Source organism: Jaculus jaculus, chromosome 8 (genome assembly GCF_020740685.1).
Source record: "Jaculus jaculus isolate mJacJac1 chromosome 8, mJacJac1.mat.Y.cur, whole genome shotgun sequence".
Classification (NCBI taxonomy): Eukaryota; Metazoa; Chordata; class Mammalia; order Rodentia; family Dipodidae; genus Jaculus; species Jaculus jaculus.
The window spans coordinates 82,901,529-82,960,356 of record NC_059109.1 but is presented as its reverse complement, the minus strand read 5'-3'; the positions used below and the strand labels follow the sequence as shown (position 1 = coordinate 82,960,356).

Here is a 58,828-nt window from a genome sequence, read left to right as displayed (position 1 = left end):
GTCAATTGAACTCACTTCCCTGGATGGAGTTTAGTCACACGGTCACTCCATCCTACAAGGGAAATTGAGAAAGGTACATTTTATTATAAGCCCAGAGTATATTTGGAACTTCTATTTCCAAAGGACTTATATCCCTGGCCTCATTCCCGGGAATGACATTAGTAAGCCACCCTCTGTTTCAGTGTCCCTGGCCATGGTATGGAAGACACAGTCTCCCTCGCTGTATGGTGAGTGCATGCAAGGAAGTGAGACCCTTGTGTAGGATCTGGCCCCAGGAAGAAGAGGTGCCCATATACTCTCACCCCTAGGGTTGTACCAGCTCTTTGAAGAGTGAGGAGCAGACAGGGAGGTCACCTGCATCTTTGGGGGTGTATGTATGTATGCACCTGTGCACACATGCTATGGCATGCATGTGGAGGTCAGAGAACAACTTCAGATGTCGGTCCTCACCTTCCACTTCGTTTGAGGCAAGCGCCATCATTCATCACTCTGAATTCGGTCTGGCTGCTTCCAGTTCCCTTCTCTGCTCCTCATTTAACTTTAGGTTTTCTGGGATTAAAGATACACACTACTGTGTCTGTCAGGCTTGGGAACCTGAGCTCTAGTTCTCAGGCTTGCATGGCAAGCACTTTATCCATTGAGCCATTTTCCTAGTCCCTCACTAACATCTTTGTTCCTGCTCTGGGTGCAATCCTCTTCATGACCTAATGAGCAATGGGACACCCATGCTCCTGAGTTGTTAAACTGAATGAGGAGCTGGGCATGGTGGCACATGCTTTTAATGCCAGCACTTGAGAAGTAGAGGTAGGAGGATCATTGTGAGTTTGAGGCCAGCCTGAGACCACATAGTGAATGCCAGGTCAGCCTGGGCTAAAGCAAGACCCTACCTCAAGCAAAACAAAACAAACAAATGAACAAAGGTGACCAGGAAGGAATAAAGTGCTCCTAAGAAATCAGAGACTGAGGGGATCCACTTCTCAAACAGGCCAGTAACTCCTGTTGTAGCATGGTGGCAGATGATGACAGAAGAGCCCAAAGCTGAGAGTCTGGAGGGTAATGGGAATGGTAAACACGGCAGCAGGTTGGGAAGAAACTGGAAGCTGGGTTAGCTTTGTGTACTTGAGGCTCTATTCCTGATAGTAACAGGCCTCTCCTTTTTTTCTTTGTAGTTTTCTTTCTTTTAAAAAATATTTTATTATATTTATTTGGGAGTGAGTGGGGGAGAGAATGGGTACACCAGGGCTTCTTGCCACTGTGAATGAGCACCAGATGCATGCACCACTTTGTGTGTCTGGCTTTATGTAGGTCAAGCTGTAGGCTTTTCAAGTGAGCACCTTTAACCACTGAGCCATCTCCCCAGCCCTATTTCTTCCTTCATTCTTTCCTTCCTTCCTTTTTTCTATATATTTTTTGAGACATGGTCTCATGTAGCTTAGGCTGACCTCAAACTCCTTATGTAGCTGAGGATGATATTGAACTTTCATGGCTCCATAGGCCCCATTTTATTTTGTGGCCATTGTCGTACTCTTCCCAGGAACCTGCATAGCATGTGCTTCAAATCAGATTTCATCCTAGAATGCAACTGGAATGAGTTTCCTTCTTGCAACTCAAACTTCCAGGCTACAACACAGAGGATTCAAATACTAGCGGGTTTGTTCTCAGAAACCATCTGTGGAGAAGGTGGTCAAGGAGCAAATCGCATGACACTTGTCTCCCATTGCCCCTGCTGACATGGTCTGTGTCCCTCTTGCTCCTTGAGGCTGCTTGCCCACAAGGCCAGCATGGTGCTTGACGTGCATGGCAGGCGAGCACTTGTTTCTTCTATGGTGTCATGGGATAGGGGGACCTGAGCTAAACCAGAGACGGCACAGGTGGATGTCTGGAAGAGAGGGAGCAGAGAGAATCATGTGGGGGGTGGCTGCTGAGGGGTGTGAGGATATGTGACTTCAGAGTTATCTGCTTCCATGGCCTTCCAAGGAGGGTTCTCAGATGGGGCTAGCTGGGTTTATCCTCAGTGGCCTAAAGCTCTCTAGACTTTTGAAATAAACTTTTTTGGTGCAGGGTCTCATTCTAGTTCAGAATGGCCTGGAATGACTCTGTGCCCTGCTCTTAAGATAAACTCCTAATTAAAGTATAGCACATACACACAAAATAGACACATCATAAGTGTGTGTAACTCAATGACTTTTCAGAAATGAACATGCCTATGTGCCCAGTGTCAGATCAAGAAACAGAACAGAGCCAGGCATGGTGGCACACACCTTTAATCCCAGCACTTGGGAGGCAGTGGTAGGAGAATCACCATGAGTTTGAGGCCACCCTGATACAACATAGTGAATTCCAGATCAACTTGGGCTAGAGTGAGACCCGACTTTGAAATACAAAGCAAAAAAAGAAAAGAAAAAGAAACAACACCAGCACTCAGAGCACTCCCCAAATTCACACCCTCCCAAGGGTAGCTATTTTGACTTCTATTCCATAAATTTGATTTGCCTGTTTTTCATATTTGATACATGACAACTTTGTGAAATGGTTTGCCAATATCTACTAAAGCTGAAATACTTCTCCCATGACCTTGACATTCCCCCTCTGAATATTTACTTAGGAAAAATGAGGACTTAGGTCACCATGAGGCTTGTATTAGAATGTTCATAGCAATGCTATTCATCATACCCAGAAACTGGAAACAACAAATGAACCACAGCAATGGAATAGCTAAATAGATGTGCTATGTTCACACACAGTAAGAATGGGCTGCAGTTGCAGCTAAGCAGTTCAAGGCAATTGCTTGTAAAGCCTGCTGGCACAGGTTCGATTCCCCAGTACCCACGTAAAGCCAGACACACAAAGTGGCACATGTGTCTGGAGTTGGTTTGCAGTGATAGGAGACCCTGACATGCCCATGCTTTTTCTCTCTGCCTATCTCAAAGAAATAAATAAATATTTAAAACAATATAGTATGTTCATGTATTAAAATTCTCAGCCAGGCATGGTAGCATACGTCTTTAATCCCAGCACTAGGGAGGCAGAGATGTGAGTTCAAGGCCACCCTGAGATTACATAGTAAATTCCAGGTCAGCCTTAGCTAGAGTGAGACCCTACCTCAAAACAAAACAACAACAACAACAAATCTCAAAAAAATTCTTGCTGAGCTTGGTGGCACATACCTTTAATCCCAGCACTTGGAAGTCAGAGGTAGAAAGATCACTGCATGAGGCTTCCTTTAGACTACATAGTGAATTCCAGGTTAGCCTGGGCTAGAGTGTAAACCTACCACGAAAAAAACAAAAGTAAAATTCTCTATAAAAGTATATTTTGGGGGCTGGAGAGATGGCTTAGCGGTTAAGCGCTTGCCTGTGAAGCCTAAGGACCCCGGTTCAAGGCTCGGTTCCCCAGGTCCCACGTCAGCCAGATGCACAAGGGGGCGCACGCGTCTGGAGTTCGTTTGCAGTGGCTAGAAGCCCTGGCTCGCCCATTCTCTCTCTCTCCCTCTATCTGTCTTTCTCTCTGTCTGTCACTCTCAAATAAATAAATAAAAAATGAACAAAAAATATTAAAATATATATATATATATATATATATATATATATATATATATATTTTTTATATTTTTTGGAGCCTGGTGTGGTGGCGCACGCCTTTAATCCCAGCACTCGGGAGGCAGAGGTAGGAGGATCGCCATGAGTTCAAGGCCACCCTGAGACTACAGAATTAATTCCAGGTCAGCCTGGACCAGAGTGAGACCCTACCTCAAAAAACCAAATAAATAAATAAAATATATATATTTTTTGGGCTGGGGAGATGGCTTAGCAGTTAAGGTCCTTGCCTGAAAAGCCAAAGGACCCAGATTCAATTCCCCCAGGACCCACATAAGCCAGATGCGCAAGGTGGCACATGCATCTGTAGTTCGTTTGCAGTGCTAGAGGCCTTGGCATGCCAATTCTCCCATTCTCTCTCTCTCCTTTCTCTCAAATAAATAAATAAAAATATTATATATTAAAATATTAATATTTTAAATATATATATTTGGGGCTGGAGAGATGGCTCATGGGTTAAGGCACTTGCCTCCAGAGCCTAAGGACCCAGTATCCACATAAACCAGATGCACAAAGTGGTACATGCATTTGGAGTTAGTTTGCAGTGGCTGGAGGCTCTGGTGTGCCAATTAAGTCAAAAAGCTGGGTGTGGTGGTGCATGCCTTTAATACCAGCGCTCAGGAGGCAGAGGTAGGAGGATCACTGTGAGTTAGAGGCCATCCTGAGAATACAGAATGAATTCCAGGTCAGCCTGGGCTAGAGTGAGACCCTACCTTGAAAAAAAGCAAACACTTTTTTAATAAGGGCTGCATGGCTGGAACAATGGTTCATCACGTACAGTGCTTATCTGCAAAGCCTAGAAACCCAGGTTCAATTCCCCAGTAGCCATGTAAAGCCAAATGCACAAAGTTACGCATGCATCTGGAATTTGTTTGCAGTAGCTGGAGTGCCCATTCTCTCTGTCTCTTTTTTTCTCTCCTTGCAAATAAATAAATATCATTTTTTTTAAAAGAGGATTGGAAAGATGGCTTAGCCATTAAAGTTGTTTGCTTGTAAAGCCTGATGACCCAGTTTGGATTCCCCAGTACCTATATAAAGTCAGATGTGCTAAGTGGTGCATATGTCTGGAGTTTTCAGTGGCAAGAAGGCACGGGGAGTGCCCATACTCACTCTTTCTCTCTGTTTCTCTCAAATAAATAAAAAAGTTTTTTATAATAATTTTATTTGAAACTTTAAAATATGAACATAATGAAGTTTGGTCATAGTTCTACCATGTTATCTCTTACGTCTGCTCTCCCCAGATATCATTGCACTGAGGGTCCTCCTCAGTGGAGGTATCCATAATCACTGTGGGATCAGGAATGCACTAGTCAATTCCTACAGTGAGGAAAATGCCTAACAGTACACCTTCCCACCCTGTGGCTCTTGCATTGTTTCTGCTCTTCCTCCACAATGCTCCTTGAGCCTTGGGGAGGGAGGCATGTTAGAAGTCTCCTTTAGTGTTGAGCTCTCAGCAGCCTCTTACTTTCTGCTTTGATGAGTTTTGAGTCTCCTTAGTGTTTATAGCCATCTCCTTGGAGGAGGTTGTCAGGCTAGCAGTGTGAGCAGTACTGTTTAATAAGCCACTTCTTCTGTAATGTGTCCTGAGCCCTGGAGGGTGTGGTAGGGATGACTCACCTCATGCAGACACTCAGCTTTCTCTTCTCTTCATTCTGATGGCCTTGGGTCTCCCCAGTATGTTTCTATTTTTGTAAGAAATGAGCTGTCCCTCTCTTGAAGCTTTGAGTTCTCTTTCTTTGTTTTTATTTATTTATTTATTTATTTGCATTTTGTGATTTAACTATAATATGGTGTGGGGAATTTCTTCTTTGGCCCTATGTATTTGGTCCTATGTATGCCTCTTGTATGGGATGGGCTTCTCTTTCATAAGATTTGGGAAATTTTTTTCTGTAATTTTATTGAAGATATTCTCCATGCTCTTGACCTGTAGTTTTTCTCCATGCATGTCCATGATTCAGATGTTTGGTCTTCCTAAGGTGTCCCATGTTTCCCTCCTGTTCTGTTACATATTTTCTTGTCATTGAGTTTGATCTTCCAATATATTTCCTCTACCTTGTCCTCAAGTCCTGATAGTCTGCCCTCCACATTATCTCTTTTGAAGGCAAGGGATCCTCTTCACTGAGTTTGCATTTGGATTTTTTCCATTAGGTTGCTCTTCAGCACCTCTGACTCTTGACTGTGCTCCATTTTTTTTTCTTGGTTTGATTTTCCCATACATTCAGTTTATTATGCTTGCTTGATATTCATTCAGATGTTTGATCATGTCTTTGAATTTATTCAGCTTCTCTTGCATTCTTTTTGTTGATTCTCTTCATTCCAGTCAGCCATTTGTCCATGCCTCTTTAAGTTTGTTGAATATGCTTATCATAATTGTATTTCAGAATTATTTATCTGAACTTTCCTCTAAGTAGTTCTCATTGGAGGCTTCAACTATGGCACCAGGCAGTCTTGGTGGGAATAACTTGCCTGAGATTCTTTTTTTAAAAAAAAAATTTGACAACTTCCACAATGATAGACAATAAACCATGATAAATTCTTCCCGTCACTTTCCCCTTTGCAACTTCATTGTTTATTATGTCCTCTCCCTCTCTCAATCAGTCTCTCTCTTATTTTGATGTCATTATCTTTTCCTCCTATTATGGTGGTCTTGTGTAGGTAGTGGAGGGCATTGTGAGGTCATTGATATCCAGGCCATTTTATGTCTAGAAGACTGTATTCTAAGCAGTCCTACCCCTCCTTTGGCTCTTACATTCTTTTTGCGATCTCTTCCACCATAGACACTGACCTTTGGAAGGTGTTATAAAGATGTTTCAGTGCTGAGCACCCCTCTGTCACTTCTTCACAGCATTATGGTGATATTTGAGTCATCTCAGAGGTCACTGCCATCTGAAAAAAGAAGCTTCTCTAACCAAAAGTGAGAGTATCATTAGTATATGAGTGTGAACATTAAGAGAAGTGCTTACTGGGCAGTTTAGTGAACATAATGTATGCATTTAGCCAGATACCAGCAGGCATTACACCCCTAGGATTAATGACTTCCATGTCATAGGTTTTCAGTACTAGGCATGTATTCCTTCCCATGGAGCAGAGTAGTTGGTTTCCCCCATAACAGATATGCCAGTATTGCACTCATTGGCTCATTTGGCCTGGCTGGCCAAACAAGGCATGCAGTGCCCACTTTTGCTTATCTCCACTGATGACTTCTCTCTCTCCCATACAGCTGCATGCAGCATAGCTTTTTCCAGATATCTGTTACCTGGTCTATAGGGAGAAGGTTTCAGTTCAACTCCAGCAAGATTTCTTAGTTACTTTGCAGTCCAAGTATGTGAAGTCTTCAGCAACAGGGCATTACCATGTATTCCTGGTGGGAAACCAAGAGCCTTGGCAATGGCCTGTAATGTTTTGGGTGCATCAGAGACCACTCTGGCCAACAACTCACTGAAAGGTACCCCATCCTTGGCAGTGAAATTTTTCTACTAACAATCTATGGCTGTGGATCCACCAATGTCCAAAAAAGTAAGTTTCCAAGAAGTGACTGGAGTACTGACTAACATCTTGATCACACCTTCCAAGGCTCAGGGTCTAATGCAGAAGAGGTAGCAGAAAGAATGTAAGAGCCAAAGGAAGGGTAGGATTCCTTACAACATGCACCTCCAGACACAAAATGGCCTGCATATCCATGACCGCACTGTGCCTGACACTACCTACACAAGACCATCATAATAGGAGGAAAAGATCATGACATCAAAATAAAAGAGAGACTGATTGAGATGGGGAGGAGATATGATGGAGAATGGAATTTCAAAGGGGAAAGTGGGGGGGGGGAGAGGGAGGGTATTACCATGGGATATTTTTTATAATCATGGAAAATGTTAATAAACCTGAGAAAAAAAAAAGACATTTTTAAAAAGTAAGTTTCCATAAGGCTTATTAATACCCTCTTATATTTTGATTAACCCCACACACACCCTTCCTTTACTCATTCTCTTCCCCTGACCTCACTTAGGCGATTCCACTCCCAGTAATCTCTTCTACTTACATGTATACTACACCAACCCCTGAAATCCTCCCCTCTCCTCCCTCCCTTATATCCGCTTTCTAGCTTAATGGCCTCTGCTATCAAGTTTTATTCCAACTCAGATACAAGTCTAAACATTTGTAGCTAGGATCCACATATGAGAATATGCAGTGCTTGGCTTTCTGGGCCTCGGTTACCTCACTAAGTATCCTATCCAGAGCCATCCATTTCCTTGAAAATTTCATAAATTCATTTTCCATGCACCACATCTTCATTAACTACTCATCAGTTGAGGGACATCCAGGCTGGTTCCATTTCCTAGATATTTTGAATAGAGTGACAATAAACATGGATTTGCAAGGTAGTGAGATGAGTCCTTAGGATATATACCTAGGAGTGGTATAGCTGGGTCATATGGTAAATCTATTTTTAGCTGTCTCAGGAACCTCCACACTGATTTCCACAATGGCAGTACCAATTTGCATTCCAAACAACAGTGTAGAAGAGTTCCTCTTTTTCTGCATCCTCACCAGCATTTATTGTCATTTGTTTTCTAGATGATAGCCATTCTAACAGCAATGAGATGGAATCTCAAAACATTTTTAATTTGCATTTCCCTGATGGATAAGGATGTAGAACTTTTTTTTTTTTGTTGTTGCTTTTTTGAGGTAGGGTCTCACTCTGGCCCAGGCTGACCTGGAATTCACTATGGAGTCTCAAGGTGGCCTCAAACTCACAGCGATCCTCCTACCTCTGCCTCCCGAGTGCTGTGATTAAAGGTGTGCACCACCACAGCCGGCTAAGATTCAAAACATTTTTTAAGATGTCTGTAGGCTACCTGTATTTCTTCTTTTGAGAACTCTATTTAGTTCCATACCCCACTTAAAAAATATTTTGTTATTTATTTATTTATTTGACAGATAAAGAGGGAGAGAGAAAGAGAGAGAGAGAGAGAGAGACAGGGAGAGAGGGAGGGAGGGAGGGAGAGAATGGGAGTGCCAGGGCCTCCAGCCACTGCAAATGAACTCCAGATGCATGCGACCCTTGTGCATCTGGCTAACGTGGGTCCTGGGAAGTCAAACCTGAGTGCTTTGACTTTGCAGGCAAATGCCTTAACCACTTAGCAATCCCTCCAGCCCCATATCCCTTTTTTTTTTTTTTTTTTTTTTTTTGGTTTTTCGAGGTAGGGTATCACTCTGGCTCAGGCTGACCTGGAATTCACTATGTAATCTCAGGGTGGCCTCGAACTCTCAGCAATCCTCCTACCTCTGCCTCCCGAGTGCTGGGATTAAAGGCGTGCGCCACCACGCCCGGCCCATATCCCATTTTTTAATTGGGTTGTTTGATTTCTTATTTAGTTTTTTGAGTTCTTTGTATATCCTGGATATTAATCTCTGTCAGATGTGTAGCTGGCAAAGATTTTATCCCATTCTGTAGGTTGCCTCTCTGCTCTATTTATAGTGTCCTTTGCTGTACAAAAGCTTTGTAATTTCATGAGGTCCCAGTGGATGATTAGTGGTTTTATTTCCTGAGCAACTGGGGTTATGTTCAGAAAGTTGTTTCCTATACCAACATGTCGAAGGGTTTCCTCTACTTTTTCCTCTTACACTTTCAGAGGTTTGGGTCTGATATTAAAGTCTTTGGTCCATTTGGACTTGATTCTTCTGCGTGGAGAGAGATAAGGATCTATTTTCATCCTTCTACATATGGATATCCAGTTTCCCCAGCATCATTTGTTGAAGAGGCTGTCTTTTCTCCAGTGAATATTTTTGGCATTTTTGTCAAAAAATCAGGTGGCTGTAGCTGCCCAGACTTACATCTGGATCCTCTGTTCTATTATATTGACCTATATGTCTGATTTTGTGTGACTACCATGCTGTTTTTGTTGCTATGGCTCTGTAATATAGCTGAAAATCAAGTATGGTGATTCCACCACCCTTATTTTTGTTTTTTTGGCTATTCAAGGTCTTTTGTACTTCCAGATGAATTTTAGGATTGTTTTCTCTATTTCCATGAAGAATGCAATTGGAATTTTGATGGAGAATGCATTTTATGTATAGATTGTTTTTGGTAAAATTGACATTTTCACAATATTGATATTGATTCTTCCAATCCAAGAACATGGGATGTCTTTCCATTTCCTAGTGTCTTCTGCAATTTCTCTCTTGAATACATTTCCCTGATGACTAGGGATGTAGAACATTTTTTTAGATGCTTATATGCCATCTTATTTCTTCTTTTGAGAACTCTCTATTTAGTTCCATAGCCCATTTTTAATTGGGTTATTTGATTTCTTATTTAATTTTTTGAGTTCTTTGTGTATCTTAGATATTAATCCTCTATCACATGTATAGCTGGCAAAGATTTTCTCCCATTCTGTAGGTTTCCCCTTTGCTTTATTCACAGTGTCCTTTGCCATACAAAATCTTTGAAATTTCACAAGGTTCCAGCAGTTAATCTGTGGTTTTATTGCCTGAGCACTTAGGGTTATAGTCAGAAAATCTTTGCCAAGACCAATATGTTGAAGGGTTTCCCCTACTTTTTCCTCTAGCACTTTCAGAGTTTCAGGTCTGATATTAAGGTCTTTGATCCATTTGGACTTACTTCTTGTGCATGGGGAGAGAGAAGGATCTATTTTCATCCTTCTACAGATACATATCCAGTTTTCCCAGCACCATTTGCTGAAGAGGCTGTCTTTTCTCCAATGAGTATTTTTGACATTTTTGTCGAATATCAGGTGGCTATAGCTACCCGGACTTACATCTGGGTCCTCTATTCTGTTCCATTGATCTACATGTCTGCTTTTTTGCCAGTACCATGCTGTTTTTGTTATTGTGCCTCTGTAGTAAAATTAAGTATGGTGATACCACCAGCCTTATTTTTGTTGTTCAATATTGTTTTAGATAATCAAGATTTTTATGATTCCAAATGAATTTTTGGATTGTTTTTTGTATTTGCATGAAGAATGCCTTTGGAATTTTGATGGGGATTGCATTAAATGTATAGATTGCTTTTGGTAAGATTGCCATTTCACAATGTTGATTCTTCTGATCCAAGAACAAGGGATGTCTTTCCATTTCCTTGTATCTTCTGTAATTTCTTGCTTAACTGTTTTAAAGTTTTCATCATAGAGATCTTTCACTTCCTTACTTAGGTTTATTTCAAGGTACTTTTTTTTTGATGCATTTGTGAATGGAAGTGATTCTCTGATTTCATCCTTTGTGTGTTTGTTGTTAGCATATATGAAGGCTACTGATTTCTGTATTTATTTTGCATTCTGCTCCATGGCTGTAGGTGTTTATCAACTCTAACAGTTTGCCGGTAGAGTCTTTGGGGTCCTTTATGTATAGAATCATGTCATCAGCAAATAATGATAACTTGATCTCTTCCTTTCCAATTTGTATCCCTTTTATGTGTGTCTCTTGCCTTATTGCTATACCTAAGCCTTCCAGTACTATATTAAATAAAAATGGGGACAGTGGACACCCTTGTCTTGTTCCTGATTTTAGTGGAAAAGCTTCCAATTTCCCCCCATTTAGTAATATGTTGACTGCAGGCTTGTCATAAATAATCTTTATTATGTTGAGATATGTTCTTTCTATTCCTAGTCTCTGTAGGACTTTTATCATGAAGGGATGTTGGAGTTTGTCAAATGCTTTCTCTGCATCTAATGAGATGATGATCATGTGATTTTTCTCCTTCAGTCCATTTATTTAATGTATTACATTTATTGATTTGCATATATTGAACCATCCCTGCATCTCTGGGATAAAGCCTACTTAGTCAGGGTGAATGATCTTTCTGATATATTCTTGTATTCCTTTTGCCAATATTTTGTTGAGAATTTTTGCATCTATATTCATGAAAGAGATTGGTTTGTAATTTTTTTTTTTTTTTTGCCTTATCTTTGCCTGGTTTTGGTATCAGGGTGATGCTGGCTTCATTTAAGGAGCTTGGTAGGATTCCTTCTTTTTCTATTTTATGGAAAATTTTAAGAAGCATTGGTGTTAATTCTTCCATGAAGGACTGGTAAAATTCAGCAGTGAATCCATCTGGGCCTGGACTTTTTTTAGTTGGCTCTTAAGACTCTCAGTGTATCTACAAAAGTGGCCCTTCATGTTGGGTTTGCCTGCTATGATAGTATTCAAGTAGGCTGAGTTGAACAAAATAGAGGCAGATTCTAAAATTTAACTAAGCAATGTACACATTCAATGAAAGCACAGAGTATTTATGCAAAAGTAGGTATTATGACAACCAGATCCTCTAACAATGTCACTGTCCTTTAGGATGCATGGTACCCCACACCCTTAATCCTGTCAACTAGGAGGTTAAGATTTCTGGTCAATTGAGGGTTCCAAGTCAGCTTGTGACCAAGTGAGACCCTAATGAACAACAGAAGAGGAAACAAAGCCACTATAAATCAGGAAGCAACAAATGACAATCTCAAAATACAGCTTATTTAAGAATGGCAAATTCAACTGTCCATCAGATTTAACATATAATTTATCCTGACATGGAAGGTGCAATTAGCACTTCTGATTCAAGCCTATATACCAGGCTTATTTGGCAGGTACTGACCTGGTGTAATCCCAATTACCCTTTGGGATGGTTTTGGTCTCAGTTATGCTGCACTCCTGCTTGGGTCCCTCTTAGCTGCACTGTGGGTTCAGATAGGCTGGCTGGGTCTCTGGATCACTGCTCTGTTTGCTGGTGTTGGGTGCTGTGAGCTCCCTTCCCCAGGTCTCTGGTGCTTGCTGGCGCTTGAGCTGATGGTATGGGAGGGAAGGCTGTGGATGGTGGTTCTAGTTCTCCTGCTAGTCCACATGATTCTCTACCTCACAAGCTGCTCCTCTGCTGGTCGCTGTGGTCCTCCCTTCACATTTCTTGAGTTTGCAAGGAGCTCCAGTGTGAGTGGAGAATACCCTCACCTGGCTTTTCCTGCAGCTCAAGCCGAGCCTTGCAGCTGTGGCCCCACAGACCTGGTGCCACTGTTGCTGGAGCTACTTCTGCCTGCCTATGTGGTCTCTAGATACTCTGGATCTCTCCTACTTCTCTGCTACAGTGGTAATTTCTTATACACCTCACTTTTTAGTAGAAGAGTGTATTTTGCTAGGTTTTTTGATTGTTTGTTTTTGGCTCCCTGGGCTCCTTTGGCATGGTTCCTATGCTGCCATCTTCAGTACTTTATTTATTTATTTGTTTGTTTTTGATGCAATTTGAATGGGAGTGATTCTCTGTTGTCATCCTCTGTGCTTTTTTTTTTTTTTTAAGCATATAAGAAGGCTACTGATTTCTGTGTGTTTATTTTGTATCCTGCTACATGGCTGTGTTTATCAGCTTTGTTTGCTGGTAGATGCTTTAGGGCCCTTTATGTATAGAATCATATAATCTGCAAATAATGATAATTTGATCTTTTTCTTTCCAATTTGTATCCCTTTTATGGGTGTCTCTTGCCTTTTTGCTGTAGCTAAGACTTCCAGTACCATATTAAATAAAAGTGGGGACTGTGTACACCCTTTTCTTGTTCCTGATTTTAGTGGAAAAGCTTCAAGGTTTTCCCCATTTAGTATTATGTTGGCTGTATGTTTGTCATAAAGCCTTTATTATGTTGAGATATGTTCCTTCTATTTCCAGTTTCTGTAGGAGGTTTTATTTTTTTTTTTACTTTTTTATTTATTTAATTTTTTGAGGTAGAGTCTCACTCTAGCTCAGGCTGACCTGGAATTCACTATGTAGTCTCAGGGTGGCCTCAAACTCACAGTGATCCTCCTACCTTCCAAGTAGTGGAATTAAAGGCATTTGCCACCATGTCTGGCCCTTTTGTAGGACTTTTAACATGAAGGTTGTTGGATTTTGCCAAATGCCTTTTCTGCAGCTATTAAGATGATCATGTGATTTTTGTCTCTCAGTCCACTTGTAGAATGTCCTAACATGTGGTCTATTTTAGAGAATGTTCCATGTGCTGCTGAAAAGAATGTGTATTCTGCAGCATTTGGATGAAATGTTCTATAGATATTTGTTAGCTCCATTTGTTCTATAACATCATTAAATCCATATGCTTCTCTATTTATTTTTTGCCAGGATGGCCTGTCAATTGATGACAGTGAGGTATTAAAGTCATTCATTATAATTGTATTTGTTGTTACTGTGACCTTAATTGTAATATTGTTTGTTTGATGAAAATTGGAGCCCCCATGTTAGGTACATATATGTTTAGAATTGTAATGTCCTCCTGTTGGAGTATTCCTTTAATCAATATAAAGTGACCTTTTTTATCTTTCCTAACTAATGCTGGTTTGAAGTCTACCTTGTCAGATATCAGGATAGTAACACTTGCTTGAAATACCATTTTCCTTCCTTTCACCCTAAGATAGTGTCTGTCTTTTTATGGAAAGCTGAATTTCTTTGAGACAACAAATAGAAGGATCCTGCCTTTTAACCCAGTCTGCAAGCCTGTGTCTTTTGGCTGGGGCATTGAGGGTCTTGATATTAAGGGTTATTATTGAAAGGTATGCATTTATTCTTACCATTCTTCTTGTTTTATAGTTCTTCCTGTTTGTCCTTTATTCTCTTATATTAATTAATATCTGAGTATGGTTTATTTTTTCTTATTTCCTTATGTACATGCTTTTCTTTCTCTTCTGAATGAAGGGTCCCTTCAAGTATTTTCTGTAGAGCTGGTTTAGTAATCATATATTCCTTCAGCCTTTTTTTTTTTTTTTTGTGGAATATCCTTATTTCCCCATCAATTTGGATGGATAGCTTAGGTGGATAAAGTAATCTTGGTTGACAGTTGCTATGTTTCAGAACTTGGAATACATCATTCCAAGTCCTGGCTTTTAAAGTTTGTGTTAACTAACTGCTCTTATCATGATGGGCTTGCTTTTATATGTGACATACTTTTTCTCTCTAATTGCTTTCAATATATTTTCTTTGGTTTGTAGTTTAATTATAATATGGTGATGAGAGGTTCTTTCCTGATTTTGTCTGTTTGTCATTCTATAGGCTTACTATATTTGTATTAGGAAAAATTTTATTCTATGATTTTGTTGAAAATACCTATTATCCCTTTGGAGTAAATTTTCTCCTCCTACTCTGACCTCTTCGTTTTTGATCTCTTCATAGCGTTCCAAATGTCTTGAGTTTCCATTTATGTCTTCCTATTAGTTTGTCTTTTTTCTCTTTGTAGGATTGTATTAGATCTGCCACCTGGTCTTCTACTTCAGTTGTTTTGTCCTCTCCTTGATCCATTCTACTGGTAAGACTTTCTACAGATTTTTCTATTTGACTTACTCTGTTTTTCACTTCTAGTATTTTTGATTGGTATTTTCTCATCATTTCTATTTCCTTACTCATATCTTGTATTGACCTCCTTATTTCATTAAGTTGGTTTTCTGTGTTATTTTGGGATTCCTTCAGGAGTTGGTTTTCTTCTTTGATTCCTTTGAGTACAAATATAATCATTTTTAAAAATCTTTTTCAGGCATTTCATCTAAAACAGTCTCACTGGAGCTCATTTCTGATGGATTTATAACTTTTGGTGGGATTGTATTGTCTTTTTGTGTTTCTAAAGAGTTTTGCATCTTGAGTTAATTTGATGCTCTAGTTTTCTAATTAACTGCAGTATTTTTATCCATGTAAATGTGACTTTATATATCTTCAGGGTAGGAGTTTAAGGTGCCAGGTTCAGCTTTTATAGTCCAAGAGTAATAACAGAAATGATCCAAAGTGTTGAATTTACCTGCTATTCAAGTATTCTAGTAGGCTGGGTTAAGTAGCTTACTGACAAATTCTAAAATTCAACTGAGCAATATACATACTCAGTCAAAACCAGCACAGAGTATTTATGCAAGAGTGAGGATTAAAACAAAAAGATAATCTAATAAAGTCAAAGTACCCTAGATTGCCCTCCACCCTTAATCATTTCAACTGGGAGGCTAAGATTTCTGGTCTGGAATGTCTGGAGCCAGTCAGATCCTGCTCCCAATAATGACAGAAGAAAAAGACAAAGGTCCTATCAATTGGGAAATGTCAAGGACAACAATAGTCAACACCAAAATACAGCTTATTTGGGAATTGTAAAGCCAACAAGAATGCATTAATAAAATCTAACACATAACCTGCCCTAACATGGAAAGTGAGATTAGAACTTCCAGTGCAGGCCTACGTACCTGGCTTTATGTAAGTAGACCCTGTTAGCTTTTGGAATGACTTCTACACTCACCAATGCTGAGTGCCCATCTTGGTCCATTTCTGTTGTACTGTGGACTTGACTAGGCTGCTTAGGTCACTGGATCTGGTGTTCTTATCAGCTGTGATGGATGCCATGTGGCTTGGGGTGGATGAGTTCTCTGGTGTTTTATGGCACTGAAAGTTGGGGGAAGGAAGGCTGTACAGGGTGTCTGGAATTGTATTGGAGCTACTCAGCTGGTCCAGTTTGTGATCTCCTTTAGTAGCTTCTCAGCTGATCCCTGCTGTCTTCCCCTTTGGGTTTCTTGACTTTGCAATGAGGCTGATGTGAGTGGGAAAATCCCTTCGCTTGGCTCCTGCTCCTGTGGCTCTGTACCACACTGGGCCTGGCAAGCACATGGATTGGGGCCACTGGTGCTACAGTGGGAGCTGGTTTCTTGCTTGCTAGAAGTTCTGGGTCTCTCTTTCTCTGCTGAGGTTGATAATTCCTTATATTCTGTCACTTTTTGGTAAAAGATTGCATTTTGCTATTTTTCTTCTTATTTCCCCACCCCCAGGCTGCTCTGGCATGGCTACTATCTTACCCAGAAGTTCTGCCTTAGTTTCTTGTGTGATTGTTTTGTGTTAGGGCTTGCCCATCTGGAGATTATTTTGTGAGAATGCAATAACAGCAGATCCACTGGGGCCTGGGTTGAGCTGTCTGATCCATCTTGATCCAGGTGCACTTGGGCTGGTGGTATTTCCTCATGTCTGGGCCAGGTACACCGGGGAAAGTGACCAGTGCTAAGTGGTCCTAGTTATCCCTACTCTGGACTGGTACAGGCTGGTGGTATACACACATGACAAATTAGGGTGCCAGGGGAGTGCTCACCTTGAATCTGGGAGGTCTATTCTGCCTTGCTCAGAATGGGTATATGTGGGAATTCCCCCATCAGGTCTGAGGTCGGCAGACTGGAGACTGTGACCAGCACCAAGAGGGCCTGGTTCCTACTGCCATGACTGCCATCTTAATCAAAGCAGCTGTAATTACTTGCAAGAGACCCTCAAAACTGGGCCTATTGATGTTACCTCATAAAAGGAGGAGGTGAGGAGACCTTTACCTAAACTCTCAGCCATTTCCTCTTGCACCTCTTGCCAGCTATATGTGATTCTACCCTGCTGCATGCACATGGTCTCATGATCTCAGGAGGTGCTAGAGGATATCATGTGTGGAAGGTTAGGTGAAGGGGGGACTCCATGTATGCCACTATGTTATCCATGTTGGGGTGACACTTTGCAGTGATGTGGCTGCTTTGGGATCACCCATACCCCTTTAAGAAAGACCATAAAGCTAGGTGTGGTGGCACACACCTTTAATCCCAGCACTTGGGAAGCATAGGTAGGAGGATGGCCATGAGTTCAAGGCCACCCTGAGACTACAGAGTGAATTCCAGGTCAGCCTAGACTAGAATGAGACCCTATGTTGAAAAACAAAAACAATAACAACAACAAAAAAGCCCATCAAACTCATTGGTTTCCCAAGTTGAACTCTAGTAAAATCATACTTTGGTGCCCTATCTGAGTGCAGGAGGGAAAGAAGGGGGTGCAGACATTTGTTCACATCTCACAGGAAAATCTTCCTATAACAACAGCTTTGTAGCTTAGGAGCTATAGGCAATACCACCTAGCCTAGTTTTATAGTAGACTGTATAGGCACAAAAAGGTGCAAAACAAGTGACCCTCATTGCTTGGGGCCTCACTCATTGACTTGTGATGCCTTCTAGAATTAGAGACTTTTTTATTTTACAGAGAGAGAGAGAGAGAAAGAGAGACAGAGAATTGGCCTCAGTCACTGCAATTGAACTCCAGTTGCTTGCACCACCTAGTGGGCATGTGTGACCTTGTACTTGCCTCACCTGAGACATCTCTTCCCAAATGACCAGTCTCAGGAGGGACAACTGATGTTGTAGAATGCACTGCCTAACAAGATAGGGAGCTGCCCACTTCTTATGTATTCAGATATGACCCCCACACAATGCCCAGGGCTCACGTAAGCCAGATGCACAAGAGGACACACATATCTGGAGTTTGTTTGCAGTGGCTGGAGGCCCTGTCACACCCATCTTTTCTCTCTCTCTCTAATAAATAAACACTTTAAAATATTAAGTATTTATAAGCTGAAAGACAGAGAAAGAGATAGACAGGGAAATGGACACAACAGGGCTTCTTTCCACTGCAACTGAACTCCAAGACTCATGACCACTCTGTACATCTGGTTTTACATGGGTACTGGGGAATAGAACCCAGGTCACCAGCCTTGCAAGCAAGTACCCTTAACTGTTGAACCATCTCTTCAGCCCCACAGTATATATTCTTTATTACAACTTCTATATCAGTTCTGGTCTGGTAAGTAATTTACTCTTGTACCTTGGGCTTGTTCTTTCTAGAAAAGACAGGCTGGCCCATATAGATTTGTGCAAATATACATGATGTTCAAAAGATAGAGTCGCTTAATGGTGCATTTCTCGTCACTTAACCCATCAGTTAAGTAAGGCATGACAGTGGCACATAAAATAGTGTAAACAAATCTCAAAACACTCTAAAGAGGGAAGGAAGCCAGACACAAAATACTGTGTTGTAAAATTCCCTTTACATGAGTTACTGAACAGACAAAACTAACCAATGGACAGAAAATAGATCAATGGTTAGCTTGAGGTTGGGAGAGATTGGAAAGGGCACAGGAAATTTTTAGAGGTGATGGAAATTTAGCTGGAATGTGGTGATGGTTACACTGAAATAAATAAATAAATATATGTGTGTATATATATATATATATATATATATATATATATATATATATATATATATATACATATACATATGAATATATATTCATTTACCTGCATACTTAAATTAAGGCACTTTATTTTGTCTGTGATGCTAGGCTAAGTTGTTTTTTTAATTGATCTAAAAATCCAAAGCAATGGGCTAAAGAGATGGCTTAGCAGTTAAGATGCTTGCCTGCAAAGCCTAAGGATGCAGATTCGACTCCCCAGAATCCATGTAAGCCAGATACACAAGGTGATACATGTGTACAAGGTGGCGCATGTGCACAATGTGGTGCACATACCTGGAGTTCATCTGCAGTGGTTAAAGCCCTGGCACATCAAATTCTTTCTCTCTCTCATTAAAAAAAAAAAAAAAACCAAAGCAAGCTGCTGGGTGTGGTGATACACACCTTTAATTTCAGCACTGAGGAGGATGCTGAGGTAGGAGGATGGCTGTGAGATCAAGGCCAGCCTGAAGCTAGAGTTCCAGGAGAGCCTGGGCTACAGTGAGACTCTGCCTAGGGGAAAAAAAAAACACAATAATAGGCAGAAATATCCCATGGACATGGATAATGGCACATCTAGAAGCCACAGATTGTTATTAGAAAAAGTCCAGAGCCAGGGATGGGATACCTTCCAATAAGTTGTTGGCCAGGGAGTTTCCTGATGCCCCCAAGCATTATGTAAAGAAATAAAGGTGTAGGGGCTGGAGAGATGGCTTAGCGGTTAAGCACTTGCCTGTGAAGCCTAAGGACCCCGGTTTGAGGCTCGGTTCCCCAGGTCCCACGTTAGCCAGATGCACAAGGGGGCGCACGCATCTGGAGCTCGTTTGCAGAGGCTGGAGGCCCTGGCGCGCCCGTTCTCTCTTTCTCCTTCTATCTGTCTTTCTCTCTGTGTCTGTCGCTCTCAAATAAATAAATAAATAAATAAATAAACAAACAAACAAACTATGTGTGGGCTAGAGAGGTGGCTCAGCAGTTAAGGCACTTGCCTGCGAAGTCTAATGACCTCTGTTCAATTCCCCAGTACCCACATAAACCCAGATGTGCAAAGTGGCACATGAGTCTGCAGTCTGTTTGCAGTGGCTGGAGTCCCTGGCATGCCTATTAAAAAAAAAAAAAAAGAAATAAAGGTGTAGAGCTAGAGAGATTGCTTAACAGTTAAGGCACTTGCCCACTTGCCCGCAAAGTCTAAGAACCCATGTTCAACTCTCCAGGTCTCATGTAAGCCAGACGCACAAGGTGGCACATGTGTCTGGAGTTTGATTGCAGTGACTGGAGGCCCTGATGTGCCAATTCTCTCTCTCTCTCTCTCCCTCTCTCTCTCTCTCTCTCTCTCTCTCTCTCTCTCTCTCTCTCCCTCTCTCTCTCTCTCTCTCACACACACACACGCACATTAAAAAATAAATAAGCTGGGAAATGGAACCAGCCTAGATGTCCCTCAACAGATGAGTGGATAATGAAGATGTGGCACATTTATACAATGGAGTTCTACTCAGCGGTAAAGAAAAATGAAGTTATGAAATTTGCAGAAAAATGGATGGACCTGGAAAGTATTATACTAAGTCAGGTAACCCAGGCCCAGAAAGCCACGCGCCACATGTTCTCTCTCATATGTGGATCCTAGCTACAGATGATTGGGCTTCTGCGTGAGAATGAAAATACTTAGTAGCAGAGGCCAGTAAGTTAAAAAGGAGACATAAAGGGTAGAGAAAGGAAGGGAGGAGGATACTTAATAGGTTGATATTGTACATATGTAATTACAATGAATGTAATGGGGAGGTAATATGATGGAGAATGGAATTTCAAATGGGAAAGTGTGGGGGTGGGAGGGAGGGAATTACCATGAGATATATTTTATAATCATGGAAAATGTTAATAAAAATAAAAATTAAAAAATAAAACCAACCCCCCCCCAAAAAAATAAATAAATTGTGGGCTGGAGAGATGACATAGTGGTTAAGCGCTTGCCTGTGAGGCCCAAAGACCCCAGTTTGAGGTTCCATTACCCACGTAAGCCACATACACAAGGTGGCACATGTTTCTGGGGTTCATTTGCAGTAGTTGGAGGCCCTGGTGTGCCCATTCTCTCTCTCTCTCTCTCTCTCCCTCTTTCTCTCTCAAAAAGATAAATAAAATTTTAAAAAAATTTAAAAATCAAGGTATAGAAAAATGTTGAGTTTTTATTTTAAATATTTTTAATGTATTACATTTTTACATATTGCTTATGAAAGAGAACAAAAGTGAGAGAGAGAGAGAGAGAGAGAGAATGGGTGCACCAGGGCCTCTTAGCCATAGCAACCCAACTTAAGATGTGTGTGCCACCTTATGCGCATGCATGACCTTGTGTGTCTTGTTTAGTGGGTTCTGGGAAGTCGAACCTGGGTCCTTTGGATTCACAAGCAAGTGCCTTAACCACTAAGCCATCTCTCCAGTCCTGTGCAGAGAAGGCTCAGCAGTTAGGTGCTTGTTTGCACAGCCTAAGGACTTAGGTTCAATTCCCCAGTACTCACATAAAGCCAGATGCACAAAGTGGCACATGCATCTAGAGTTCCTTTGCTGTGGCTAGAGGCCCTGGCGCACCTATTCTCTCTCTCCCTCTCTCTCTCTCAAATAAATAAAATATTTTTAAAAATCATTGAAAAGCTTATGCAAGAAACTAATAATATCTTTTTGTTGGGTGACAGGATGAAGACTCTTGAAAAGGTAGAAATTCTTTCTCTCCTTCTTTCTTTCTTTTTGAGGCAGGGTCTCACTGTAGCTCAGATTACCTGGAATTCACTTTGTAGCACAAGCTGGCCTGGAACGCTCTCTCGCTCGCCCTCGCTCGCTTGCGCGCCCTCTCACCTCTCCCCTCTCCTCTCTCCCCCTCTCCCTCTCCCTCTCCCTCTCTCTCAATTCCTCCTTCCCTTCCTCCCCTTTTCCCTCCCTTCCTGCATCAGGCTGGTAAGGAAGTGCCCTGACTCAGCTGGTCTAATAGCTAGAACTATAGGTGAGCACCATTGGCCTCGTAGTATACTGTTTGGTGTTTGAATCGTGTAAATGTAGTTTCCTCCGTCGCGGTGCATTCCAAGTTCTCAGAACCAAACAGGTTTAACAATTACATCCCTCGCCATCCAAAATTATACCTCGTACCCAAACTGAATTACAAAAGGAAACCAAAGTTGCATCCACCGGAATGGATTCCTCTCGCCGGGATTCTCGCAATTCCGCCTGTGGCCATGACCAGGGGCGAAAGGATGCCTCCTCCGGACCAGCTCCTCCCGCGCACGCCTGCGGGCGGGGACGTGGCGCGCCCGGGCTGAGTGGATAGACCCTCGGCCCGACCCCGGCCCAGGCAGGAGCAGTACGCCACCGAGCGGTCGTCAAAGAACCGCCCCGCAGTTCCCGCGCCTTCCCACCCGCACCAGGAGGGTCTGGGGCTGGATTCGAGGTCAGCCCTCGACGGCCGCTGTGGCCGGCCGGGAGGCCCGGTGCGCGCGGGGTCGGTCCCCGGGCGAGCACGAGGAGGGCTGCGGCGGGCGGGAGCCTGCGCCCAGCGTGGGTCGGCCTCCATTCAGCCCGGGGCGGGGCCGGCGCTTGGCAGCCAGAGCTTAGAGGCCCAGATTCTCCTAGCCATGGGCCGGGGGTCCCGGAGAACTCGGGGGTTGCCGCTGCCGCTGCTACTGCTGCTGCTGCTTCCCTCGTGGCGGGTGTGGGGCGCTCGGGGCCATGCAGGTGAGAGCGTGGGCAGGGGAGTGCCCCTAGGGCAGGGCGGAGGTGGTGGTGGGCTCCGCTTCAGGCCTTTGGAACTGACAGAGGATTCGAAACCGTGCAGCTACCGGGCCAAGACGGGTGTGGGGAGAGCTTGGGAGGACCTGCCAAGGAGCTCCTTGGGTCGACTTGCCGACACATAGCAAACAAAGCAGGGGCAAGAGCATCCCACCCTCAGCAAGCTCCCCAGCCTCCAGCTCCACCTCCCTCGGGGTAAATGGCTTCTGCATCTTCAGCCCTTGGGAGCTCCCAATCTCCAGGAAGCCACCACGCTCCCTGCATCCAGGGAGTCTTGCTCTGCCCTGAGGCCTAGTTGTGTCAGCCGCTCCTGCTCTCGGTGCAGAGACCTGGACAGTGTGTGTGTTGTTTATACAGTTGCCTTGTTTGGTTGGACAAACTAAAACAGTGTCTGTCTAGCAGCGCCTGGGGAAAACTGCCGCATTCTCTTCCCAGTGTATCCTTTCCTAACTTTGAGTAAGGTGGGGCTCTTAACAGCCTCTCCAAGTAAGTACTAGGAAGATTCTCCAGATCCCATACAGCAAGTGCTTGGCTGGAAAGGAAGCAGAAAGGGCCACGAGGGAGGAGGCTGAAGGGCTAGGTCGGGCCGACGCCACATGGAGACTCCCATTCTGTTCTGGCCGGAAAGGTAAAGAAGGTACAATCTCTGGACAAACCTTAGCCTTGAACCAGGGGATAGTGGGTGATGCTCTTCACCCAGACTGGCTCCTTCACTTTCCACTCCCATACACCCAGGCTCCAAATTCCATACCTGACTCCTTTCAGAAGGTGCCCCTGGCCAGCACGTGTGAATAGGGCTGTGCAGAGAACACCCACAGTTGAATTCACACCTTGCACCGTTGGTGTGCTGGGAAGACTTGGTCCTGCATGCCCAGCTAAGCCCTCTAAGAACTGAGACCTTCCCCTACTCTACAGGATCTTTCTCTTCAGTTTCTAGTCCAAAACCAAACTCCTCCCCCATCTGCCTGATAGCAGGTGGCTCATTAAGGAGCAGGTATTACTTGCAGAAGTGGTTCTTGGAACTGCTGCTATTCCAGATTTGTGATGCCTGAGCTTTGAAGAGGAACCAAAAGAGGAGACGTTGGGATGACCCAATAGAAGCTGAGCCATCCTTAGAGCTTCTATACCATCAGCCTGAGTTGGTCTGGGAACCGGGCTGGTGGTTGCTAGAGGTTTTGAGGGGGAGTGGCTCTGGTCTATCACAGGACTTAGTGCCAAATGGGTGGGATAGATGGCTGCTGGCTCTGGGTGCCTGGGACCTGGTTCTTGCAGGGTGGGTCCTGTGAGAGTTGCTGGAACCAGTTAGGGGAGGGGAGATAGGAGCACTCCAAAGGAGCATTCCAGCTCTGAGTAATGCTTGGCTCTGGTCTTCCTCTTGGAGCCCCCTTCAGCACTAAGCCTTTGTCCTCTGGTTCCCTCTGAATCCCCCTCATCCAATGACAAAAGGAGGGCTCTTCTGAGGCAGGGTTCCTGGGAACTTTGCCATGAGCACTGATCCCCAAAGGAAGCTCTGGGCAAGACATCTGGCTGCTGTTTTCCTCAGATGGTGAAGGAGTCTCAGGCAGCCTCTAGTTACAGATCTCTCACCCTAAAGGCATCTGCTGCCCAGTCTAAAAATAACCAAGGCTGCCTTCTTCCCATCCTCCCTGCCCTGGGACCTAGGCCACTTTCGTGTCATCTCTGACCCCCAAGCCAGCCCCTAGATCCCCATTCATGCATCTTCCTCTTTCCAAGATGCCCTGGTCTTTCTTCTGCCATCTCCCTGGTGGCTCTTCTGCTCTCCTCTGTCTTCCAGCCCAAGCCAAGAAGTGCTGAAGAGGAAGCTTGACCCTCAGGGCCTGTCTCCTTTTCTGCTGGAGTTCTGCTCCTACCTGGTCCTCAAATCCCCTCACTGGTGCTCTTTTCTCACCAGGAAATGTCCCTGGAGAGACAGTTACCCCCCACTGGGTCCTGGATGGCCGACCCTGGCTCAAGGTCACTCTGGAGGTCAGTGTCATATTACCCTGCTCTCAATCCCTCTGCCCTCCCCTTAAATGCACCAAGGCAGTTTTTCTGGGGTTCCCAGAACCAAATTGCTACACCCTTAAGACACCCCTGAGGGGAGGCAGGGCGTGAAGACATCTAAATGGGGAAAGTCTGCACACATGGAAGTCATTTGGGCCCGCCTTCCTCCCAATCCCTTACATCCGTGCCTTACCCTCCCTTCCCCCTCCCCCCTCTACCCCTGGAATGTGCAAGTTATCCCCACCCCAACCAAGCGGAGATGGGTTCAGAGTTTGGGGCATAAAACTTTTCAGGAGCTTCTTTAAGAATATCTTCCTACAGGGTGTGGTGGCACACGCCTTTAGTCCCTGCACTCAGGAGGCTGAGATAGGAGGATAGTTGTGAGTTTGAGGCCACCCTGAGACTAATTCCAGGTCAGTCTGGGCTGGAGCACGGCCTTACCTTGAAAGACAAACAGAAAAAGAATATCTCCCTTTGGCCATGTTTACAGGGAACACGTAACCTGTGGACACACTGCTTTCCTTCCCAGAGCCCTGCTGTTAAGGATCCTGAAACTTTAGACTCACTGGCAATTCACCTGTGGCAAGGAGGTCATGGTCACTTTATGGGTATCCCCAGATGTAGTCCACCCCATTTTACTTCTCCAGGACACTATCCTACCTCTTCCCAACTCCTGTCCACCATTCTCGCTCAGACTAACCATACCCCACCTATGTGTGCCATCACATCTGTGCTGCAAACCAAGAGGCCAGTGCCTTGGTATGCCCATTATACAGAGTGGCAAACTGAATTCCACAGAGGTTAGAATATTGTGCATGAATCATGGAAAATGCTAATAAAAATTTAAAAAAAGAAGAATATTGTGCATGGTCACACAGCTCTTTGGTCCTGAAACTCCCTAAGGTCTGAAAGATTTCAGACTATTTGCCACTCCTCTATAACCCATTTCCCCATACTACTGAAGCTCAAGCCTAGAGAACACTCTGTTCTGAATTCCTGAACAAAAGAAGACAGCCAGCCCCACTGCCCCAAACCAGGAGAATATGGCCTCAAAGTCTGGGGGCCCAGAGTTTCCAAACTAGGGCTTTCACTGAGGTTCTCCAGACTTCTAGGGCCTCCCCTCAACTCATCAAGCTCAGTGTTGGCCTGTGGAGGGTGGGCTGGGCATAGGCTGATGTCCCCTCTGACTTTGGCATCCCTGCTGGCCTACCTTGGGCTGTGACCCAGAGGAGAATTCCAGGAACCCCCCAAACCCTCTGTGCTCACTGAGGCCTCTTGTCTGTCAGGAAGCCTAAGAGGACAGGACAGAAGGAACTTTGGCAGGGCATCTTCCTCAAAGTCAAGACACTCAGGGGCAGGACAAGGATGGCCCACAGAACATGAGGCTGGGACTTCAGGAGCAATAAGTGAAGGCAGCAAGGGCTGCCAAGGGACAAGGACCTTCCACCTTGGCCATAGCCTCTGTCTTAGTACTAAGCTTTCCCCAATAAAGCAAGTGAAATTCCAGCCACATGAGCTCATGATTGGGGCCTTGTGGGGCTCATAGCCAGGGAAGTGGAGCTGCCCACTTACCATCTGCAGGGAAAGGGCCTCCCTGAAAGACTCTGAACCCCTTGGCTAGAGTCCTCTCCCAGTGCATTTTGGTATGAAAAGAGAGACAGCAAAGATGGGGAAAACATTCAAAAGATATGGCATTTCCCTGGCTTCAAAACCTCCTGGACTAGCTCCAACTCTGGGCCTCTAGCCAGGCTGAGTGGATAAGGTGGAGATAGGGAATATTTCCATGAGGGGAAAAGGCAAAGAAGTCTGGGGTGGAGAGGTAGTTAGAGAGCCAAGGCCAGCCCTCCTGACATCTAGCTGAGAAAGCCAATACTCTCTGGGCCTGAAATGGGATTCATGTTTACTTTGTGAGCTCAGGTATGGAGCTAGCCTGCTGGAGGCCACAGGAAATTTGAAGATAATTTGTTGTATTTGAAGTGGAAGAAGAGAGTCTGAGTTTTGTGGGGAATGAGGCAGCAAGATACAGAAACAAGGGGCTGGAGGTGTAGTTCAGTGATGCATGTGCAAGGAAGTCTCAGTATATCAGGAGTCCTAAGCCATGGCTACTAAATGACTCCTCAGGTACCCATTGTCTTCTTCTGTTTTTCATGCCCTTTCTGGGCACACGCAGAAAAGAACAAGCTGAGGGAAAGCACCTATAACCATAGGAAAGTATGGCTTCTTGTTTCTTTGTTTGAGACAGGATCTAATGCAACCTAGGCCATCCTCAAACTTGCTATGTAGCCAAGGCTATTCTTAACATCTGGATCCTCTTGTCTGTACCTCCTAAGTGGTAGAATTACAGGCATGTACCTATAGCTTCCCTTAGGGATCAGCACTCATGGCAAAGTCCCCAGGAGCCCATGAGGCTGTCTTTCTTTCTTTTTTTATTTCTGAAGTAGGGTCTCACTCTGGGTCAGCCTGACCTAGAATTAACTATGTAGTCTCAGGGTGACCTCGAACTCATGGTGATCCTCCTACCTCTGCCTCCCAAGTGCTGTGGCAGGCTGTGTTTCTGCACCTTCCAAGAGGCTGTTGGCCACAACAGATGTCTTCAGTTTGGGAATATCATTGTGTGCTACCACTTCCACAACCATCCATGACCCATGGCAGCAGCCTGCTATCCCCATGAACTTTCTCAGCAGCAGCTCCACATCTGTATTAGGTGTTGTCTTGTTTCTGGGACTAAACATCCAACAAAAAAATCAATTTAAGAGAGGAAGTTATAGTCCATGGCAGGGAAGGCATGGCCACAAGAGCTGGTCACATTCAGTTCAACAGTGAGGAAGCAGAGAGCGATGAATGTTGCTGCTCAGCCAGCATCTCCTTTTATACAGTCCAGGATCCCAGCCCATGAGATGGTGTGGCCCACAATTAAGGTGGGTCTTCTCACCTTGATTATCTTAATCAAGATAACCCCTCACAGGCTTGCAGAGGTGAACCTAATCTACATGATCCCTCACAGGTGAGTCTAGATCAAGTTGACAATGACACCAAAACATACCATGTTTAAGTCATAGCCTTCTACCCCTTGTCTCCATAGGCCCATGGTTATCTCAATGCAAAATACATTCAGTCCAACTTCAAAAGTCCTCCTCTGAGACTCAAGGCAGTCTCTTAACTGTGAGCCCTGTGAAGTCAAAACACAGGTTACATACTTTCAAAAAATGGCACAAAGTAAACATTCCTGTTTGATAAGGGAAGGATGGGAGCACAGCAAGGAAAGCTTAGATCAAAGCAAAACAAAAACACAGCAGGGCAAACATCAAATCCTGTAGCTCCATGTCTGGTACCTGGGACTGGTGATGAGATCCTCTGGACTCCAAAAGGCTTGGGTAGCTCCACCCCTCCAGATGTGCTGCTTGTGGCCTCCTTCCTGGGTTAGACCCACCAAGAGACCACATCTCTTTTTTTTTTTTTTTTCTGACAGATGTCCTCATGGTCCTGGCATCTGTCATCTCCTTTGCAACTTAGGGTTCACTTTTAAGCTTCATACAGTGACCTCACAGGCTCTCCTTACAGACTCTGGTCCTGACTCACACTGCACAGCTTCAGTGGCTCTCTGGATCCATGGTAAAAAATTCTATGACCTGAATCTTGTATCATTAATTTCTCCAAAATTTGGATGAAACCTGGCACCATGCCTCTGTATGCTGACCTCTAGAATCAGGAAGTTCCTTCAGCATTCTTCCTTTATGCCTTTCTTTTCAAAAGAATTTGCATTCCTCCTAACTTGATCCTTCAGTGGTTTGGGTCCTGCCATCAAGGCATCTTTCCTATTGTTTTAGTACACAGCAATAGATTTCCTTTAAATGGTGGCAAACTCTAGCACTTAACAGTTGAACGGGCTGCAGTCTCTGGGTTTGGGACTTTAAATTTGTTTACATTTCTTTCTGTGTCAAACTATGTTTTTCATATCTTTCTGCTCTGTTTTTTCCTTTTTCATTGAATAATTGAATCAGGGCACCAAAGAGAAACCATTCCATAGACTCAATACTTGTCTGCCTTGAAATTTTTCTCCACCAAACATACTTTTTCCATTACTTTATTACTTTTTTTGTTTTTGCTTTTTAAAAATATTTATTTAGTTAGTTATTTGAGAGAAAGAGGCAGAGGGAGAAGAATGTAGACCCACCAGGGCCTCTAACCACTGCAAACAAACTCCAGACACATGTGCTATCTTCTGCATCTGGCTTGCAGAACACTGAGGATTCAAACCTGGGTCCTTAGGCTTCACAGGCAAGTGCCTTAACCACTAAGCCATCTCTCCAGCCCTTCCGTTACTTAAAAAAAAATTTTTTTGAGAGAGAGAGAGAGAGAGAGAGAGAGGAAGAAAGAGGCAGAGAGAGAGAAAGAGAGAGAATGGGCACACCAGGACCTTTCAGCCACTGTGAACAAACTCCAAATACATGTGCTTCCTTGTGTGCATATGAAACATTACATGCTTGCATCACTTTTTGTGTCTGGCTATACATGGGACTTGGAGATTCTTAGGCTTTGCAGGCACTGCCTTAACCAATAAGCCATCTTTCTAGCACTCCATTACTTTTTAATTCAGCTTCGCTCAAATTTTCAGGACATGGGCAAATGTAGCCAGTTTCTTCACCAGAACAGCACATAAATTGCATCTAGCCCAGTTCCCAGTAGAGTCCATACTCCCCTCTGAAACCTCATGAGCCAAGCCTCCATTTCTGATGTTCACATTTCTCTTAGCCTTTGGGTCTTTCGAACTCCTACTACACTGGCCCCTTATGCTCTGCATAGAACATTGGAAGACTTCTTTTTTTTTTTTAAGGTAGGGTCTCACTCTACCCCAGGCTGACCTGGAATTCACTGTGTAGTCTTAGGGTGGCCTTGAACTCATGGTAATCCTCCTACCTCTGCCTCCCAAGTGCTGGGATTAACGGCATGCGCCACCATGCCCAGCCTAAACATTGAAAGACTTCTTTAGTCCAAAGCTCCAATCCTTCAGTATTCCTCCCACAAACCTATTCCAAAAGACCAAGACCCACATGGTCATATTTATTGTAACAATGGCCCCACCTCTCACTACCAGTATTCTGTATACTCTTGTTGCTAAGACAAAACATTCAACAGAAATCAGTTTAATGGAGAAAAGTTTTATTTTAGCATGAAAGTTCCAGGTTGCAGGGAAGGCATGTGGCAGGAGCTGCTTTAAAAATCCCATAGCTCCCTCCCTACTCCCACCTAACCATGGCCAGACTAGGTCTGGTATTCTGTAGCCACCTCCTGTTATGGTAATTGAAGATATCTCTGTGCTGAGAAGAGGGACATACCACCTCCTGCAATCTCTACCTCAGCACATCACTCAAGACCCCTCCCTCCAGAACAGTTTCTCTTTTTCTCTTACCATACCCCTTAAAACCCTCTCTCTAAGATGGTTTAGTGGTTAAGTGCTTGCCTTTGAAGCCCAAGGACCGCTGTTTGAAGCTCAATTCCCCAGGACCCATGTTAGCCAGATGCACAAGGGGGTGCATGCGTCTGGAGTTCGTTTGCAGTGGCTGGAGGCCCTGGCGCACCCATTCTCTCTGTCTGTCTCTCTCTCTCCCCCTGCCTCTTTCTCTCTCTGTCTGTCACTCTCAAATAAATAAAAATAACAACAACAACAAAAAAAAAACCTCTCTCTGACCCTCTCTTGCTTCTCTCTTGGGTTTTCTTGCTACTTCCCTGATTCATATTCTCCCCCACCCTCTCTTTCTCTCTCTCTCTCTCTCTCTCTCTCTCTCACCACCCCTTCTCTCTCCCACTCCCTCCCATTCCTTCTCCTTCCCCTCCCCCTCATCCACTATAATAAAATCTTCTAAAAACTTTTTATTTACAATTTTCATACATATATACATGCTGTTTTTCTTTTCAAGGTAGGGCCTCACTCTATCTCAGGCTGGCCTAGAATTCAAGAATTCACTTTGTGGTTTCAGGGTGGCCTCAAACTCGTGGTGATCCTCCTACCTCTGTCTCCTGAGTGCTGGGATTAAAGGCATGTGCCACCATGCCCGGCTCATAATGCATTTTGATCACAATCCCTCTCATTACTTTCTTTTTTCCTTTCCCTCATCCCCTTTCCACTGAACCCTTCTTTCCAGCTAGTTCCTCGCCTATTTTGATGCCTTTTTTGCTTTCCTCTGTCATCCATGACAACACGTTGATGGAGCTAACATTGTGCAGATCTTGTGCAGGTAATGACAGCCACATGAGGTCATGAGTGCAACCAGTACTTTGTGTCAGGAAGACAGTGTTCCAAAGCATTCTTCCTTATCCTTTGGGTTTTACATTTTTTCCAGCACCTCTTCTGCAATGGTCCTTACGCCTTGAAGGGTGTAATAAAGATATTTTATTTAGTGCTGAACACTCAACTGTCACTTCTGCTTAGCCCAATGATGAGTTTTGAGCCTCCACAATAGTGGCCACCATCTGAAAAGAGAAGCTTCTCTAACCAAAAGAGAGAGTGACACCAGTATATGGACATAAACATAAATGTTTAGAGAGCAGTTTGATGGGCATAAGATACTCATTAAGCCAAACAGTAATAGTTGTCCTCTAGAGGTTATGACCTCCTAGCCACAGGCTTTTAACTAGGATCTCAGTGCTGTGGTTTGAATTAGGCATCCCCCATAAACTTGTGTGTTCTGAATTCTTGATTCCCAGCTGGTAGCAATTTGGAAATTGGAGGCTCCTGGAGGAGGTATGTTGTTGGGGATGGGCTTATAGGTGTTATAGCCAGCTTTCCTTTGCAAGTGTTTGGCACACTCTCCTGCTGCTGCTATCCATCTGATGTTGACCAGGAGATGATGTTCAGCCTCTGCTCATGCCACATTTTCCCCTGCCATCATGGAGTTTCCCCTGAAGTCTGTAAGCCAAAATAAACAACTTTCTTCCCATCAGCTGCATTTGGTCAGGTGCTTTGTGCTAGCAGTGAAGGTAACTACAATAAGTACCAAGCATGGATCCCCTCCCATGGAGTAGGCCTCAAGTCCAATCACAGAGCAGTTGGTTACCCCTATAATAGACATGCCACTATTGCATCAGTTGGTACATTTGACCAGGTTTACCAGCCATAAAGCTTGTGGGGTGCACTGCTGGTTAAGACTGTTGATGTCTTTTCTCTCTCAGCAGGCTATATAGCACTTTCCAGCACTATGATGGCAAGTTAACAGGAAGGAAGTTTGTAACTCAGTTCCATCTTGATTTATCAGTGTCCTGCACCCACAGCATGTGGTGTTTTCAGCTGTAGGGTCTTACCATCTACTTCTGGTATGCAACCAAAAGCCTTGGCAATAGCCTGTATTGTTTTGGGGACCTCAGGGATCTCTCTGACCCATCTCAATTGGAGGTATCCTATCCTACAGTAAAGTCTTAAACTCAAGAAAGAGTTTGTCTTGGTGCCTCTACCTGGACCTCAAAACCTAACACTAGTCACTTTTAGTCCAACAGTGAGGAAACAGCAGAGTGGTGAAATGCTGCTGCTCAGCCAGCGCTCTGTTTTCTTTTCATAAAGTCCAGGACCCCAACCCATGGAATGGTGTCCCCCACAGTTAAGGTGGGTCGTCCCACCTTAATTAACCTACTATGATAATTCCTTACAGGTTATTCTAGGCCCTGTCAAGTTGACTATAAAAAACCATCACAACATCCTACCTGCTTTCTGACAGACAGGTGTCCTGGAGCCCTACTACAACCTGTATTCCTTCTTGTTCAGGTATCAAGGCTAGATGTGGGGCTGGTGGCCATGGCAGCAGAAGGCCAGGATCTCCTGCTTGAGCTGGAGAAGAACCAGTGAGTATCAGGTTGGAGTGTGGCTGTAGCTCATAACAGACATACTCTCTCTTGAGGTGATCAGTGCTTGTGGCAGGGACTGACAAAGACTTGTATGGGATGCTGACAGGGGAGCAGGACTCAGAAGCATGACAGGGAGAGTCACAGCCTATGCTGACCCTCTTGATGTTGCCCAGGTTGAGTGAGGCTGGCTGTGGGTACATATTGTATCCCAGGAGCTTGGCAGCTCCTGCTGGAGATAGTGGCAGTCCCAGGATGTGTTGTCAAAGGGGAATCCTAAATGGGATGGCACTCCAGGTAGGGACAAAGCTCAGGGGCTCCAAAGATAAAGGCATATCCAAAGGTGGCAATTTGTCTGGCCTTCTTGGAGTATCTCCATCTGCATGGAATCAAGCAAGGGAAGTGAACTTGGGGAGTCCTTGTAGGGCCAGACCCAGAAGGTATTTTATTGCTACTTGTCCTGGACATACAAAGCCAAACATTTTGAGGTTGTGCATGAGAAGGCAGAACATGACTCAGGATGGTGCTCTGGGCTGAGTGCAGTGAGTGTCTGAGACCAAGTCTTGGGACCATGGAGACTGTGCTACCCATAGGTATCATGTGTTCAGTGCGTATGTCACGCAGGCACTGTGCTAAGTACTCCATACATCTCACTCTCCCCCATGGAATCAGACTGACTGGGAACAAACTCTAGTTCACCATGTTAAACCACAGTTCCACAGGTTCCACTTCCCTGCCTACCAAACTAACTCAGTATATTTGTGTATATGCATGCATCCAGCAGGGGAGCAAAGTGGGTGCAGGAGGAGGAATGACCAGGAGGTGAGGCCCACACCCCAGGTCTTTGGAAGGTAGTTTGGAGGTGAATAAGACAAGATAAAGTTGGAGTTAGGATTGTCCTTGAAGAATAATTGAGGGTCTGGAGAGATTACTTAATGGTTAAGGCACTTGCCTGCAAAGCCTAATGACCTGGGTTCAAGTCCCCAGAACCCATGTAAAGCCAGATGCACAGGTGGCATATGAGTCTGGAGTTTGTTTACAGTGGCTAGAGGGTCTGGCATGCTTATTCTCTTGACTTTCTCTCCCTCAAATAAATACATTAATTGAGTTAAATATTTAAAAAAAAAGAATAATTGAGTGGCTGCAGAGATTGCTCAGTGGTTAAGGCACTTGCCTGCAAAGCTTAACAACCTGGGTTCAATTCCCCAGTATCCACATAAAGTCAGATGCACAAAGTGGCAAATGCATCTGGAGTTTGTTTGCACTGGCTAGAGGCCTTGTTGTGCATGTGCTCTCTCTCTCTCTCTTTCCTTGCAAATAAATAAATTAATAAATAAATATCTTTAATTATAAAAACTATATATATTACAAAAGAATAATTGAAGGATAGCATGGTGGTGCATGCTTTTAATCCCAGCACTCAGGATACTGAGTTAGGAGAATCAACATGAGTCTGAGACCAGCCTGGGCAACAGAGTGAATTTCAGGTCAGCCTGGATTAAAGTGAGACCTTGCTCCCAAAAAACAATAAAAGTTAAAAAGAAGAAGCTGAGCATAGTGGCTTACACCTTTAATCCCAGCACTTGGGAGGCAGCGGTAGGAGGATTGCCTTGAGTTCAAGGCCACCCTGAGACTACAGAGTGTATTCCAGGTCATCCTGGACTAGAAAAAAAAAAAAGTAAAAAAGGAGAAAGAGGAAGAGGAGAAGAATAATTGGGGATGAGAATGGTGATATAAGCTTATAAGTTCAATTACTCAGGAGTCTGAGGCATGAGGATCACAAGGTGAGTTCAAGATCAACACTGGGAACCTGAGGCAGGGTAACACTGCCCTGTCTCAAAATATAAAGTAAAAAAAGAAAACTGTGCATAATGGCAGTATTTGTGATAAAGTAGGAGGATTGTCATGAGTTTGAGGCCAGTCTGGGGTTGCAAAATGAGTCCTAGGACAGCCTGGGCTACAGTGAGACACACATATATAGAGAGATACTGAAGATATATCTCAGTGGTAAAGCACTTGCCTAGCATGTGTGAAGTCTTGGGTTTGATCTCCAGTTTGCAGTGGTTGGGGGAGGTACAAATGACTTACAGTTGATCTGTCCTGGGAGAAGGATCCTAAGGATGGAATTGTGATTAGAGTAGGGTTTGACTTATGAACAGGGGTCTGTATCAGTTACCTTCTCATTGCTGGGATAAAATACCTGACCAGAAGCAGCTCAGAGAAGACAAGGGTTTGTTTTGGCTTACAGTATCCAGAGAAGTTTCATCATGGTGGGGAAAACAGGGCAGGAGCAGACAGCTGGTGTCACATCTTCATATCAGCAGGAAGGAGGACAACATCCTGTGGGCTGAACTATACAAGGTCCACCCCCCAGTGACACACTGTCTTCAGCAAGGCTCCACCTCCTAAAGGTTCCACAAACTTCTCAAATCAAGCATTCAAACACAAGTCTTTACAGGACATTCCACCTCTAAACCACCACAGAATCCCTGCTCAGGTAGGCAGAACAGAAACAGGTATAGGTATGTAGAATTTAGTTTTCTCTGGAAGTGAGGGGTAAGTACCACTGAGGGACATATAGAGACATGAGGGAAGTAGCAGCCCTAGGAGTTGAAAAACTGAGGTGGGAGGCAGCTAGAGAGTTGACCAGATGCTCAACAAAGCAGGCAGAGGCAGGGATACTCCACGAGTCCACTACACTTCCTTGACTCCAAGTGGTACCTCTGCACTAGTAGCTCTTGACTCCTCCTCTGACCCATGGACCCGAGTTGTCTGCTGCAGCCCTCACACAGGACCACAAAGCTCTCCTTCTTCCTGCTCCTCCCTGACCTGTCTCATCTTTCCATCTCCTACGTTTAAGTCATCCTACAGGCTCGTTCTGGACCTTTGTCTTTCTTCCCTTAATCCTGGGTTTTTCTGATCTAAGCTACACAAGCCTCTCTTGTCCCTTCCCAAAACACATGCAGGGGACCTCACTTAAAACTGCTCAACCTAGCCGGGCGTGGTGGCGCACGCCTTTAATCCCAGCACTCGGGAGGCAGAGGTAGGAGGATCGCCGTGAGTTCAAGGCCACCCTGCGATGACAGAGTTAATTCCAGGTCAGCCTGGACCAGAGTGAGACCCCACAAAAAAAAAAAAAAAAAAAAAAAAAAAAAAAAAAAACTGCTCAACCAGCCAGCAGGGAGGAAGGTGGAAAGGCAACCCAGATTACTAAATCCAGTGATTCCTAAAATACCCTTCCCAGCAGGCTGCTGGCCGCAGGATACACAGAAACCCACTACGGCCCAGATGGGAAGCCAGTGGTGCTAGTCCCCAACCACACGGTGAGATATTTCCACAGGCTGTGAGGACAGAGTGAAAGGGTACTATGGATGCATCCCCAAAATTCCTATCTCTTTTCTCACCTCCTCTTCCTGAGAAAGTCAGAGCCAGCTCCCCTCCTCCCTCCTTCCGCTTGTCCCTTCCACTTTGGCCCTAAGATTTGGGGCTGAGTTCCTTCCTCTCCAGGATCATTGCCACTACCATGGGAAGGCAAGGGGCTTCCAAGACTCCTGGGTAGTCCTCAACACCTGCTCTGGGATGAGGTGAGTATTTTTTTTCTTTTATTTTTTGTTTTTTGAAGGGAGGGGATCTGGGCCTGGGGCAGGTGTAAGAGCCCCTTGACACTCCATCTGCATCCCTCTGCACTCTAGTGGCCTGATTACCTTCAGCAGAAATACCAGCTATTACCTTCATCCCTGGCCACCTAGGGACGCTGAGGGCTTCTCAACTCCCAAGATCTTCCGGATGGCCCAACTGCTCACCTGGAAAGGGGCCTGTGGCAACAAGGATGCTGGGGACAAAAGGGTCATGGCCAGTGCTCATGGCCCACAGAGCAGGGTAGGGGCACAGACAAGGGTGGGAGTGGGAAGGCACTATCCACAGCCCTCCACAACAGAAGAGAAATGAATGCAGGCCACAGACCAGAGCCAGCTGTCCTGATATTTGAACTCAGAGTGTAAAGAAGCAAATTTGAGCAAAAATATTAACTATTCTTTGTGGGAACCAGGGCTAGTAGTCAGAACTCAACCGCTCAGGTGTCACCATTTGCCCCTCACAGGTGAGGCGACAGGCCCGAAGTAGTCCTAGATACCTGGAGCTGTATTTAGTGGCTGACAACACCCTAGTAAGGAGAGACCCAAGGGAGCTAGCTAAGGGATGGGATGGAACCTGCTCAGCCTCTTAATACTCCAGCATTTCTGCCTTCCCAGTTCGTGAAGCAGCATCAGAACTTGAACCACACCAAACAGCGTCTCCTGGAGATTGTAAATTGTGTGGACCAGGTTGGTGGTAGGGTGGGCCATTGAGAAGCACTGGCGCCTCTACCATAGGGGCCTGGCGCTCGCGTCAGCCCGCCTGTTTCTCAGATTCTCAGGACTCTGGACATTCAAGTGGTGCTGACGGGCCTGGAAGTGTGGACAGAGCGAGACCACAGCCTTGTCACAGAAGACGCCAACGCCACCCTCTGGGCCTTCCTGCAGTGGCGCAGGGAGCTGCTGGCACGAAGGCCACACGACTCTGCGCAACTGCTCACGTGCGTGCCTCTTTGTCGCGGCGGGGCGGGCGGCGCGTGGCCCTTGCTCCCTGCCCCGCCCCGCCTAGCCGCGCTTCTCCCTCAGGGGCCGCGCGTTTCGGGGCACCACGGTGGGCCTGGCGCCTGTTGAAGGCATGTGCTGTGAGGAGAGCTCGGGAGGTGTGAGCGTGGTGAGCTCCGCAGGGCGCCCGGGAGGGGAAGCGCGGGGGTGCGCCCCAAGGCCCGCAGTGACACCGCTCCCCCCAGGACCACTCGGAGCTCCCCATTGGTGCGGCAGCCACGATGGCCCACGAAATAGGCCATAGCCTAGGCCTGGGCCACGACCTGGAAGGCTGTTGCGCGGAAGCCTTGGCAGAAGAGGGCGGCTGCGTCATGGCAGCGGCCAGCGGGTACGTGTGCAGGGCCGGAGCAGCAGTCCTGCCGCGTTTCTTCGGTGACCTCTCAGTTCCTTCTGAGAAGTGGGGGTGATGATACCCTGACTTGTGAGTGCTTAGGGAAAGAGACGCAGGGCACGTGGATTCTCCGGGGTATCGGGATGATTTTCGGATTACTGAGTCTGTAGAGTAACTCCGCGGAGCTGCCCCGCACGTTGCGTGCTTGCTCCCCGCTCGAGACCTGTCCCAGGTGCACGGTGTGTCCTGACAAGTCACTTCCCTCCGGGGGATTCGAACCTCCCTCCCGTCCGTCAGGCATCTCATCTTGGCGGCTGTATGCCAGGCTGCAGGCGGGGTTCGGAGGTGGTCCCCGCTCTTCCGACGCTCCCGCACCCCCACGCCCGCCCTAGGCACCCGTTCCCACGCGTGTTCAGCTCCTGCAGCCGCCGCCAGCTGCGCGCTTTCTTCCGCAAGGGGGGCGGCGCCTGTCTCGCCGCCGCCGGGGACCCCGGGCTCCTCGCGCCCCCCGCCCACTGCGGAAATGGCTTTCTGGAGGCCGGCGAAGAGTGCGACTGCGGTTCTCGCCAGGTCAGGTCCATTGTCCGGCCCTGGGGACCCAAACGCCCCCGCCGCTTTTCACCCGCGCAGAGGTCTGGCGCGCGGCGCCTTCACCGGTCCTCTTCTCCCCCTCTGGACTCCAGAAGTGCCCGGAGCCCTGCTGCTTGGAGCACAACTGCTCGCTGCGCGCGGGGGCCCAGTGTGCCCACGGGGACTGCTGTGCGCGCTGCCGGGTGAGGGCTGCGGGGCGCCTGGCAACTAGCCCGATGGCTGGGCTGGGTTGGCACCCCCTAGTCTCCCAACCGCGCGTGAGCTCTGCTCAGTGCCTTCCCCTCCGCCCCTAATCTCTAAAACCAACACTTCACTTAGACCTCTCTGCCCCCCCTTGTCTCTCTGCCTCCCCTATTGGGCGACCTGTGCAGTTAAAGCCTGCAGGCACGCCGTGTCGACGGGCTGCAAGTGAGTGTGACCTCCCGGAGTTCTGCACTGGCACCTCTCCTCATTGTCCCCCAGACATTTACCTACTGGATGGCTCACCCTGTGCCAAGGGCCGCGGGTACTGCCAAGATGGTGCATGTCCCACGCTGGAACAGCAGTGTCAGCAGCTCTGGGGACCTGGTGAGACCATGCATGCAACCTTGCCTTGAACCCTGACTCCTCCTGGGATTGACCCAGTGTTCTACTTTGGCCAAGCGCCACCACCAGTGAACTGTGGTCCAAGGAGTGTGTCCCAGTTTAGGCTGTCCAGCCCCCACCCCATTCTTTCCCAGAATCTGAGCCTGCCCCTGAGGCCTGTTTCCAGGTGTTGAACTCTGTGGGGGACGCACGGGGAAACTGTGGCCAGGACAGCAAGGGCCGCTTCTTGCCTTGTGCACAGAGGTGAGGACTGGAGCTGAGAGACCACAGCTACAGAGTGGGGCAGGGTAACATTGTTGACCACCTTCCATTTCCCACTCCCCCCAGGGATGTTCAGTGTGGGAAATTGCAGTGCCAAGGTGGAGAGCCCAATCCACTTGTGCTGCACACGGTGCCTGTGGATTCCACAGTTGTCCTAGAGGGCTGCGACGTGGCTTGCCGGGGAGCTTTGGTGCGCCCTAATGCTCCGCTGGACCTACTAGACTTGGACCTGGTAAAGCCAGGTACCCAATGTGGACCTAGAATGGTGAGCCCTGCCTTGCCAGCTCCTCCTGGCCTTTGAGTCCTGTAGGTCAAAGCGTCCCCCTTACTGCCCAGTGGGTACACTGCTCGTAGGTATGCCAGGATAGGCGCTGCCAGAATGCTACCTTCCAGGAGCTAGAGCGCTGCCTGACTGCCTGCCACAGCCATGGGGTGAGTAGCCTGCGGGGTCAGGGTGACCTTGTGGCCCCGATCCCAAGTGACCTTTTCTTCTCCGCAGGTTTGCAATAGCAACTATAACTGCCACTGTGCTGCCGGCTGGGCTCCACCCTACTGTGACAAGCCAGGCTTTGGTGGCAGCATGGACAGTGGCCCGGTGATGCCTGAAAGTGCGCAATAAGCAGCAGATGGGCACTGCTTGGGGGAGTGTGCTGCCGGGACTTAGGACTCCTGTCCTCCACAGACCAAGATGCCTTCCTGTTGGCCATGCTCCTCAGCTTCTTCTTGCCTCTGCTCCCGGGGGCTGGCCTGGCCTGGTGCTACTACCGCCTTCCAACCCTCTGTCACCAGAGATTCCCCTGGGGCTGCAGGAGTGACTCCATGCACAGTGGGTAAGCTGAATGTCACACTCTGAGGGCTCAAGCCTCTCTTCCTGAGCCTACATGTGTGTTTTCTGCTTCTCTGCCAGGGCTTCAGGAAGTGGGAGGAGCTGGGGTTTTGGAAGCAGAGTGGGGTTCCTCAGGAAGTAGTGAAAGTCTGCAGGCAGTGGGAGGAAGCCGTGAGGGGCCTCCCAGGCAAGTCTGCAATATGGCTGGCTGCTCTCACTTGTGCTCAAGGCTTGCCCCTTCTCTCCCTCTCCCCTCACAACGACTCTGCTCCTCCTGCCAGGTGGCTGCCCTACACCTTACTTCCCTGGGTTTTTGTTTTCATTTTTCACCAGTTCAAATTCAGTCTGTGCTCCGCTATACCCCTGGAGACCTGGCCAGCCTCCATCTCAGGAGTTCTCAGCCCCCTGCCACTTCCTCTGCCCTAAGCACTCTGTTACCCCCACAAATTCCCCAGTGCCAGGCCCAGCCCAGCTTTGCACTGCATTCCCAGGGTCAGCTGTGGTGCTGACTGTTCTCCTGTCAGGACCCACTCAGCACCCCTGTCCTTTGCAGGCCACAGTGACGTAAACCCAGTTCTGTGACCAGAAGAAGGGTCACATTATACTAAGCATGGTTCACCTAAGGCTGCCTCTTTACTGGACCCTGGGCAAGACACTATGACCATGTCTGACAGCCTGGTCTTGGAAGTGTTCCCAGCCAGCTGAGGGAAAGGGCAGGATTGGGCTGGAAAAGGGAGCAGATGCCATCCCAGGTAGGGGCAGGGGACCAATAGGCCCCAGGAGCCAACTGAAAAGGCATTGGTGCAGCTGAGTCATGTTTGGGGTCTGCAGGCAGAGAAACAAGGTGGGCAGAGCTTGGCATGGCAGTCAGTATAGGAGGGTTCATGGCACAGCTGTGTCTCATCATCAAGTGTCCCAAGGGAAGTGGAGAATGTTCAGAGGAGACATCACCGGAAGTGGCAAGGCCCTGGGAAATAGGCATAAGCAGCCAAAGGTGGCTCAAAGTCAAGGGCAGCAGAGCACTTAATCACGAAGAATACAGGCAGACACAGCTACTGCTGTGAGGGGCACATCTTTGCACTCCAGCTCTAGTGACACCTATATCTGAAGGGCTCCAGGGGGCTGCAGTGGGACCAGAATCTGGGAGAAACATTAGGATTGGACAGAAAGGGAGAGAGAAAGAAAGAAAAGAAAAAGAGAGGCGATGCCTGTGGCCCTGGAGACCATGGGTCTCAAGCTAAGCCTGGAAGGGACTTGGATCAGAAATGTGAAACAGTTGTTTCAGAACTGGGGCCAGATGCCATGCTATGGGGAAGCAATCCCCTTTGCCCTGCTTACATTCACTTTGCCAACCTCCCGACGTCTTATCACTGCTTAGGCCCATCCATGGACCATGCAGGGACCACTCCTTGGGCAATGTTCATGTCATGGAGTTGAGCCCCACTGTCACTGGAGAGCCACAGTCCCTGGGTGAGTGACACATCTGAGGACATGGAGAGGGGAGTAAAGGGATAGGCTCTCACCTTCAGCCTCCTTCCAGAAGGCCCCTCTCCTTCACTTAACACAGCAGGCCCTGCCCTAGCCCTAGGGATTCCTGGCAACAGTATTCACAGCAGTCATCTCTTGCATTGCTCCTAGACCCTGAAAACTCCACAGGAGCCCACCAACCACCCTCAGAAGCTTGACCCCGGTAGACCTGTCTGATCCCTGTCTGAGGTGAGGCCTTCCTGTCACAGTGCAGCCTCCCACTTCTTTATCAGCTTGTTGCCTCCTAATCAGGTTTCTGGGCTTGTGTTCACAAAGACATGAGGCACAACCTTTTGGAAAACTGTTGTCATAGAAATCATAATGATGGAAGCCTTTGGAGCAGGAGAGGGCCAAATGTGGTTTCTGGGTCACGAGTAGCATGAAAGAGGACAGGAGTCTGTGACATATGACTTGCAGCCCTCAGGGAGGACTCTTCTTTCTGCCACTTCATTCTCAGCAGGTCAAGCCCAGAAGATGAGATCTCTGGGAGTGGGCCTCCTGGGGTGAGGTGACAAGACAGAGGACCACCAACAGCTACTCTGGGAACTCAGCTGAGCTCCTGAACCTTTGGCAGGTTGGAGGTTTCTTCTCCCAGTTGAGTTCCTCCCAACATGCTTGCAGACCCCACAGCCTCATCAGAAGTTCTTGATGTTGATATCACCTATCCTGATCACACAATGTCAGAAACATAGGTGGATATGTTTGTGTCTTTCCATAATGCCGGAACTTATTGAATAACAATAAATTCACAACCCATGTCAATTTCCTTGGATACCATTTGCCAAGTAGTCCCAATTTCCCATGATAGCTGGCCAGTGGCAAACACGAGTCCTTTTACTCTAATTAACTATTAATATTAAATTCTCAGGTCACAATTACTATATATTTTATTGGTAGGAGGTGTGTGTGTGTGTGTATTACAGAATTGCTATATGGAGTCACAGAAGCTGAAACGTGGGCTAAGAATACAGCTCAGTTGGAAAGGGGCTTGCCTAACATGTCCAAAGCCCTGGGTTGACTTCCCAACACTGCAAAAACCAGATGTAGTAACACACATCTGTAATTCTGCACCTATAAGGTGAAGGAGGAAGGATCAGAAGTTCAAGGCCATCCTCAGCAACATAGTGAGTTTGAGGCCAGCCTGAATCCAGGAGACTATGTCTCAAAAAAAAAAAAAAAAGATATAGGTTAAAACAAAGCAACAGAAATTTGTTTAAAGGCTGGAGAGATGGCTTAGTAGTTCAGGCACTTGCCTGTGAAGCCTAAGGACCCAGGTTCAATTCCCCTGAGCCCACATAAGCCAGATGCCCATGGTTGTGCATGTGTCTGGAGTTTGTTTGCAGTGGCTAGAGGCCCTGTCACACACATTTGGTCTCTTAAATAAATAAATAAATAATTTTTTTAAAAAAAAGAATTTTGTTTAAGGAGCATAGATTTTAACTGGGCCTGGTGGTGCACGCCTTTAATCCCAGCACTTGGGAGGCAGAGGTAGGAGGATCACTGGGAGTTCAAGGCCACCCTGAGACTATACAGTTGAATTCCATTTCAGCCTGGGCTACAGGGAGACCCAACCTTAAAAAAAAAGGGTGGGGGGAGGGAACGATTTTATATATCAAGATAATTATTGTATTTACTGCGTTCTTAAAAGCAAGTCAAGATTTATTTATTTAAATATATTTTAAGCCAGGTGTGGCGCAGCACTTGGGAGGCAGAGGTTGGAGGATCCCTGAGAGTTCGAGGCCACCATGAGACTAGTTAATTCCAGGTCAGTCTAGACCACAGTGAGACCCTAAGACCCTACGTCAAATAAAATATATTTAATATATATTAATATTTAATATATATATACATACACACACACACACACAAGCACAGAGAGAGAGAGAGAGAGATACACAGAAAGTGAGTGTGCCAGGGCCTCCAGCCACTGCAAATGAGCTCCAAATGCATGTACCACTTTGTGCATCTGGCTTTATGTGGGCATTGGAGGATCAAACAGACAAGTGCCTTAACCAAAGCTAAGCCATTTCTCCAACCCCATTTAATTTTGTTTGTTTTTCAAGGTAGGCTCTCACTCTAGCCCAGGCTGAACTAGAATTCACTTTGTAGTCTCAGGATGGCCTCAGACTCACTCCATCATCCAACCTCTGCTTTCCAAGGGCTGGGATTAAAGGCATGCGCTACCACACCCAGATTTTTTATTTTTTGTAAAGTTTTTTTAAACTTATTTAATACAGAGAGAAAGAGACAGAGTGTGGACACACCAGGACTTCCTACCACTGCAAACAAATTCCAGATGCCACTTTGTACATCTGGCTTTATGTGGGTACTGGGGAATCGAACCCAGGCCAGCAGGTTTTGCAAGCAAGCACTCTAACCAATGAGCCAAATCTTCAGCCCAAGATCTATTTAAAATCTATTTTAAATGTTATACAACAGCTAAACTCTTGTTTTTTCAAGGTAGGGTCAGTCTCAGTCTAGCCCAGGCTGACCTGGAACTCACTCTATAGTCTCAGGCTGGCCTCGAACTCACAGCAATCCTCCTACCTCTGCCTCCTGAGTGCTGGGATTAAAGGTGTGTGCCACCATGCTTTGCCTCAGCAACTAAACTTTAAACCACTATTTGTTCAAGACTTGTGAGATTGGCCTTCTGGATATTCAGCAGCCATAGGAGGCCAAAACCAATGAGGATGAAGAGATTAAGATGACAGAAATACTTTGTCCTTTGCTTCCATATCAGTTATGTCCTAAGGAAGCAGGGGCACCTCTAAAAGGCTCTTACAGCTTCTGTCCTCTTTTTTAAAAAATAATTATTTTATTTATTTCTCTGAGAGAGGGAGGGAGGGAAAGAATGGTAGCACCAGGGCCTTTGGCTGCTGCAAATGAACTCCAGACTCCTGTGCCACTTTGTGAATCTGGTTTACCTAGGTTCTGGGGAATCAAACCTGGGTTCCTTGGCTTTGCAGACCAGTGCCTTAACTGCCTTAACTGCATAGCCATCTCTCTAGCCCTTACACGTCCTCTTGATCAAAGAAGTCATGGAGACCCCAGAGGTTGGACTCTGACCAGCATACATTCTGCAAAGACAACGACCATCAGAGAAAAATCTGTGAAGTCATGTTGTTAGCAAGAACACGACTCCTCCCAATGGATGACATAATCGGTAGAGGAAAAAGAAAGGCACCAAGGAGATCCCAGAAGTGCATAAAAGTTAACAACCCCTGAAAAGCTCTAGCTGACCATATAAATTAGCAGCCACCTACATGGTCCTAAGTATCCAACAGGAAAGTAAAAATAACTAAAGTATTATAAAATAAAATTCTTCCTGCCCCACCCAGGATTCTCATCCTGACCTGGTTCAGCTGGGAACCTGATTCTTTTAAACCCCTTCAAGAAAATCATTCACATTTAAACTAATTAGAAAGCCTTTCCAAGGCCGGGCGTGGTGGTGCACGCCTTTATTCCCTGCACTCCCAGCAGAGGTACAAGGATCCCCGTGAATTCAAGGCCATCCTGAGATTGCAGGTCAACCTGGGCTAGAGTGAAACCCTACATTGGGGGCAGTTGGGAGCAGTCTTACCAAGCCCTTAAATTCAAGGGCCTTCTACTCTTTCCACTCTTCTCTTACAAACTCCAGAGGATATTCCAATTTAAATTCTGCTAACTTACCAGATCCCAGTCCTGGGTCACAGACGGAAGTAGGCTCGCAGCGAAGCACCAGTGAGCCTCGCAGAGAACGCTTGCCCGCTCTGGGAATTCCACATCAATGGAGAAAGGAGAAGTAGCTGCTCTACACAGGCAAGAGTACGGCATAAGATTTGCAAATTGTACCCATGCATGCTGCCATATGGAAAGAAAAGCATCTCCGCTGCTCTTAGGACTCCCATTAAACATGCTCTTGAGAATTTGGCCCCACCACAAGCCACCTGGCTTCCAATTCATTGTATGGCCACCAAAAGAATCATTCACAGTTCTCTGGGTAACACCTGAGCCAAACAACAGGCAAAAAAGATGCGCAGCTTCCACTCCAGCCTCCCCAGTCCCACTTCCTCATCCTCAATATAATTGCATCAATTTCTCATTGGTGTGACCAAAAACCTGACAAGAAGCAACTTAAGGAAGGAAGGGCTTATTTCAGTTTACAGTTTGAAATTACAGTCCACCATGGCAGAGAAGGCATGGCAGCAGAAGCTTGCTCACACTCATTCAGCTCTCAGTGAGGAAACAGAGTGATGGACGGCGCTGCCCATGCTTAGGGTCAGTCTTCCCACCCCAGCTAATCTAATCTAGAAAATCCCTCATAGACCTGAAAGAGATTTGTTTCTATGGTGATTGTAAATCCTAGCAAGATGACAGCCAGAGATGAACTGTCACAATTACCCCCAGCAAAGTCAACAGGCTTCACAGACACCCCAGAGAGATGATTATGGAGCCCAGAAAACAAGCTGTTGCTCCCTGGATTCTCCCAATGGAACAGTTTTAATAATTTTCATCAGGCCACACATTTGGGGGCCAAAGTCCTCCAAATTCTAATTGAAGATCTTTTCACAGGTGGGATTCTTCAGACCATGTGGTCCATTTCCAAAGTTTGTCACCTGTTGTCGAGCAAATCCTGAAGGAGCCCTCAGGGTCCCTGCTCTTTCATAGCCAGTCCAGTATGTAGGAACTATGCTGAAAAAGGATTGACAAATAGACTTCAGTTCCATGTTCCATTCAGGAGTCTCAAATATCTACTAATTCTGGTGGATGCCTTCACTAAAGGGATAGAAGCATTTCCCACTAAAACAGAAAGGGCCTCCTCAGAGGTAACTACTGTCCTCAGGGAACACCTATTCTTCGCTTTGTGCTTCCCCAGCCCTACAAGCAAAATGGCTCAGCTTTCATTTCCATCATCAAAGAGTGAATAAAACTCTCAAAACTAAGTATAGTCTCCACACAGCCTAGTACCCTTAATCTTCTAGGGAGGTTGAAAGGGCTATTGAAATGCACTCCTCCCCCCCCCCTCGTGTGTGCTGTGTGTGGTTTGTATGTGTGTTCATGTGTGTAAGCATGCATGCCAGAGGATAAATTTGGGTGTCTTCCTCAGTTACCGTCCATGTTATGATTGAGGCAGGGTCTCTTGCTTGGACCCAGAGCTCACTGATTTAGCTAGTCTAGCCAGCCAGACTGCCCTGGGGATCCTGCCTTCACTCCCAAGCACTGGGATTATAGACAGGTTTCTGTGCCCACCTGACAGTTACATGGGAATGGTCTTGGAACTCAAGACCTCACACTTTCTCAGCAAGGGCTTTAACAACTGAGCCATCTCCCATGTATCACACCCTCATTAAGTGTAACACTCATCTCCCATTGGCATGTGTTTTTAAACAATGAGAGATGCAGTTCATTCACACCAGCAGCCATGGGGGCAGATGGAATGCACAGCATTGACAAAGTTAGCTAGCTGTACAGGATGGATTACATATGCAAAAATAAAAAGCTCAAGTCCACAGGACAGTGTGAGCCCCCTCTCTCAGTGACCCCACCACCAGTTGTATTTTTCTAATCCCACATTTCTCCCAAGTCTACAACCTACCCGAGGTCCTTCAAAGTCCTTACTTGCAGACCTTTTCTCTGAATAGACCTCTTATTAGATCTAGAGGCTTATTATCTGCCTCCATATGTCATATCATTGGGACAGACAAGGTCACCACTGAGTTTCAGGATAAGTACAGCTCCAAGCCTGACTCCATCTTAGATTGGGTCTATTTTAATCTCTCTTCCCCAGGATCAAAAGATACTCAAAGTTGTCTTGACAGGATATTGTTAGGCTCTGAAAGGCCCAGGTGTGAGGCCTAGTGGAACTTCCTGAGCCTAACTAAAGTTTGGCGACCTGTCTCTGGCCAGCTAGGACTCAGCAAGACGCCTAATGGCTTCTGGCCTGCTACCTCCACATGTTAATTGCAATTACCATTTCAATAGTTACAGTTTACTATTGGCCCTTACCTCTTCCCACATCCTAAAATCCCCACCTTCGTTCCCAACATGATATAGGCAACTGCTCAGAGTAATAAAGCGAGTTTTCCTGCTTTGAAAAGACTCCCAACTCAGTGTGGTTTTTCCCTGGTGGCCAGGAGAGGTCTGGGTTGTCCGACGCTCATCATCCTTCTCAACCTCTAGGGAGGAACCAGCAGGCCTGGTCCTTCCCTCAGCACTAGCTGAGTGGGAAGGAGCCCCACATCTGGCACCTAACGTGCGTCTCTGGGACCCTGACAGACTAGTGCCCGCCACCCCCCCACCCTCCACCCCCGTGAGAGGCAGTCATTGAGGAGGTAATCGGTGTGTGCAGGTGAGCGTACCCTCATGAGTTATGAGGCAGTCTTCATATTTAGTGCACGAAACTTTGCTTCTATAACCTGTACTTACTTGTCGACATCTCTTCATTCTCTTTCTCTTTCCCTTCACCTTCGGTTCACCGGCAGCTTTTGTATTTCTGAACAGGGCCTAGCAAGCTACATCTGTGGCCTTTGTATTTCTAAAGACTTGTGCTTCTCTCTCTCTCTTTTTCTCTGCTTGGGCCTGTGAAGGCAGGCCAGCTTTTTCTGCCATTATGGAACTTCCCCTGGATCTGTAAGCTTCAGTAAATATTCCTTCCTCCATCACTGTACCTGGTCTGGAAGTTTATCTCAGCCAACCTAAAGCTGTCTGATGAGCTGAGATGAACCTGACCATGTGGATATTAATCTTTTGGAATCTTTGCTTTAAAGAAATAGATATAAACTTGATGCTTACAACTAAATGTGTCTTCTGGAGTGGTAAGCCAAATTTTACAGACTATTCAGATAAAAATTTAAAAATACTAAGTGCAGACAACATTAAACTTCGAGGCTTAGTTTATAAACTTTCTAAGAGGAAAGAAAGACTACAGGGGACTTTGTTGGAACTGGGCTACTGGCATAAGGGCTGCCTGCGTCCTGCTGCCCAGGCCCAAAGAGTTTAATCAAGGTTAAATTTGTAGTAGACTGATAGGCTTAGCTAGAGATATTGGATTAAAAAAATTTAAGATTTGTTTTTTCTTTGTTTTGGTTTTTCAAGGTAGGATTTCACTGTAGCCCAGGCTGACCTGGAATTCCCTATGGAGCATGAGGGTGGCCTAAAACTCATGGTAATCCTCCTACCTCCGCCTCCCGAGTGCTGGGATTGAAGGCGTATGCCACCACGCCTGGCTAAGACTTAAAATTTTAAGCTAAAAAAACCTCAAACAAGTTAAAATAACAGGCACTGAGACTAATTTTAGGTTATGATGGTTCAATATACATTGTTTTAGTCTCTCCTTACTATTCCTTATACCAGTTAAAAATGTTTACTCTGTGCCTTTGTATGTTAAAAGTGTTTAACTTGTTTAATTTTACAGATCTTAATATCTTAAATTGATCAAGACTGTGGGGACCTTTAAAATTAAAGTAAGTACAATTTATAATATATAATAGTTATAAATCTATTGGGAGCCAGGGGCGGAATTTGGTAATTTAAATAGATGGACCCCCTCCCGTACTGGAAAATGGTGGGCAATCCATCTCCTGGGAGACTGCCATGTGGCCCCCTTAGACTGACCCAGGTAGGGACAGGGAAGAAGTCCACCATCTCGTGGTGACTGGGTTCACTGACATTTTCCCATGCCTACTGGGCATTGACACATGCCAAAAAAAAAAAAAAAAAATCTAAACATGCCATTAGTCATATGCTTCAATGTTTCACCACTTTTGGGCTGTCTAATCAAATTAAAACAGATAATGGCCCCTACTTCCTAAACAAGGTCTTTTATATATATATATATATTTTTTTTTTTTGGTTTATTTTTACTTGTTTGAGAGTGACAGACAGAGGGAAAGAGGCAGAGAGAGAGACAGAGAGAAAGAGAATGGGTGCGCCAGGGCCTCCAGCCACTACAAACGAACTCCAGACACATGCGCCCCCTTGTGCATCTGGCTAACGTGGGACCTGGAGAACCGAGCCTCGAACCGGGGTCCTTAGGCTTCACAGGCAAGCGCTTAACCGCTAAGCCATCTCTGCAGCCCCTAAACAAGGTCTTTATAGATTTCCTTCAGACCTAGAAAATCTCACATTTCACAGGCATTCCATGCAACCCCTGGGGCCAGGCTATCATTAAAAGATGTAATCAAACTCTCAAATCTCAATTACAAAAACAAAAGGGGGAATCCTTACCCCCACATGACCAACTAAAAAAGGCCTTATTTACCCTAAATATTTTAATTTTTTTCTAACAATTTATAATGTGTGATGGTTATAAATCTATTGGGCTCCAGGGGCAGAATGTGATAATTTAAATAAATGGACCCCAATATATTCAATTGTTTATCTTAAAGTGCGATGGTAGGTTTCAGATTTCAATCTAAAGATATACAAAGTGTGCCTAACAGGAGTTCCTAAAGTGTGCTGTGACTTTAGGCTTTAGGCTTGTACTTTTAATGTCTAACTATCCTTCATACTCACAGCTTTAAAGTAGCTCCTAAAAAAAATTCAAACTGTGCCTCCCTTTAAGATCTTGGGTTTGATCCTTACCATAGACACATACATAGATACCTGTTAGATGCTCTATATACTAGGGTTAAAAATTAAAACTCATTTGGAGTGTCATGTAGATTTTCAATGGATTTGTGTTACTTCTAAAAAAATTATACTAACAGCTAACAGCGTTGGGAAAATACATTTAAGAGATATTTGGCACAACGATAATATTTCCTTAGATCTGATTTAGTTATATTCAGAGATTTTGTCTTTATAAAATAATCATCTTACTTTTGATGCAGCTAAAGCTGCTGATGACTTACTATCTGCTTTTAAGTCTGCCTTGCCTAGATGAAATTCTCTCACTTCTTAGATAGAAAGCTTTGCTGCTACAGGTGTTTGTCTTTTACTCATTCTGTGTCTGCTGCCCATACTCATTAAATGCCTTTTAAGATCCTTTATGGATATCCATACAGAAGTACATGGGATACAGCTATGGACCCGACCCTGGCTTCCCGAGACATTATTTTAAAGCCCCTGCAGAGGCTGGTAGTCAAAGATGGGTAAGATTCTCTCGAGTTAGGTCAACCTAAGACAGGGCATGAATGATGGAATTCATGTACCGATGACGGGTAAGGCCTAAATATCATAGAGAACGACCTAAGACAGACACAGTCTTTCTACACCGAGGCCCGGAGGGGCCCAGTTCATAAAAAATAATAAATAAATAAATAAAGGGGGAATTGTCGGGAGCCATTTTGGCTGGACTTGTATCCATAGCTCTGGGCTTTCAGCAGCAACACTTTAGCAAAACTATAGCAAGGCTTTAGCAAAACTATAGCACCTACAGTAAGCAAGATTATGTCTATTCAGTGTCAGGAAGCTATTCTGGCAACAAGACATTAACACCTACATGTAAGCAAGATTATGTATATTCAGTGTCGAAAGCCATTTGGCTGGCCTTAATAGTATTTTGTACTGAGAAGTAATTAAAATACAAAAACTCTGTAACAGAAAGGAGTTTTTTTGATAGAAACTTGTGTGAAGCTCATAAAGTTTTTGTCCATGGAAAAACTTTATAAAAAGAAAAAGACCCATTTGGGTACCAGCGAGAGACCTAAAATATTTGTCCCAACAAGGGGACACTGACAATCACACTTCTAGGGAGTGTCCAGCCCCTGAGGACTGTTCCTAAAATGGTCCTTCACCCTGCTAAACTAAATAACTCTCTCCCTTGCGGAGAATTGCTGGCTTTGCCTCCGATCTGGGCCTCTCTGGCTAATTACAGTACAGTTTTCCATACTTCATCAGGTTGAGATATCACAGGCTCGCAACTCAGGAATTAAGTTCCTCAGATAACCCAATGCCACCTCCCCTGCCTCCATGTGACCAATGACAGGTAAGATCCCCAGAGGGAGACAACCTAAGACAGGGGCCATGGTGACTAATGCTCTTACAAAAACAAAAGGGGGAGATATTGGGCTCTGAAAGGCCCAGGCATGAGGCCTACTGGAACTCCCTGAGCCTAGCTAAAGTTTGGCTACCTGTCTCTGACCAGCTAGGACTCAGCAAGACTCCTAATGGCTTCTGGCCTACCACTTCCACTTGTTAATTGTAATTACCATTTCAATAGTTACAATTTACTATTGGCCCTTACCTCTTCCCCATCCTAAAATCCCCGCCTTCATCCCCAACATGATATAGGCAACTGCTCAGAGTAATAAAGCAAGTTGTTTCTGCGAGTTCCTGCATTGAAAAGACTCCCCACTCAGTGTGGTTTTTCTCTTGTGGCCAGGAGAGGTCTGGGTCGTCTGACGCTCATCATCCTTCTCAACTCCTGGGGAGGAGTTTTAATTACTATAAGTTTCATTATTCTTTTGTTCACAGCCACTTTCTTATTTTAATTCTGTTTCTTCATCCCCTTAGTGTATGATTGCTTTTTTCCAGATTGCAGACTATTAAGTTTCAGATGTCCCCAAATGGCCAGCTTCAGGGAAGACTCTCATCCTTTGCTATAGAATGAATTAGACACCAGCCTGGGATACATGAGAAAAGAGGTCACAGCAGAGTTCAAGGAACTTACGGATGCTTTACTGAAAGGCAGGTTTGGAAGGTTGATAGAGCCACAGAAACCCTCTGTGACAACAAACTGCTGGAAATCTGCCAAGCTGCCAGGCCATGGTGAAGTGCAGAACCAGATCTAGAGGAATGGAAGGACAGATAGCTGCATGGGTGGCAATTCAGTTACTCTACATTAACAGTGGGGACCAAGCTGTGTTGAAGCTCTTGGGTCAGTTGTGGTTTCTCCTCCCTCTGTTCCTTGATGTCCACACTGTGGTCAGGTAACTGGTGGTGGAGCTATCACCATTGTGTAGCTGTCCTGACAGGAATGGTATTCTCTAAAATTTTACTTATTTATTTGAAAAAGGGAGAGAAAAATCAGTAAATTTATATAGAGAGAACGGACACACCAGGGCCACTAGCCACTGCAAATGAATTCCAGATGCATGTACCACCTTGTACATCTGGCTTACATGGGTACTGGGGACCTGAATCTGGGTTCTTAGACTTCACAGGCAAGTGCCTTAATGCTCATTGAAGCAGAACATAAGAGGCTGTAAGAGCCCACCATTAAAGAGGAACCGTGGTGTGTGTGTGTGTGTGTGTGTGTGTGTGTGTGTGTGTGTGTGTGTGTGGTGTTAGCTAACAAAGAAATGGATTTCCATATGGCTTTTTCATGCATTTTTAGTTTTGCTTAATCCTTCCCATCTTCTCCCTAATCCCTCCATTCCTGCTCTCTACTTTCATATCACATGTGTTCTACTATCTCTTCCCCTTTAAGCTCTCCCTTTGTCCCACCTCTCCTTGCCCTTTTATAGCTTCTTGGACTCCACTGACTCACTTCAGCTTACATACAACCCAAAAAATTTGAAGCAAGGCTATGTATAGGAGAGAGAACATGCAGGATTTGTCCTTCTGAGCCTGGTTACCTTACTTAGTATAACATTTTCTAGCTCCATTCATTTTCCTGTAAATTTAATAATTTCATTTTCTACAGCTGAACAAAATATGTATCACATTTCTATAACCCATTCATACATCAGTGGTCATATAGGCTGATTCTATTTCCTAGCTTTTGTGAATAACAAAGTATAGGAGAATCTCAGCCAAAAAATTAAAAGCTTGTACCTGTGAGCTGGAGAGATGGCTTAATGGTTAAGACATTTGTCTGCAAAACCCAAGGATCCTGGTTCGATTCTCCAATACCCATGTAAGCCAGATGCACAAGGTGGTGCATGCAACGGGAGTTTGTTTGCAGTGGCTGGAGGCCCTGGCACGCCCATTCTCTTTCTTTCTTTCTTTCTCTCTCTCTCTCTGCCTCTTTCCCTCTCTCTAAAATAAATAACATATATATATATAAAGTTTGTATCTGTAATTCTCTTCTACTCAGTAAAATTGTATTCAAGACAAATATCCTCCTCTCGGGGAGAATACCATTTTTCCTCTCTTTTGGATAATTATTTCACAAAGAAAGACTTAAAAGTTAGTTAGAGCCGGGCGTGGTGGCGCACGCCTTTAATCCCAGCACTCGGGAGGCAGAGGTAGGAGGATCGCCATGAGTTCAAGGCCACCCTGAGACTACATAGTTAATTCCAGGTCAGCCTGGGCTAGAGTGAGACCCTACCTCGAAAAACCAAAAAAAAAAAAAAAAAAAAAAGATAGTTAGGACCCATCAGTTGGCTCCTACTGCATTTACATTAAAAGTAATGAAAACAGGATGGAGAGATGGCTTAGTGATTAAGGTATTTGCCTGCAGAACCTAAGGACCCTGGTTCGATTCCCCAGTGCCCACATAAAGCCAGATGCATGAGATGAGGCCCTGATGTACCCATTCTCTATCTGTCTCTTTCTCATAAATAAATAAATAAATATTAAAAATAACAACAAAGTAGCCAGGCATGGTGGCACATGCCTTTAATCCCAGCACTCAGGAGGCATAGGTAGGAGGATTGCTTTGAGTTGGAGGCAGCCCAATTACATAGTAAATTTCAGGTCAACCTGGGCTAGAGTAAGACCCTACCTCAAAAAAAAAAAAAATTTAAAAATTAAAACAAAAATTAAAAAAAATAATATGTGACTAAACATAGCTGGGTATAGTACACACACCTATAATCCCAAACAAGAACAACATGCAGTTTACATTTTTTTAAAAAGTTGTGAAAACTCTTGTGATTTCTTGGGTTTTTTTGTGTTTGTTTTTGTGAATGGGAAGGGAGGAAATGTGGGGCAGGGAGTTGAATACAAATTTTCAGACCCCAACCATGGCAAGCAGTCTGACTTGAGAGAAGAGATGCAGTTTAAGGACAGAGGTGCCAGCACAGCATAGGAAGGAGTCCTTACTGACCTCGTCAAGGGCTTGTCCACCCCCTTGGTGCAGGTTTTCTGCCAAGCCTGGTCCTGCTCATCTTGGCAGTGCACCAGCATCATAGTCTTGAACACCTGCATAAATTCCTTCTCCAGGCTGTGATGCTGGGGAGGTGGTGAGGGGGGAAGACAGCCTTTTTTGGTTTGTTTTTGGTGGCAAGATCTCGTGTTGCTGAAGTTCCTGCCTACTCACTATGCAACTGAGGTTGACTTTGAATTCCCAGTTCTCCTGCTTTTTTCCCCCAAGTGCTGGGGTTCCAGGCCTGGGTCTGGGAACAGAAAAACTAGGGATAAAGCAGGAAATATTCAAAATGCGCTCTGGTTACTTCATATAGTGATAATTTCCTAGATCTGATTATTGGGCTATGATTTTGGAAGATGTTAACATTAGGGGAAAACTGGTGAAAGATCTAAAGGAAACATCTTTGCAACTTTTTTGTTTGTTTTTCAAGGTAGTTTCTTGCTCAAGTTAACCTGGAATTCACTATGTAGCGTCAGGATGGCCTTGAACTCAAGGCGATCTCCTACTTCTGCCTCCTAAGTGCTGGGATTAAACACGTGCACCACCACGTCGGCTTTGCTACTTTTATAGAAGTGTAAAATCAATGAGCAAAAATCTAACAAAATTAGAAAGGAAAGGAATACTGTGGCTTTCTAAAGTTAGTAGTTCAGGATGGAAGACAAGGTCTCCTCAGGGTTGTTGAACGTTGCTGGGTGTGCATGGGGGCTCTAGCACTTGAGCTCATTTAGGCAACTTCAGATACTGGCTTTAGTGGCTTCTGAACCACCAGAAAGCTCAGCCTGGGGGTGGGGCCAAAGAAAAGAGGACAGGATGTTATTTTCGCTGAAAAGTCTCCGCCCAAACACCTAGGTGCGTTCTGGCCTTGGCTCAGAAAGCACTAGGAAGGAGATAACTGCTCGACAGGCTTCTGCTGACCAGCATGGGCTGCTGCTTGGAGTCTGTGTTGCTGCTGTGGTTCCTACTGGGTGAGCCCCTGTCTCTTCCAGGCTCTGGCTCTTATCCTGGGGGGTGGGTGGGAAGAGGTGGGATGGAAAGGAAAACCTGAAATGCTGAAAGGGTTGCCCCAGAGGGTTACCTGGCACTCTACTCCCTGCTGTTACAGACCTTGCATCCTGTATTTGGGCTCAGCTGAGCTCAAATCTGGCCTTGGGACCTCTGCCCCTGGAACTTTCTTTTCCCTTTTGGCTTCCCTCTTCCAAATGTCTTGTCTTTTCATCACCCCCAGAGCCCCACACCTAGTCTTGGATTTCATGTTTGCTGCGCAGCACCTTCAGTGCCTCAAATCTGCTGCCCTACCTCCCAGGACTGCCCACCTGGAGTATCATAGGAAAGATCACTTTATGGGGTGCAGTGTAGTGTGGAGAATAGAATCTGGTAGAGGTTTAGGGCACAGAAGATCTTGGAGCCGAGATGTGCTCTGTTGAGAGTGGAGAAGAGGTAAAGGTGATGGCTAAGAGGCCAGGTGGGCATTTTTACTCGGACTGGAGTGCCAGAGGCTAGTGTCAGCAAAGTTGCTGGGGAAGGGAAGTATCATATACCTGGTTTTCGTGACCCAGGTCCTAGAGAGTCCACCAGATACCCTGGCTGGGCTGAATTTTTCATATATGGCTAGTAGACGTCTGGCACAGCTCACTTGGTCTACTAAGATCTGGATGTGATGCTTCAGGCCATTCTATCTCCCCCCAGTGGGGTGTCATCTGCCATGCAGCTACACCTTCATTAAAACCAGTGATGAACCCTCAGGTCTGTGTCTCAGGATCAAGTCCTGTTGTCTGCACCAGGACTCCTTTGAGTACATATCCAGAAGTCAGGTCTAAATACCCTCCCCCACTGCTCAGAACCTGTACTCAGAATCGCCTTTTGCTGCTGGGAGGGAGAGAAGTCAGTCTAGACGAGACAGGATGTTAGACCCAAACACTTGAGGGACCAGGACCAAGAGCAGGAGTTACTGGAGGTCAGGATGGAGGGAGAGGAGAAAAGGTCAGGAGTTCCAATGAACCAAGAAAAGGATGAGGAGCAGTTGCGGTCTTAGGTGCCATTACTGGTAAGTCTCACTGGTTCCCCAGCAGCGAGGACCCAGCAGCATGGGACAGGCCCTCTGTCTGGATAGCTGTAGCAGGTCTGGGAATGGTGGTGGAGGCCAAGCTGGCCCTCCCTGTGTCCATGCACCTCAGACGTAGGCAGGGATCCGCAGAACCTGTCCATACTTCCTTGCTGCAAACGAGGCCCAGGCACTGCCAGATGGCCGTATCTTTGGGTTAAACTACCTCACCCCTGCCGCCGCCACCGCGAGAATGGCAGGGTGAAGAAGGGAGCACGCAGGGCTTGGTGGACGACTGCAGCCTGCCGGGCCCTCTACCAGGGTCTGCAGGCTCGGCGGGAAGGAATCGCTGCGTGGACGCGGCTGAGGCGTGTTCGGCCGACGCGCGGTGCCAGCAGCTCCGCACCCGGTACGTGACGCGCTGCCTGGGCCGGGCGGTGGCCGGGGGCTGCTCGCGCGCGCGCTGCCACCACGCCCTGCGCCGCTTCTTCTCCCGCGGGCCCCCGAAGCTCACGCTCGCGCTGCTCTTCTGCCCGTGCTCGGAGCCCGCGTGCGCTGAGCGCCGGCGCCAGACCTTCGTGCCCTCCTGCGCCTTCTCGGAGCCCGAGGCCGCGCCGCCCTGCTGCCTCGCGTCCGTGGACCTTTGCGAGCGGAGCCCCGTGTGCAGGTGCGTGCGGCAGGGGGCGGGGCCTCACCGCCAACCCCGCCCACAGGCCCCGCCTCCTCGCCTTCCAGGCCGCGTGCGCGCCCGCCCCGCGCTCCCCCGACGGCTGCCCGCGCGACCAGGCCCCGCGCTGCCTGCACGCCTACGCCGGCCTCGTGGGTACGCACCGCGAGCGCGCGCGGTGGGTAGGGGCTCTGTGGGGCGGCCCGTGCCAGAGTGGGGGTCCCCGCAGGTACCGCCGTCACCCCCAACTACGTGGACAACACGAGCGCGCGAGTGGCGCCCTGGTGCGACTGTGGGGCCAGCGGAAACCGGCACGAAGAATGCGAAGCCTTTCGCGGCCTCTTCACCAGGAACCGCTGCTTGGGTGAGGGACCAGCGCGCCCCACCACACCGGCTCCTCCCAAGGGGCCTGGCCCGTTGTAAATGGGAGCAAACAGGCTCTTTGAGCCGCTACACGGGCAAACGCCCTTTTGCAGTCATCTTGCTCCTGGGGGCTCCCATGCCCAGCTTTTCCCCGACACCCCAGGAGGAATCCTCGGGGTGTCTAGGAATCTTTAAGGGCGTCTCTCAGTTTGTCTCCAAAGAGCAGGGCCCTTTCCAGGATTTCCCAGTGAAGTCCTCCCTAGACCTGTCGCCCCATAGATGGTGCCATACAAGCTTTTGGCAGCAAGTGGCCCCCGATCCTGCAGGCTGAGCTGGACCCCCAACAGAATGCTGGACGCAGCTTCCAACAGGTAGGCGTGGGAGGGGGTTGATGAGCTGGCAGTGTCTGCACTCATTCTTTCCACACCTTCCCATGCCAGACGGATTGAGATGGTCATGACTGGCCTGGGAATGTAGAGACAGCCCCTCACTTGCTCCCATCCTTAAGGTGCCCTCTGCAGACCGAGCCCTGGAGGGGAGCTCCCTGCTGGCTACACTCACCGTCCTGGCTCTCCAGGCCCTACTCTAACCTTGGACAACACAGTGAACTGCTGTACTGCCTGGGATACAAGCATGCCCCATTTGCCCCCTGAATGGTCCTCAGGTCTGGACACCTGTCCTCTTGTGTGCCTGTCCCCTGAGGCTGGGGCACTCAGTTTAAAGCCTCTGGTTTCTCTGTCAGCATGGGTCTGGTTGTGTTTTTCACTGTCCTTGAGACAACTTGGGGTCTCACAGGATAGGGACAGGAGAGGGTTATTTTTGTAGAAGAGGCCTCACTGGGCCTCCAGATCTTCTAGAAGAAGTGAGAGAATACCTGGACTTTTAGAAATAAGAAATTGGGGACAAGTGGCTTAGCAGTTAAGGCAGTTGCCTACAAAGCCAAAGCACCTAGGTTTGATTTCCTAGGATGCATGTAAGCCAGATGCACAAGGTGGTGCATGCATTTGGAGTTTTTTGCAGCAGCTGAAGGCCCTGGTACACCCATTCTCTGTCTATCTGCCCCCGTCTCATAAATAAATTTTAAAAAATTAAAATAAAAAATAAATTGTATCTCTTTCCTAGCAGGTGACACAGCCAGGAGTTCATTTGGAAAGACTAAGAGGCAAACCTTTCAAGATATCTTCCCAGTTAGCCATTCCCCACCATTGAATCCACCTGTGTCCCTAAATTCATGTTGGCAGTGCTTGTCACCCATGGTATGCATCTGGGTGGGCAGCACCTTTTATGAGAGAATACAGCCTCTCTGCTACACGTATTGCACTGGCTCCATGATTTTCACATGTCCCCAGCACTAGGAATGAAACCGTGCTTGGTAAGCCCACCTGCACTGAGACTGGCCTTGTTTTCATATCATATCTGTTCCTGGAGCCTGGCGATCAGGGTCTGTCCCAGGGTGTGCCCTTGCTGACACATGTGACCTTGACTGCCCCCACATCTGGTCCTATTTCTTCACCTACAGCTGCTGAAAATAAGTCAGCTCAAGTCCTAGTGGCAGGCATTTTATTACCTTTGTTTCATCTTTGATTCCCTGTTAGTTCTCAGACAGCTATTTCATTTCTTAGCCTCTCTCAAAACTTGGGGAGGTCAGGGGACACACACTGATCAGTATGTGGCCCAGTGAATGCTCCAGGCAATGTTAAATTGCGGTTCTGGGGGCTATGTGTGTTCCATACACAGGACTGATAAATAAATACTAAGTACAGCTGCAGTTTTGCAAAGGTGTTTGGTTAAGTAGAGGATAGAAGATGGATCCAGCTGCTGAGCTTCTT

At 46.1% G+C, this 58,828-nt stretch overlaps 2 protein-coding genes across 2 annotated transcripts; both read left to right on the top strand.

Moving 5' to 3' along the window:
• Positions 1-22,215: 22,215 nt before the first annotated feature.
• Positions 22,216-41,735, top strand: Adam33 (ADAM metallopeptidase domain 33). Its single transcript, XM_045156570.1, is given in 23 exon segments — positions 22,216-22,327; positions 24,294-24,367; positions 32,142-32,218; positions 35,463-35,541; positions 35,726-35,802; positions 35,911-36,097; positions 36,318-36,383; positions 36,469-36,540; positions 36,625-36,791; positions 36,877-36,961; positions 37,038-37,180; positions 37,576-37,753; positions 37,867-37,956; positions 38,146-38,341; positions 38,494-38,602; positions 38,687-38,885; positions 38,975-39,052; positions 39,120-39,228; positions 39,303-39,450; positions 40,825-40,916; positions 41,085-41,098; positions 41,100-41,162; positions 41,434-41,735. Coding segments are annotated over 22 exon segments (2,391 nt in total). The 5' UTR covers positions 22,216-22,227; the 3' UTR covers positions 41,151-41,162; positions 41,434-41,735.
• A 14,320-nt stretch (positions 41,736-56,055) lies between these two features.
• On the top strand, positions 56,056-57,643 carry Gfra4 (GDNF family receptor alpha 4). The gene is made up of 6 exons (XM_045157032.1): positions 56,056-56,104; positions 56,222-56,636; positions 56,683-56,792; positions 56,866-57,000; positions 57,279-57,370; positions 57,508-57,643. The coding sequence occupies exons 1-6, from the start codon at positions 56,056-56,058 to the stop codon at positions 57,586-57,588; spliced, it is 882 nt and encodes a 293-aa protein (XP_045012967.1). The 3' UTR covers positions 57,589-57,643.
• Positions 57,644-58,828: the final 1,185 nt, after the last annotated feature.

Bases quoted from the DNA above. Each gene is read 5' to 3' on its own strand.
- Gfra4 (XM_045157032.1), top strand. From the start codon at position 56,056: ATGGTGGTGGAGGCCAAGCTGGCCCTCCCTGTGTCCATGCACCTCAGA. The intron at 56,793-56,865 runs GTACGCACCGCG...GGGTCCCCGCAG, and splicing joins CGCCTACGCCGGCCTCGTGG to GTACCGCCGTCACCCCCAAC. The intron at 57,371-57,507 runs GTAGGCGTGGGA...CCCATCCTTAAG, and splicing joins CTGGACGCAGCTTCCAACAG to GTGCCCTCTGCAGACCGAGC.